The sequence below is a fragment of the Hyaena hyaena genome, unplaced genomic scaffold, assembly GCF_003009895.1.
Source record: "Hyaena hyaena isolate Hyena2069 unplaced genomic scaffold, ASM300989v1 scaffold_154, whole genome shotgun sequence".
Lineage (NCBI taxonomy): Eukaryota > Metazoa > Chordata > Mammalia > Carnivora > Hyaenidae > Hyaena > Hyaena hyaena.
The window spans coordinates 825,730-897,818 of record NW_024080786.1 but is presented as its reverse complement, the minus strand read 5'-3'; the positions used below and the strand labels follow the sequence as shown (position 1 = coordinate 897,818).

The window sequence follows — 72,089 nt, the reverse complement described above, 5'->3', positions numbered from 1 at the left end:
AGGGGGATTGGGCTTGTCATGTATAGCCCTGAGGATGAAATGAAGATGGGAGGTGACTGCTTCAGGGAGAAACTGGAATAGTGTATAATAAAGAAAGCAAATGGATCCATTAAGATTTATTTAACAGGAAGTAATAGAAAACCTGATTAATAATAGTTTAAACAAAAAAAATGTTTTTTTTCCAACACTCAAATAAAGGTAGCCCATGGTTAAGGTGTCAGGCTTTTTCCAGCCATCTTCTTCACCAACCTCAGCGTGTTTATTTCACTCTCCTCCCATCTGTGGCCTGTGGTCACAAGATGGTTGCTGAAGTTCTAGCAACACAAATCCACATACAAAGCAAGGGTGATGGTGAAGGGGTAGCCAATGTAACAAAGACCTTTTCCTTATTGATGCTATTCTTTTACCAGAAGAGTAAATAATTTCTCAGAGGTCCTCAAAAATCTCATTGCCCATACTGGATTATATGGCCAATTCTACCCACAAAAGAGACTGGAAAAGGAACATCTAGCTTTTCTAACCTACAAAGTGTGAGGCTGGAAAAGGAGAAGAAAACAGTATTTTAGTAGCTCTCAGTAGTTTCTGACACACAAAAAAATCACTGTAAATCAACTACCAATAGTTTGTCTTAGTCTTTTTAATGCAAATATCTGTGTGTTCATATAAACACATATGAGGAGAAGAATATGAGAAGAGAAATATGAGAAGAGAAACATATGAGGAGAAGAGACACAGACACATATGAAATAGATAAGACACAGCTGGGGAGTGGGGTGGAGTATTGGACTCTATTACATTTCAGGCCTTTCCCCACCTCCTCATGATACGCATATGCATATGGAGACCAGTCAGGGAAGATCACTGTACCCTTTCTGTCTCGTCTTCCCATTCTGCCGCCTGAGCCCACAGGCTGTGCAACATTCCTACTCTGGATACTCCCAAGGTCAGCACCCTACACACTTGCCGCATCAGCTCTCTCACTATCTCCTGTCACCAAGAACAGTCTGAATCACTCTTAACGTGCTTTAAAACTGCCTTAATGAAGACAGTAAGGCTTCTGGCTTTTATCAATGGGGTCAAACATGAGACTTGGTGTGAAGGACCCAAGCCTGGACCAGAGGGGCCAAGGATAGAGAGAACTGAAGACACCAAGAGCTGATGACAACATTCCAGTGATGTTCCTTTGCTGCCTCTTGCTACTTTGAAGCCTATTGTGTCTTTTCAGTGTGCCATGGGAACAGACAAAGGCAGGAATTTTCATCATGACTGCTCAGCAACCACCACGAGGGGCACATAGGTGAGCTGGGTAATGGAAGAAGTGAGAAGTATCATTTTCCAGGGTTGGTGTGCTGGGGGTCACAGATGCTGGAGCAGTGTCAGGGGACAGAACAGACACCTGCCTTATCAGTGAAGAGTTTCATGTCAGCCTTTACTATATATAGTTATGTTTCAAGGGATGTGATCTGACCGGAGTCTAAATGAATTTAAATTTGCCTTCTATGGAGAAAATATTCATACTCTTCAATTGGGCCGATATGCCAAGCCTACAATTCAAATTCTAGAACTCAAAACCATGTTTTTAAAGACAAAAGTGACTTGCAAGATGACCAATGAATGACAGAAAAATGGCCATTAGCAACTTTGCCAGTTTGTTCTCAGGTAAGTGGAGCTCAGCTCATTCCTCCATTATCTTCTTCTATTAAGTCGTTTTAGGGGAAAAAAATTAAAGTTCAAATCATTTTGGTAAATTTTAGTGATATAATATTGCTAACACCATGCACGAAACGACCCAGTAAGAAAAGCTGTAATGATTTGGTCTCTTTTTCAAAAATGGAGCTCCAGAGGCATCTGGGTAGATCAGTCAGTTGAACATCTGACTCTTCATTTCTGCTTGGGTCATGATCCCAGAGTCATGGAACTGAGCCCTGTGTTGGGCTCTGTGCTGAACATGGAGCCTGCTTGAGATTCTCTCTCTTTCCCTTTCCCCCACTTGCATGCTCTCTCTCTCTCAAATAAAAAAAAAATTTAAATAAAAATAAAAATGGAGCTCCAGTTGCTTACTGGTCGTATGGACTTGGAAAAGTCATATGTTTTGCAATGGTCAGCAACCCCAGAAGTTGTTTTCTTGCTGATGAGGGCACTGTGTCTATCAGGAACACCACACAGCACACACGCATCTATACTGCCAGCCGTTAGGGACGAACCAAAATCTGGAGCAGGGGATTTGAGAAGGGGAACTCACCTGGGTCTCAGTTCTGCCGAAAACTGCTCCGAAAGTATGTCTCTTAATTTCTCCATGACTTAATTTATCCACGTATAAGTTCTTACGTGAGGTCCATAAGTCTGGCCACTGGAAGGAGTCTTGAAAAGTCTTTTCTACAAATAGCTGCCCACTTTTTCACAGGTTAATATAAAAGAAACCCTCTTTAATCTGATTAAATCAGTAAATAGATCCTCTTGGTATTATTTTACCTTTGGAATAGGGACAAGTCTCATTCTGTTAATCACAAGTCTCTGAAATTCATTGATTCTAAGTCTTAGAACAGAACAGAGAGTGTCAAATCTTGGTGAAACACAAGTTTGAAATGTTAAGTATTCCATTTATGTTTTCTACTGCAACCCTCGCAAGGTACAGGACATTGTATGAAGCAACCTGCTGGTTTATAGAACTGGGTGGAACATGTCCCTTGTCTCCAGAAACTTTCAACATAGAGGAGAACTCAGCTGCACAAATAATTAACATAGATATTAAGAGAGAAAGGAAAAGGATGCATAGGTTACACAGAAAATAAGAGTAGCTATTGAAAACATATTTGGGATATGGGATATCTGTCCAGCCCACAATAACCTGCTTTCTCTGAGAACTGTGTCCTCCCTTAGATACTGCACTGGCAGCCATGTTTACACACCACTGCTCACCCTCTACTTGAACCATGGCTATTTGGACCAGGAGAGGATATCTGACCAATCAGCCAAATTCTCTCTCCTGGGAATCTGGAATTGTGATTCAGAGTACCTCTAAGTTCAATGTAGGTGTCTATTCCTCTGAAGAAGGAAAACAAACAGAACAAAAAGGAGCAGCCCCCAGACCCTGTGCCCCCATCCCCAGTGGCTGAGAAGATGGCTTCCCAGATTGCTAACAGCTTTGCCCTTTATGGTTCCAGGCTCCCATTGGGTCCCAATGACATTCTTATCTTCCTGAAATATCCTTGTTTCCTATGAGAAATTTCCCATTTCCCCCTGAGCTGGCTCTGATTGCCATTACTTGCACTCATATCAGCCGTGAGAAGGACATGAGAACTAACACACTGCTCCTTATATAAAAAAAGATAAAGATAATCCAAAATTGCTAATAATTCCAAAGGCATTTTTGGCTCTGGGGGACACTGTGAAACATATGCACTTAAATTGCTGGAATTGATAACACCATGAATGAAAACTCCAAGCCCAAAACAACTGAAACTTGATTGGAAAAGGCTGGCAAAGACTATTTCCATTGTCCTGACAAAGGTTTTGTTCTTCTCCGCCCACTGGCCCTTACAAGACATGTAAGCATTATCTCCTCAGCTTGCCCACAGTCACCTCCCTTATATCCAGCTTAGAGTGTCACATCTTTATCCACAGGTAATTTTTTAAAATTATTTATTTATTATGAGACAGAGATATGGAGAGAGAGAGAGAGAGGGAGAGAGAGAGAAATAGAATCTGAAGCAGGCTCCAGGCTCTGAGCTGTCGAACCCACGACAGCAAGATCATGACCTGAGCTGAAGTTAGATGCTTAATTGACTGAGCCACCCAGGTGCCTCCACAGGTAATTTTTTAAGTGTATTTATTATTTTGAGAAAGAGAGACTGCAAGCAAGGGACGGGCAGCAGGGGGCGGGGGTATCGGATAAAGAGAATCCCAAGCAGGCTCCGTGCTATCAGAGCAGAGCCTGACATGGGACTTGATCCTCCACAAACCCATGAGATCGTGACCTGAGCTGAAATCAAGAGTCAGACACTTAACCAACTGAGCCACTCAGGCACCCCCCCGCCCCCACAAATAATTATTTGAAAGTCCTTTCCTGACACAGCAACAATCAAAAAGATGTCAGTCTGGGAAAAGAGTTGATAGAGGGGGCAAGAAGACCAATGGATTCTTTTTAGAAAGAGTTTACCACCACACCTCTGATGATTTATAAAACAAACAATGCTTGAAAGAGAAGTCAGAGAAGGCCCTTTGAGTGGCTGGCTTCCCAGCCAATGAGGGTTTTCAGAGTGATTCAGAAGTTTCCATGGAAGAGCCATGTAGAAAGGAAACTGAGGATCCACAGAAATAAAAACTGCTGAGGGGACGAGGGTGAAGAGGATCATGTCAGAGTTATCTGAACGTCTGTCTCAGAGGAATGTGCCAAGCAGGGGTAGAGGGTGGAGGTGGGGTGGGTGCGGTGGGCACAATGGAGCAGCAGTTACAAGGGCCCGAGTTCCTGGAAACAGAATTCATCAACTGCATTAGAAGAAATTTCTTTGTATAACCCAAGCTGTACTCATGGCAAAATAACGCTTTCCTGTTCCTCTTGGCAGCTCCCCCATGAGTAAAATTAGGTTAGAAACACAGACACACTCACACAGCCTCACAGACAACTCACACACACACACACACACGTGACCCCGTGTTCTACTGCATTTTCCCAGTTCTCCCCTCATTGCTACCCAACACCAACATCGTAGGCAGTTTGTGGACCTACTAAATACCACAGCAAAGATGGATCACATCTAGTGTCTTACAGATAGGCTCGTGGGAAACAGCTTCCAGTTTCTAAGGGCTTTGTAGGTCACTCCATTCACTCATCAAACAGGGAGGCTTGCAGGAACCTCTAGGAACCTCCTTCGGATATAACCTCCTCAAATTTCTAGATGAAACCAAGGCTTGATGTGGTTTACAAAAGAGGATCCTAGTCCAAAGGCCCTCCAACCTTAGATTATTCTTTGTTTCCCGATCTAATAGGACAGCCTAGGCTGGCCTGGCTTCCAGCCCTGGCATGTGAGGTTTTGCCAAGAGCCTTCACAAATGTCCAGCAGAGAGGCTGCCAAGTTCAGGCCCCACCCTGGCTGGTTATCTGCAGGCAGCGTTCTCCCATGACACTCTGGCTGGCCCTGCTGCTACCTCTCTTTGTGCAACAGCTGTACCAGCTTGGCTGCGGGTGCAATCATTCGTAGGTCTTGCCTTCATTTGGTTGATAAGCACGGTCAAATTCCAAATCCGACTGCCAGGACACAGTATTCCTGCCCCGACTCTCTGCGGAGCTTGCACTACCTTGACACTCTGTCACTAGGGCCTGGGGCAACCGAGGCCTGAGGCTGGGACCCAGAGAAGAGGAGGCTGCAGTCTCCAGTAGCCATGGCACCAGGACTCTTCAAGAATCGGCGTCCTGCATTCCCTGCCAGTTGGCTCTCTTTAATTATTCTTTTATGCCTCAATAATTGGAGTTCTCTCATGTCCTGAAAAGCCTTCTTTTCTGGGAAACACTTGAACCATCCAGTAAAATCATGAGTAGCTTAAAATATCGAGGTCAATGTTTCTGAACTGAGGTCTACACCAGAAATATGGGGTGCTTGGGGTGCCTGGGTGGTTCAGTTGGTTAAGCTTCTGACTTCAGCTCAGGTCATGTGCTGACAGCTCAGAGCCTGAAGCCTGTTTTGGATTCTGTCTCTCCCTCTCTCTCTTCCCCTACCCTGCTCTTTCCTCTCTCTCTCTCTCTTTCTCTCTCCCTCTCTCAAAGATAAATAAACATTTTTAAACATAAAAAAAGAAAAAGAAATATGGGGTGCTTGTTAAAAACAAAGATGGAAGGCTCCATCCTAGGCTTTCTGAATTAAAATCTCTTAGAATAGAGCCTGGAAATCAGATTTGTTAATAAGCCCTCCCCACCCCTCCAGGTGAATGTGAGATACATGAAAGTTGTAAGACCCATTGGGGGTCTAACTCAATTATATCTGGCAGTAAGGTATAGTTTTGTTCCCTAGGAGCTCCAGATCTTTTCTTCTGGGACATCTGAAAAAAAATATATGTATACAATGAACTTTGAAAATGTCAACTTATTGATTAAGAGTATTAATTTTTGGAGGCAGGAATCCATTTCTTTCTCCCTGACTTCACCTTATCAAGTCCCAGTAGTATGTAGGATAATTGCCCAAGGAGGATACCTGAAAACCAGGGGCCCATGGACCACCTTCCCACCCCATCTCTATACAGAATTTTTAGCCCCCCCTTCCCATCCCATGAGACCCATTTCACAGTTTAGTGACCATTTGGGGGGCACAAATTCTACAGATTTCTTTTTGCGTAGCAAGGTCTCTGTAGCCATTGATCTCCATTTTACTCATTTAGAAAACAAGATAATGTGAAGATTTTGAGAACTAATTTCAACTTTATTTTTAGAAAGAAGTCCACAGGAATGCAGAAGTCACCACTCCCTCCAAAAACCAAATGCTGGCCAAAATACCAAGATAACTAAATGAGATCTTATTCCTGTGCCCAAGATGACTCTTCATCTCCATTGACAGAGGGGTAAAAACTGATTTTAGGTCCACAGCCTTGTACCAACCAGAGCAAAGTTGATGATGCACCTACACATATTCAGTGTCTGCATCTTGCCTCTGAAGGAGGCAAAGCACTTCTACCTCTTCCTGAGTGTCCTCTGTCATGTAGGAAGGCAGTTATCTACCCTATTTCATAAGTAACCTTTCTGTGGCCAGAAGAGTACTCTATTTGTCCAAGGCAGAGCGCTAAGTAACAACAGGGTTCTAGGAATTAACTAAATGCCTTGATCCTTGGGTCAGAGAACCAAGTCACTCTTTCTACTTGAAGTTGTCTCTTTGGTTATTAAGAACATTTTAATTTTATTGGCATTCAGTCTGCAAATAAAGCTGACTTACAGGTCATCCCATATCTGCATCCTTTTCCCCATCATTTATGCCTTACTTATTGACACTAAGGTTCTTATAATTATAAAGAGAAAAAATAACAAATTCAAAGAAGAAAATAATTAATTAATTAACATTAAGGTGTTAAGGACTTAACATATTATTTCCCCTAGAAGTATCTTTATTATGGAAAAGAAATTTAGAAGAGGATTGAATTACACAAAGAAATGACTGGCAAATGGTGAAAGTTAAGGCATCAGTGAGGTAGGGAACGTTCTGGTATTCCTTTAAAAATGTATGTATGTATTCTGCCCAAGCAGAATGCCAAGACCTGTTTATAAGATACTACCATGAAGAAACTATCAAACATAACATGAATTTAAGCAACCAAACTCTGTTCCAAATCACTCCAAGAAGATGATGCTGGAGATCTGAATTCATGACATTAACTAAACCTGTAAAAATTATCTGTCGAGACTGGAGACTTCCACTGTAGCCCAAGCTGGAGGAGTAAAAACTGGATTTATTCTTCTACCCAAAACAACTGAAAAACCAGACAAAATATATGAAACAGTAGTTCTCAGGACACTGGACATCAGGCAGTGAAGGGCAATGACCCCTGAAAGATGAAAAACAGATCAAGTGAGCCCTAAGATTGTGCAAGCTTACTGCACTAAGAGAATTTTCAGGCCATTGCATAAGGAGGGGGATCCCACAAGGAGTCTGGCTGTCTCCTTGAGTAGAGAAAACTGGAGAGGTCAATGTGGCTGGAAGCCCCAGGGGGTGAGCAGGAGATGGAGGGGGTGGGGGTGGAGAGCTGTATAGAGAGAGGACTCTGGAATTCAGCAGAGGGTCCTTCTTAAGGATTCAGCTGATTATTGTTCAGTGTCTGCCTGAGGGGAAACTGCCCAAAACCAGGGAATAGGGTAGACTGCTCAGAATGATCCCAATTCAGTAGTGGGGGAAATTAACCCTAGACTAAACACTGCCTTTGTCCTACCTAACTAAGCTTACCTAAGAAGGAATAGATCATCTGAAAAGCCCTATTAAAGAAATTAGGTTTGTGGCGTGCCTGGGGTCTCAGTCAGTTAAGCCTCCAACTCGTGATTTTGGCTCAGGTCATGATCTCACAGGAGTTTGAGCTCTGAGTCAGGCTCTGCGCTGACAGTGTGGAGTCTGCTTGGAACTTTCTCTCTCCTTTTCTCTCTGTCCCTCTCCTGCTACGACACACGCATTCCTGCCCCAACTCTCTGTGAAGCCTATATAAGTGTGTTCTCTCTTTTTCTCTCTCTCACAATAAGTAAATAAACTTTAAAAAGAAGAAATTAGATTTGTGGTTTAAACCCTTCCCAAAAAGATAGCTCTTGACACAAATACCTTCCCTTGGTAATTTTACCAAATGTTTAGAGAAGAAATAATATCAATTCTACAGAAACTCTCCCAGAAAATTAAAGAAAATGAAATACTTTTCAATATTCTATGAAGCCAGCATTTAGTCTGACACCAAGCTCTTGACAAAGATATTACAAGAAATGAAAACTATAGACCTATATTCTTCATACAGAAATGCAAGTATTCTTAAAATTTATTTTTTTAATGTTTTATTTGTTTCTGAGAGAGAGAGCATGAACAGGGGAGGGTCAGAGAGAGAGGGAGATACAGAATCTGAAGCAGGCTCCAGGCTCTGAGCTAGCTGTCAGCACAGAGCCCGTCACGGAGCTGGAACCCACAAACCATGAGATCGTGACCTGAGCCGAAGTCAGACACTTAACAGACTAAGCCACCCCAGAAATGCAAGTGTTCTTAACAAAATTTTAGCAAATTGCATTTGGCAATGTATGAGAAGGGCAATACATTAGGACCAAATAGGATTTATCCTAGGGATGCATGCCTTGTTCAGCATTTATATGTTATACATTATTGGTTCTATTTCTGTGGAGAACCATGATTAACACAATACATATGAGAAAACTAACAAATTGTTAGTTTACTTTAAATATGGGCAATTTATTATAAGTCAATCATACCTCAATAAGGCTGTTTTTTTTTTTAAAGAAAACAAATAAAACACACACATTATCCAGCCTGTGAAAGGAACACATGATAAGAGTGCTACCATTCTCCTAGCCCACAGCAGACATTGCCAATCAATCACAGTGATCCAGGCAGCCCTACCAATCAGCGTCAGATCTTCAGATACAACCTACTTTGCACCTGACCCAAGTCGAACACCTGGTTTTATAAAACCAAGGCCCAAGTACAGAGCAATTTGTAGCTAAACTGAAACTGGTATTGAAGTCTCCTGGGTGCTCATCCAATGTGCTTTCCACAACACAAGTTTAAGAAAATTGGAGTAGGGAGAGATGAAAGCCAGAATCTAATAAGGAAAGGCTCATAGAAGACCGCGAGAAAAAAAGTCAAGGATTTAAATGAGATATCAGATGTGAACTTCTGAAGAATGCCAACAATGTGTTGTGGTGCTCGTTCTAAATACATCTATTATTCATAGGACCAGTTAGAGTTTTCATGCAAAGGAAAGCATTATCTACAGGAAAATTGATGAAATTCTTATTTTTTGTATTTTTAATAATGAAAATGTTAAAACTACAGAAACTGGTTTTGACCTAACATAAAAGTGATACTTCAGGCCAGAAAATTGCCATATTTGCAAATAAGGCCAAGAAGCAAAATGATGTCAGATTACACAAAATATACGCCAATGAAATCATATGTAGATACACAGAAATAATATTAATCTTGATGAGAAAAATACATTATTGGTTTGAAACAAATATTTCTCTTAAAAAGCAATGACTTATTTAATAGCTCTCTGTAAACCACATGTTCATTAATAATAATCACATGTGCCTGTCAGCATAGAGTTATCGGCTGATGGCAAACACTGAGAAAATCCACAGCTCATGCTTCTATCTTTCTAGTGTGGTGACTCTTATAAATTCCCAAAAGCAGGAACCAGGCTTTCTCATCTTCGTATTGTCAGAGATGGGAGAATCCTTGGCATATGACAAGCCCTTTCTTCTTGCTCCCAGCCTCTTTGCATGTGAGAAAGTAAATGACCCTGCTGTATGAGCCAGTCAAGGTGAAGTTTTCTTACTTGAAAACAAGGGCATCAGAATGGATACAATCACTGCATGAGCCTCAGTTTCCTCAGTAATAGAAGAGGGATAGTAAAATCTGCTTAAAAGGATTTTGAGGAGAGTTAATGAGCCAACACATTTAGATTTTCTCTTTAATTTTTCTTAGTGTTAAACTCACTAAAGGATTTATTCCAGAAAATGATTGAAGGAGGGTCTGTGTATGAAAACCTAAATTTGCATTAGACAAGCAACCACAAAAGTAGCTGAGAAGACTCTTCCTCCCCTAAAAATAAGCTGTTATGCTGGTAGCCTAGCAATTTGGGTCCATGTTCATCCCATTGTGATTTTTAAAAACTTAGGAAAGTTGTGAGCACAAAGGATAGCAACATTGACAACATTCATATACCCTTTACCCAGATGTATCTGTTATCAACATTTTGCCCATATACTCTATCATTCTCTCTCCTCCATATTTATATACATATTATATGTTTTCTGAATCACTTGAGAGTAAGTAGATGATGATGCCCGATATAATAAATTTAATTTTAAATTTCATTTTTGGACTTCACACTTAAAATAATATGTACTTGTACATGATTTGCACGTGGTTCAAACTCTAAAGTGTACAGAAGGGTATAGAATTAAAAATTAATCTCCCTTCCATTCCTACATCCTAGACACCCCATGTCTCAGCATGAGAATTTAAAATTCAGAGAGAAATGTATCTTGAAATTCTGTGAATCCATTTTCTTTCCCCATTACATAAAACTCGGCATTAAGAAAATTATATTTACCCCAAAGAGTCTAAGAGACCTAGTACCTTTTAGAACCCCTCAGGAGCCACTGCTCTTTTTGGTAATGCAAAGATTTGGGATGTTGGCTTTATTTAGTCATTTATTTGTTCATAGAATTCTTCATTTATCTACTAATCTTTTATCTCATTGAGTCCTAGGCCCTGTGCTAGTGTGACAGGTGCATTTTCTAACATTTCCCACCCCACAAGCTCTTTTTCTGGTCTGATTCTGGCACTCCTCCCATAGAGAGGTGGGATCAGTGTTCCCTTCCCAACTTCTGACCACAGTGGACAGTATTTGAGTTCCAAGCTCCAAGGCCAGGTCATAAAAGGCAATACAGCTTCTTCCACCTGATTCTCTCAGGTTGTATTTGGGGAACCCAGACACTATTGTATGAGGAAGCCCAGGCTGCCCTGTGAGGAAGCTACATAGAGAGGAACTGACAGTTTGTACCAACTGCCAGCCACGTGAGTGAGCTGTGTTAGAAATGTTGGCCGGAGCCACCCTAGCTGATAATGCACGCAACAGAGACAAGCTGTCCCTGCCCACATCGCAAGAGCAAATCAAATAATTTTTGTTTTAGGCCACTATGTTCGGGGGTATTTTTCTCCCATAACAATAGTGAACCAGAACAGCAAAGTACAGGGGAGGCAGAGTTAGGGCGCCTGCCTCAAAGAGCTCGCACTTTAGTGGAGGAGGTAGGCAAGCAACAAAGATTAAACACAATGGAAGGAGGGCTGTCTATATAAGTGCCAGGATCATATAAAATTTTAAGAGGTAGGAGAAATTACCTGAGTTTGATGGGGGTCTCAGAAATATTTGCAGAAAATAAAAGTTGGGTTGGGTCTTGAAGGCGGAGTAGGAGTTCATCACTTGGAGGAAAGAGGTCCTCTCCATCACTACAGTAGTAGAATGGAAAGAAAGACAGTAAGGAGGGCGGGGCCAGGGGTAGAATAAAATTAGAGAGGAAGAAGGACCAAAGTCCAGGATTCTGGTGTGACTGAGAGCAGAGACAAGGGAGGAAGCAGGATCAGGGGAGGCTGGCAGAGAAAAATAAATGAGGTCACAGGATCGTTGAGGCAGCTAGGCAGGGCAGGGTCCTCAGGGAGCCGAGAACCAAGATCATGGCCTGCTTCTGCTCTGGGGAGCCACATGAGCTCTGTAAGTTGTAGGAGCCTGGGAGGGTCTCTTCAGGTCTTGAAACCAGTCTTCCCTCTATCAAATGAGGGGCTGGAACTTATGAGCTTTTTTTTTTTTAATGTTTTATTTATTTCTAAGAGAGAGAGACAGAGAGAGAGACAGCGTGAGCAGGGGAGGGTCAGAGAGAGACGGAGTCACAGACTGAAACAGGCTCCAGGCTCTGAGCTGGTAGTCAGCACAGAGCCGGACGCGGGGCTCGAACCCACGAACCGCGAGATCATGACCTAAGTGAAAGTCGGACGCTTAACCGACTAAGCCACCCAGGCGCCCCAGGAACTTATGAGCTTTAAGATCATGTCCAATTTTGTGACACTTAAAGCCACAAGTTTGAGGATCAGGATTTCTCAGAATGTGCTTCCATATAGGCACCTGGTAACCTATGCATTTTATCCATTCCCCAGGTTATCCTGATGCCAGTTATGTTTATGAAAACTGTTCTTGGGTTTTTTTGCATAGAGAACAATGAAATTTTTGCATTCTGTGGGCAATACTATAGGAATGCAACATAAAACAGTGTATGACTTCTTGTAAATACCACACCATTTTACCCAAGCTGCAGACTGAATGTTTCTTTTCCTCTCAGGTAACAGAGTGGTACATCCTTCCATTTTTTTTCTTAAGGAAGCAAACTTACAATAGGGGAGAGGCCGGAACAGGCCCTCCTTGACATCAGAAGCTGGGGCTACTACTGAGGAGCCTTAAAAGCCCCAGAGAGGGTGGGTGGTCAGCAATTTAGGATGGACATATTGAAACTTAACTCCAAAATTCCTCTGAATGGGCAGCTGCTGAAAGCATTTGCTTTTGTCTGTGGTAAACACTACAAAAACACCAGCATCTTCTAGACTTTTCTAGACAGTTATACAAGAGATGAGGGTGACTGATTTCATCAACAGGTGTAGACATAGAGCCATGAGAGGAATCTTCTGGAAGAGAAAATCAGGGCCTGGACAAGCTTCTCAAAACAGACAAGGAGAAGCAGAGCAGAGGCCCAGGTTTGCTTTTCAAATGTTAATGAGCATTCTTCATCAGAGAAATGTGGCTTTCACCACGACCTCTGCTCCCACACACACTCAAAAGAGGCTGACCCAGACTGGTGTGCACTTGCTTAAGCTCAGCAAGGACCTCATCGGAGGGCAGAAAGATCTCAGCTGGTGCTTTTCTCTTTTAAGTCACCAGGAAGATTGTAAATAAGAAAAATTTGGGAAACACAATTCTTCATCTCCCCCAGTCCCAGCAAACTCACAGGGACACCCACATATCGATTTTGCCCCAAGAACTCAGCACTTAGCTGAAAAATATATCAGATTGTATAAGAAAAGGAAAAAATGCTCAACATCACTCATCATCAGGGAAATACAAATCAAAACCACACTGAGATAGCACCTCACACCAGAGTGGCTAAAATTAACAACTCAGGAAACAACAGACGCTGGCGAGGATGTGGAGAAATAGGAACCCTCTTGCACTGTTGGTGGGAATGCAAACTGCTGCAGCTGCTCTGGAAAACAGTGTGGAGGTTCCTCAAAAAATTAAAAATAGAACTACTCTATAACCCAGCAATAGTACTACGAGGGATTTATCCAAAGGATACAGGAGTGCTGATGCACAGGGCTACATGTGGAACTCATATGTGGAACTTGAGAAACTTAATAGAAGACCATGGGGGAAGAGAAGGGGAAAAAATAGTTACAAACAGAGTGGGAGGGAAGCAAACCGTAAGAGACTCTTAAATACAGAGAACAAATGGAGGGTTGATGGAGGGGGGTGGGGGAGAGAGGGAAATGGGTGATTGGGCATTGAGGGGGCACTTGGGATGAGCACTGGGCGTTGTATATAAGTGATGAATCATGGGAATCTACCCCCAAAACCAAGAGCACACTGTATACACTGTATGTGAGCCAACTTGACAATAAAGTATATTAAAGAAAAAAAAAAAGAAAAAGGAAAGGAGGACGGGGAAAAAAGAGGGAGAAGGGAGGGGGGTTGGGAAAGGAGCAAGAAGCACAGAGTGGGCAGTAGAGCCTGGATACTGTCTTGTGAGGGCTCCCTGGCCTGGTAAGGTGAAAACAGACCTCAAGCCCTGAAGGCAGAAGAAGGAAGCCCCGAAGGAAAGGAAGCACCGTGTCCTGGCCCAGGGCCCCACCCACCTTTGCAGGGAGGTCTGCAGCCTCACCACTGGCTCCTGAGGGACACTCATCTGTGGCTGCCGCTCCTGGCAGCAACATCCTCTCCTCCCTCAGGGCCTCACTGCTGGCTACAGCCTCTCCCTCAAATAAAAGGTCCAGGAAAGCAGCCCCTTTGATAAGGCACTCCAGGAATTTGTGATTCCTAGGAGGGAGACCCCCTAGATGGGAAGGCAAACACCAAAGAGATGAGGCTCCTACAGCATATATTTTAATTCTTTTTCCTGAGCTATAGCACTTCAGAGAGGTCTGCCCATTAACATTTAAATTGGGGGGCTCCATAGTTTGTTGCCTAATCTAGATTTCTCCTCTCACTCCAACTTTTTCAAGGATTTATTTTCATTGCATGTAACTTCTAAGCTTTGGTTCTTCATGACATGATTGTCCTACGTTGGCTTATGCAAACCCAAGTTCATGTTAATATCAAAGCAAAAAAAAAGTCTTACAACTCACAGGACATCAAAGGCAAGGCTGGTTTTACCCCACTGGACGGCATGAAGCTGATGCTGGCTTTCAGGCTCAGGGTGGGGTCACCACAAGGGGGAACAATGGGACTCAGCCATTACTCACCACCTGAGTCCATCCCGTCCTTACAACTCTGGCCAAAAGATAAACACCAAGAGGGAAAATAACTTTGCATAAATATCACCATGAAAACAAAGAACCATGTTCACGTATTTTATCTGCCCATGTGAGCTTAGGCACAAAGCCATACTGGGGACTTCTTTCTCTTCCACCTGATGTGACAACACTGCCACAAAGCAAGCACCTGAAACCCAAGCAAGGGGAACCTAGATCGCCTCACATCGAAGCGGTTATGAGATAGCCAAGATCAGGCCACCTCCTCTGAGACAGCAAAGCTACCAAGATCAGGAAACGGGAAGAGGGAACTTTTTTCAAGGTTCTCCCATGGATCTTATCATCTACATGCAAGTAGATGAGAAAGTCCAATAACACAAGACCTATAATAAAAAAAAAAAAAGTGTCCTGCTCCCCTTGATAAGTCCGTTAAGTTATTTTTTATATTTTCCCCCAGATTTCTAAATAATAAGCTTATACAGCTATTGGTTGATCCATTTGGGACACCGTTTATTGGCTTCCTGTTAGGTCAGTAGACTGTGACATCCTTTTCCCAATTTTGCCTCCCCCTATTCTCTCAGAATAGCTGAGTTATAATTTTTGGTATAATCAACAATCCATGTTTACACTGTGACATATTGTTCACTGCTGAGGATGGAAACCAACTATAATCTGATTTCCTTTGTCTTCTGGCATCCAGTGTTGCTATGGAGAAGTCCTGCGCCATTCCAATTCATGTTCCTTTGAACAGAGGCAGTTTTACCCATGTAGGGACACGCTGAGGATTCTCTCCCTATTCACAGTTGCTGAAAACTTGAAGTGATGTGACCTGCTGTGGATCTTTTGAAACTCACAAGGAAATTTTCTGGTATTATTTCCCAAGTCGTTCACCTTCATTTTCTTTATTCTCTCTGGGATTCCAATTAGGTGACTCTTGGCTTTATTGGTTCAGACCTTTAATTTTTTTATCATTTCTTTCCTATTGGTCATCTCTGGTTTTTTGCTCATCTTTCTGAGAGATTTTCCCCACTGTATCATCTATCAAATCTTCCTTTTTTAGCTCTTCTATTTTTAACTTCAAAAAATTCCTTTGCCTTGTTCTCTTATCATTCTTGAATTAAAGCATCCTGCTTCTGATTAATGGGTACAGCACTGTTTCTTAACTCCCTAAGGGTATTAAGCATTAAGTATATGTTTTGTGTGTGTGAGAAGTTATACTCTGTTCCCTCTGCTTTGTTTCTCTTTCCTCCTACATCTTTTTCCTGCTTGACTGATTTTGGTCTGTTTCATATTGAAGGCTTTCCTCCTCAGAATCAGACAACCTCTGGATGTTCATTCACATTGAAGACTAAAATCACAGAATCTTGATTTGTGGGTTTGCTTTGAGGCCTTGGGCAGGGCTTATCAGCTGGTGAATTTCATTGACAGAGACCAGGCAGTGAGCCAGCCTTTTCAGGGTGGGACCCCAAATGACATGCTCTGTAGGGCTTTCCTCTGTAGCCGCTCAGTTCCCCCAGGGCAGAACCCTGGCGTCCTGCTAGAAAAGAGGATGCTGGCTGCCAGCATAAGCAGGATCTGTGTAGGAGAATTACCACCATGCAGGGGTGACTTCAGTACTGATTTTCCACTTTCCCTGGGTATCAAACCTCCTTCCTGTCCCATGCTGTATATAAGGTGGCTATGTTCAGAGTCCTTTTTGCTCCATGCTTCTAGAAAAGAACTTCCAGGCTATGCAAGCAGGAGGCAGAGGAACGGGAAGGGGAGGCATTGCCTGGTTGCATGGGTGGGGAGGGCACTTGGGGATCTAGACCCAAACTTCCCAGCAAACCTCTGTACTCAGTGCCCTAACTCCTCCCTGCTTCCCACATACCTGGTGCCACAGAACCTCAGCCTCTCTGGGGTTCCTGTAGAGGTTCTTGGAATGCCTCCCTGCGGGCTAAACCAGCTGCCACCTCTCTATCTGCTTTCCATCTGCCCAAACTATGCAGCCATTTCAAAATCTATAGAGTTCCCCTTCCAGGGCATCCGTTTTTGTGCATTTATACCTTTTTTATTCTTCTACTAGAATTTTTAGTTGGGATTTTGGAAGAGAAAGTCTTCAATCAGCCATATTTAACCAAAAGTCCTTTACCACTACTTAGATTTCACACTTGCTCTGCAGACATCTGCTCATCTATAGTCCACAGAACACAGTGCAGTTCCCTGGGCTTATTGAATGGGAGATTCTAACCTTGGATCTACCAGGCACTGCATGTGTATCCTTGGGTTAACTGATTCACCTCCCTGGACCTCATTTCTCCTGTAAAACTTAGGAATAGGGGAGGGTGTCTGTGTATTATTTTTGGTAAATTGTTAAATTATCATTAACATAAAATTAAATTTAATTGCCTATTATGCTAAAGATGATATTCATAATAATAGCCAAGTTGGGTAGGTACACAGCACTGCCATTTTTCAGATGAGTTAACAGTGGCCTTGACCCTGGTGGAGGGAAGGGAATACTTGCCTGGTGCCCTGTGACATAATTATTTCTTTATTATGTTTCCTCTTCCATATGAAATCCAGATTTTCCATGAAAAGGGCAATTCTTTAGTTTGAAAAGTTAAATGTGGTGATTTGGGGAAAAAACTGAAAAGTCCTACATGATTATCTTTAGGAATATGGAAGGAAGGAAAACTAAGTCCTGTGACTTTGAGGCAGTTAGGCTGTACCATAACGTATCATGGAGTAGGTGGCTCAGAAACAACAGGAATTTATTTCTGATGGTTCTGGAGGCAAGAAGTCTGTGACTGGGGTACCAGCATGGTGGGGTTCTGTGAGGCTCCCTCCAGGTGGCACAAATCTTGTTGCTGCCTCACAACGTGAAAGGAGAGCAAGAGAGCTCTCTGGGACCTCTTTTATAAGGGCACCAATCCAGTTCACAAAGTCCCCACCCTCATGAACTAAGGCCCCACTTCCATATGCCATCACATCAGGGGTTGGGATTTCGACATATGACCTTGGGAGCGGGGAAGACACAAACATTCAGTCCATTGCAGGAAGGGGTATTCTAGTTCTCTTTGTGCCTCTATCTTATCCTTATGTTAGATGATCTTTCTTTCCTTAGAAGATCAATGTCTCCATTTTTTAACTTAAAATGGTCCAATACTTCATGATACATTTTTAAGTTAGTAATCATTAAAGAAACAGAAATGTTTTCCTGTATCATTTCGCCCCTTTATAAACTTAAGTAAGATTTGGTGCATATTTCACCTGCTGAATATTGACCTGCATGAGGGCTTGGGATTGACTTTATTCTTCTTTTGGACACAGAGTACAGCACAATGCCCAACACATCCACCACCACCACCACCTTCACAGCCCTTAGGAGCTCTAAGGGATCTTAATGTTTATCTGGTTCAATCCCCTTCTTTTACAGATGGTCTAGGCAAGCCCAAACAGATGAAATAAATTACTTACCCAAAGACCCCAGGGAAGAAGCCAAGCCAAAACTTGACCTGGACCTCCCAAATCAGAACTAGTGTCTTCCACACCACCATGTTGCCTGGAACCAATCAATGTTTGGTAAATATCTCATGTACACATCACAATCTGATCTTCCATGTTTGCCCCATTGGAGTCCAACTTTCTCTTTTCCTTTCTTTCTTTCTTTTTTTTTTTTTTTAAAGTTTATTGTCAAGTTGGTTTCCATATAACACCCAGTGCTCATCCCCACAAATGCCCTCCTCCATGCCCATCACCCCCCTCCCCTCCCCCCTCTTTTCTTTTTAAATGGTGCTCTTTTAATAGCTTTACATAAACCTAACAACTAATTACATCAAGAGGAAAGCCACAGCCTTAAATATTAAAGTATTACATGTAAATGCTAATATAATATGCAATCTAAACTACTCCCCATCAATATTTCTATCCATCCATGTTCTCATAAAGAATGTCACAGGTACGGGGCGCCTGGGTGGTTTAGTCGGTTAAGCGTCCAACTTTCGCTTAGGTCATGATCTCGCAGTTTGTGGGTTTGGGCCCCGCGTTAGGCTCTGTGCTGACTGCCAGCTCAGAGCCTGGAGCCTGTTTCAGAGTCTGTGACTCCCTCTCTCTCTGACCCTCCCCTGCTCACGCTGTCTCTCTCTCTCTCTCTCTCCTAGAAATAAATAAAACATTTAAAAAAATTAAAAAAAAAAAAAAAAGAATGTCACAGGTACGTATATTTTCTGCCCATGGATGCCAACTGCTTTGTGTACCTGTGGACACTATACTTCATCCAAATTGATAAAACTAGCTCCAACTAACCTCTGTGCTTTCTAATCTTAGCACTGCCTTTGTTAGGGTCACCTGAGTGAGTACAGATCCAAACACCTGACTGCAAGTAGATTTCAATTGTTTGCCTTTGTGTCTCACCCAAATGGACTTGCCCCCATACCACCACCCATATCACCACTTAGCAAACGTTCATAGTGGGCCTACCGTATGCCAGGGACTGTTCTAGGCCTTTGGAGCATGAGCAAAACAAAGATCCCTACCCTTGGAGAGCTTACATTCTAGCCATCAGTAAGCATTAAAAAATAAGGATATTATACAGCATGTGAGAAGATAGGAAATGCTATGCGGTAAGAAAAATTTAGGAGATGGGAGGGGGATCAGGAGTACTGAGGCAGGTGGTCAAGAGAAGGTAATGTTTGCATGAAGACTTGAAGGGGATGATGGAATGGGCCAGAGTGATACCTGGGCAAGAGCTCTCCTAGCAGAGGGAACAGCCAGGATGAAGTCCCCAGGATGAGTGTATCTGGTCTGGTCAAAGTTACACCACATCCTGATGGGTGACATATTGGGGAAAGAATCCTAAGTAAAGGAGAGTGATCATTCCCCAATTCCAGACAGACCAAAAAAATTAAACTTGAAGAAAGAAAGAATGAAAAAGTGAGGACCTAGAGGTACAGAATCTGTCACAGTGGTATGGGAATGGCAAGAGAAAACTGAAAAACCAGGAAATATAATTGAGATTTGAGAAATCGCCCTGGGTATGATTCACCCTGGGACTGAATCTCACTCACCTTTGGATTCACGGCAACTGGAACAGAGCAGAGCACATGATAGGCTCAAGAGATACCCATGCGGTGAAAGAACGACTAATGAATGGAACCGTTCTTCACATGTGAACTTCTTTTCTTGTGCTTTGTACGGTAAAGAACAGGAATCCACCCAAGAACTGTGCTGTGAGGTCTGCTGTAAACTCATCTCACCTGGAACTTAATTTACTGATAAGAAGGAGGACTCAGCTCAAAGAAAAGTTTTGCAATATTTTTCTTTTCATTGATCTATTCAAGTCTGCTTAAAACCTAATCAAGTGTATTATGGAGTCTGAGAAATAAATGTGCTGCTAAGGTATCTAGGTATGTGGGGAGTTTCAATCTGGTAATTGAACAGAGTATATAAGTGCACAGAGAGTTGTGTGTGTGCGTGTTCAAGATGTATGTTAATGGAGTTGGGAGGAATGGATATTAATAGAGTCTACAGATATGCAAACCTTTTAAGAAGGTATTTATATACATTCCAGCATGATATTGAATTGCATCAAGGTTCCTTTGGTTAAAGTAACAGAAAGCACTTCAAACTCACTTAAGCAAAAATAAGCAGTAATCTACTATAAAGATACAGAGAACCTCAGGGCAAGATCAGTCAGACATTCCCCAGAACTAGTCAGCCAGTGGGAACTAAGGAAGCATCCTGCAGTCTTGTGCTCTCCCATCCTCATTCTTCAGGGCCACATGACCTCCTATCCCTGTCTCCACGCATGTGTGGCCCCTCCTTCTCTCTTGGCAGACCTCCTTCCCTCCCTGTCCATCCACAAATCCTCCCCACCTTGCCTGGGCTTACATTACCTCCATTTTAGCAATAAGTATAGCCTGACGACATTATTTTTTCAGTCTCAATTCCAAAGTTGCAAGAGAAAGGACCGAACGGGCACTGCTGGGGCCCGTGTCTCCCTCTGTTTAAGTAACCACAGCAGGTAGGACCATCACCTGTTCAAACATGGCTGCCAGGTTTGAACAGGCTGCCCAATTTGGCCATTTGCATTCATCGGGTTCTTTTGTTGATAGATAATGGTGAACCCCACTAGTTTGAGGTGGGTGAGAGCTTTCATTCCCTCACCTCAACTACCTCCCTGTGAGGTGTGTCAAAATGAGGACAGGTCTCATTCAGAATTCTGCCACACATAAAACATTTACAAATAAGCAGGCACAAAAATGTCATACCACTCGTTTAATAAGCTCAGAGCAGTAGCCACTGACACCCTGCATGGAAAGTTCACTTAAGGAAGGAAAAAGTGACAGCATGTCAATAACAGAATTAGTGCAACTTCTAGTTGTATTAGTGGCTGAATCCTCTAGTACACATCAGGGAACAAAACTCAAAAGCCCCTGTCCTAGCACAAGTCCAAAAGGGTCTAAACTAGCGGGCTGACTCTACCATCACACTATGCAAGGGAACAGTTACCTTTACAATGTTTCTAGCTGATCCACATTTCATCCAGGAAAATCCTCATGCTAATTAAGAGGCCCTCTAGTTAAGATGCAAGTGGTTGTCTTTTGCCATCTTTGGAGAGTGGACTCCTGACCAGGACCCTCCAAAAGTACCCATCATACCCTGGGGTATGGATTCCTGATTAGAGACTTCAAATGTTAACAAACGAACCCTGAGTTCAGATGAAAATGAGTATACACACACACACACACACACACAGACATGCACACACCCCAGGTTGGCAATGGGTTTGTTGCCAAATGAATTGGCCTTCTTCAAAGGGTTGCCTTGGAAGCTCCCCGTTGTCCATTGCTGCTTACACATCACTGGCCAGCCCTGTTGTCAAAAGAGTCTGGGAATGTTCTTTTTTAGCTGGACATATCACAATCTGAACTTTATAGGGGTCTTGCTGGCAAAGAAAAGGAGAGAATATAAATCAGGTGGCCAGCCAGACTTCTCTGCTACACTCGCTGATCTAAAGTAAATCTCTTACCCTTGTCTCAGTTTCCTTACCCATAAAATGAGATTATCAACACCTACCCTGCCATGGTCGCAGGGTTTATAGGAGAATGAAATGAAAATGCTATATGAAAAGTGAGAAGCCTTGTTCAAATAGAAGATATCATTTGACAGTTTATATAAGAAACCACAGTGTTGTATAATCATCAAAAGGGTTATTCTTTCAAATCAAAATATAACCATACATAAGCCCTTATTCTTGATTCCCAAAGCTTACTCATATTCCCCAGACCAGCAGGAAAGTGTCATTTTTTATTGCACGGGTCCCGCATGACACATCCTAGTTTATGAGAGGCTGACTGGACATATGCGGAGGCTATATAAGGTTATGTAACATTTACTGGAGTTTGGTCTGTGCCGGGCACAGTGTTTCACACAGATATTCTCATCTAATCCCCCCGAGAGGCTCCAGGGGTGGGCACTGCTATTATCCTTTCATCCTGCTGACAAGCAGAGACAGAGCATAGTCAGCTCCTAACACAGTACGAGTGGAAAGCTAGGGTTGGATCCCAGTCACTTGAGCATCATTCTTCAATTCTAAAATGCTGTGGCCCCTACTTACCACGCACACTGGGTAGAACTGTGTCCATCAAAAAGATAAGTTGAAGCGTCCAAACACCTGGTACCTGCAAATGTGACCTTATTTAGAAATAGGATCCTTGCAGTTGTAATCAAGTGAAGGTATGTTAATATTGGATTAGGGTAGGTCCTAAACCAATGAATGACTGCTGTCCTTTTAAGGAAAGGGAAATTTTGACAGACACACAGAGAAGGCCATGTGAAGGCAGAGGCAGTGAGTGGAGTGATGTGCCTATAAGCTGAGTAACACCAACGATGGCGGGCAAACACCAGAAACTATGAGACTGGGCTGGGGTGGGTTCTCCCTTAGGACTCCCAGAAGAGGGGCGCCTGGGTGGTGCAGCTGGTTGGGCATCAGACTCTTGATTTCACTTCAAGACATGATCTCATGATTCATGGGTTCCAGCTCCATGTCAGGCTCTACACTGAGCATGGAGCCTGCTTAAGATTCTCTCTCTCTCTCTCTCTCTCTCTCTCTCTCTGCCTTCCTTCCCACTCGCACTCTCTCTCTCTAAAATAAAAATTAAAAGTAAATAAAAATAAAGAAGAACGCCCAGGGGCATCTGGGTGGCTCTGTCAGATGAGCGTAGGACTTCAGCTCAGGTCATCATCTCATGGTTCCTGAGTTGGAGCCCCGCATCACACTCTCTGCTGTCAGCATGGAGCCTGCTTTGGATCCCCAGTCCCCCTCTCTCTCTGCCCCTCCTCCACTTGCGCTCTCTCTCTCTCAAAAATAAGTAAACATTAAAAAAAGAAGCAGAACCCCCAGAAGAAACTAACCCTGCCAACACCTGGATTTCGGACCTCTGGCTTCCAGAACTATGAGAGAATAAGTATCTGTTGTTTTTAAGCCATCATGTCTGCGGTAATTTGTTAGAGCAGCCCTAGGGAACCAATACAGCATGTGAACATTACATGGTCCTATGAGAGCCTCCTGCAGCCTACTGCTGGCTCTGCCCCCAGCATATTTGAGGTGGGGCTTTGTTCACTGCAGGAGTCACCAACAGAGGGGCACAGTCTTGGCTTCCCAAGGAGGCACCTTCTTCATAGATCAAGCAAGTCCTTCCCAAGGCACACTCCTGGATCTGAGGAGGAAACCCTGACGGTGCCTTGAGCAGAGGGTGATGGGTCTCTAAACATTCCTGTAAGATGCTGAGCTTGGCTGGAATGGCTCAGCCACAACCATGAGAATGGACCCATGTGTTCCCTTAAGGCTGGGCAAAGAGATAAGCCTCTGACTTTTCTTTCTCTTCTATTTGTATTTGGATTGCACTAAAAGCTTTCTGGGAAATTGGAACTATTTGCTGAGTGAGGAACTATTTACAAACTTTCCTATACTTTTTGGTCATTTCGCCTTCTAAAACATTTGTCAAATTTATACATCACCTATGCTTTTTGAAAGCAGTTTTGGGGCATCTGGGTGGCTCAGTCTGTTAAGCATCCAACTTTGGCTCAGGTCATGATCTCATGGTTGGCAAGTTCAAGCCCCACATCGGGCTCTGTGCTGACAGCTCAGAGCCTGGAGCCTGCTTTGAATTCTGTGTCTCCCTCTCTCTCTGCCCCTCCCCCACTCACACTCTGTCTCTCTCTCAAAAATAAAAATAAATTAAAAAGCAGTTTTATAATACTCCCCAAAATGGAAAGCCAGATTACCCACCACAAATAAAAACATTAAGATAAAAAATATTTAACTGTTTACTATCTATAAACCAGGAGCTACCCTGGCCAGGAAAAAGATGGTTCATAAACTGAGACAGAATCAACTACTCTGATAGGCTAGAGGGTTTTTATGAAAAGAACTACTTTGAAAACTGCTGAAAAACATTAAGTAACAATATGAAAGACATTTATTATTGTAAACTTTATTCCTGAAGCGCTGTGAGGATTCTCAAACCACCACAAATCCACTTGTTTGGCACAACATTCTGTGGAGAGATAGTTCCAGAAAGAGATAAATCGAACCAGCTTTTAAACACATAAGGGCCACTCACAGTTAAAAGAACGGATGCTGGTATTTCAAGTCTGAGGAAATTAACAGTATGGACATCTGCCATCTGTATGACCCTGCTTAAGTGTCACTTTATCACCCCTGATAATAACTAGTGATGTGCCTTGTCCTAACTGGAGAAAATAAATACAACTACTAGGGTGAAGAAGAGATCTTTTCATTGTGCTGGTAAGAGGAGAAATCTGGAAACCTCGCCAAAGAATACAGGCTAAGCTTTGTTCAGAGGCTCATGAGAAGACGAGAGGAAAAGGCTGCTTGGGATAAAGAGATATTTGTGTTTCCAGCCTGCAGGAGCAGACAAGATGAAGCACTCCACGGTGCACAACAAGCCCTTCCGCTACACTAGGCTTGACACAAACAAGTATGTCTATTTAGGTCTAATATTGCTTTTCCAGGAGTTTAAGGTGAAGACCCTTACATGGATGCCATCCCAACACGGAAATGCAAGCATGAGGGCCTAGAATGCCAAGCCAGTCATCCAGATGGTAGGCACTAATACTCAAGAGTCACCTCCCGTGTGAAACAACAAGGAAGTGGTGTGTGTTTCCTGATACCACCTTCTCCTCTGGCATGCTGACATTCACAGACATGGCGGGATATAAAAATGCAAACTGCCCTCTACAATAATACTCCTGAGTTTCCCATTAACATAGATTCTAACACGAATCAACTCAGAAGAGCATATAAAGATCAGGAACATACCGTTTCTCAACAGGGAAGGCAAAGGGGAAAGGGGGAATCACACCTGGTACCCAATTGTGAATCTACAGTGATAGTCCTGGCCAGAGAGAGACAGCACTCTCAATTGGGAGTTCTGAAGAGATTGTTTAATGGAAGGGCCATTATTTGGAGGTATAGGTGGAATCAAGGAGCCCAGCAACAGCAGAAAGCTGTTACTACCGTGTATTCATCTGCTAGGGCTGCCATAACAAGTTACCTCAAACTGAGTGGTTTCAACAATAGCAATTTGTTGTCTCAATGTTCTGGAGTTCAGAAGCCTGAAAGGTGTCAGTAAGTCTATGCTCTTTTTGAAGGCTCTAGTGATAAATTTGTTTGAGGCTTCTCTCCTAGATTCTGGCAGTTCCTTGGCTTGTGGCAGCATAAATCCAATCTTCACATGGTGTTCTCCCAGTGTGCCTCTGCCCAAATCTCCCCTTTCCATATGGACGCCAGCCATATTGGATTAGAGGCTTGCCATGCTCCACTATGACCCCATCTTAGCTTAACTACTTATATCTACAATTATATCTTACTATTCCAAATAAGGTTATGTGCTGAGGGACTGGGGGTTAGGACTCCTACAGAGGAATTTTGGAGAGCACGATGCAACCATATCACATTCTCAGGCCTGGAGAGGCAAAGGGAGACGGAGGTGTTGGACAGCCTGGTTGGGAGCTGAAGCCCAGGAATGGCTGTGGTCATAGAGGGGACTCTGCAGTGTCAGATTGCCACCAAAGCAGGAAGGGGGCTGCAGAAACAAATATCCCTGCCTCTCTCCCCTCCTACGCTCCAGGCACCAAACCAACCAGAAGGCAGAGGACGGAGGGAGCCTGGTGATGCAATATGGGAAAGTCGAGCTTTCCCCAGGACAGGACAGAGAAGAGAGGAGAAAGGCTGAGGGTAGGGCAGTACTGTAAGGAAACCAGTAAAATGAACACCCCTTTACATGACAGAACCAAGGGATCCAAATGGGTTAGGGAGAGAGGTTGTTATAAGATTTTTCCAAACTATATCTCAGGAATCAGAGTATTTAGAAAATATGGACAGAAAAATCAGGGCATGCATTTTCTCCCAAGAAAGCGATCTGTTTGAAATTTTCTTCTCTTTAACTGAGAGCTCAGGTCAGAGTCAAAGGTCCACATTTCCAAGTGACTCAGTGAGGGCCTCCCGAGAAGATAGCACCCTTGGGATACACTCAGAAGGGCTCCTCCCTCAAGGCCTCTCCAGACACATCCCTCTCTCCTCCCACAACCTGAGTCATCCCAGATGTCCCTTCCTTTCATATGCAGCTCACTCCCATGCCTCATCTCCATTCTCCCTGCCTTGGTTCAAGACCTCACTTCTTCCCTGGGGCCCATACTCCAGCCTTGGTCGCCCATGATCCATCCCTTACAGCATAGGCTGCAGAGAACTTCTGACTCCTAGCATGATGGTCAAGGCTCTATACTTGATCCCTGGCTGCACCTCAGGCCCATCTCCCTCTCTCCCAGCTCCTTCCCACCCTCCCCTCTGGTTCTCCAATAAACCTAACCCACTGCCAGGAAAAATTGTGAACATTTTGAAAATGGGCCAAAAAAAAAATTACCGGGGGTCCTGTTCAGTGCATCCTATCAAGTTACCTTCATCTTTCCTTAGTTTTGAGCTGTTTTATGTCTCTAATTTGTAGACTATATTTTATTTCCATAAGCCGTAGACTATTTCATATTTCATTTCTGAAAGTTGTACATTCCTGAAAGTGCAGCAAATGATTCTTGCCCACAGAAGTACAAACTTTGTCTCTGGAGATGCAGATTTTTGCCCTGTGGATATTGACCAGTTTTATACCTATTTGTAAATTCTTTTTGGGCCACGTACATATGAATATTCTTTGAATTCTCCTTTGAACCATTTGTGACATCTTTCCTGGCTTCCTTATTAATTAATGAGTTAAATAAAACCTATGATTGACATTCAATTTATAATTCTATGAGAGTCATGATTTTATTCTTTAAAAAATGCTTACCTTTCAATAACTCTGTGTTTTTCTGATTGGACCATGCTCTTTCCTGTCTCTCTTTGTACAAGCTGCTGGCACTGTCCAGAGGATTCTTCCCCGTCTTTGTCTACCTGGTGAACTCCTCCAATGCTCAGCTAAAGGTTGCCTCTTCTGTGAAGTCTTCCTTGATTGCCCAGTGAATACTCCTGAGTTTACTAGCACTTTTCTGTTTCTCCCATTGGGCTTGGAACCCCTGTAAACAGGGGCTGTATTCTCCCAGCATATAACAATGTTACTAAATAATTATTCCTCAATTTACCTGGGTTTTCTTTTAATCCCTTAATGGCCTTATGAGGCAAGTAATATTTGTGTCCCCCTTTTACAGGTAAAGAAACTTAAGAAGAGTAACTTGCCCAGGATGACAGCTTTGGGAGGATCTGGTCTCATGGATGCGCTTTCAGACTGAGTGTTCTAAACTACAGTGTTAACACTCTTTGCTGATTCAGCAAATCTGTGGTCCTCAGTCCTTTTTTAAGTTATACTTAAACAGAACAGCCATGACTTAGAAAACTAAGGGTAAACCTTTGGGTTTTGTTCTTTATCCAGGGAAGAACACCATGATTTTCAATACCTTTGCTCACACAGTAAGCACAGCAGCTGGCACATACAGGCGCCCAGCGGGTATCTGTCTACAGGTATCTTGCACAAGGGATATTTACAACGCAGCAGCCCCACTGCCCCGCAGAGGAGCCAGAAGAGCCCTTGCCCCTATTTTACCGGGTCCGACTCTCCTGGCCAGCATGCTCCTGACAAAGGCAGTTCTGCTATCCAGAGTGCACCTTGGGTTTGGAGATCACGGAAGCCTCTGGAACATTTCAAAAATGCACCCGATTGCTCAGTGTTGCTAAGCAGGTGACAAGTGAAATAAATACTGCTTCACTATTTGGATAAGTGCCCAGCCTCCATCTGCAGGGTACCTTGGGGCGACCTGACCTCCTGCCACGCATGGAGTTGAGATAAACAGAGCATATCGCCATAATAAGGGAAACGAAGGGCAAAGCTGTGCTGGGCTTTGATTACCCAGAGTGGTGTGATTAGGGTATCTTTGATGTTTTTAAGTCGACCGAGGGCCCTTCCTCCCGGCGCCCCTGTCCTTGGAGGTTTGGGCTCCGGCAAGCCCGTGTAATCATTACCTACAGCTCTGGATTGTACGGAGAGCCAGCGGGAGGACAGCGAGGCCAGGCTGGCCACAGATGCATTTCCCCCCAATGCCAGGAAAGGTTCTAGTTCAAAAACAAATGTATTTATCACTTCCAACTGCTCTGCAGGGCAGGGCATCCTGCCTCAGGGTGGAGCGTCAGCGTGCAGTGGGAACACTGGCAGGCGGCCAACGGAAACTTCTCGTTTCACCAAGGGTCCTGCAGGCCCAGCGTCACCCAGTAGCGTCCAGCCTCTCTGTCAGCCCTAGAGACACAGGCATCAGGCAAGAGCCGGGCCCTACACCACCAGTCAGTCAGCCCTCGCCATGACAGGCTAGATGCCAAAACTCACTGAGACGTACCCACTTGGTGAGGTGGGTGTGAGCCAAGGGGGAAGTCCAGGAGCGGGCAAGAGGGCAGTTATCCAAATCCCCATGACATGTGCCCCAGTCACTCCCTACAAACAGAGCTAGGTGAGTCTTCCACTCTAATGTAATGCCACCTTTGCCTCATGGTCCAAAGGGGCTGGCGGGACACTTTTCAGAGAGAAGCTACAGAACTGCAGACAGTTGTAGTTTTCCAATGGACTTGGACTCCGCACTATGGAGCGCTTCCTCCTCCTCCTCTCTAGACTTCACCACTGCTGGAGTTCTTTCTACAACAGACTAGACCTTGTCACTCTCCCACTAAAAGCTCTCCTGGAAGAAGTCCACACCCCTGTGGGTGCCATAGCAGGTCCCTCCTGGTCGTTCCCGCACCAACCTGTCCTGCCCAACACTTTCTCTTTCAAGTGCTTTGCTCACCAGCTCACGGCTCCCCAAACAAGCCCTGAACTCTCACAGAAGAAGGCTCTCCTGCCGAGTATGCCCTCATCCAGACAGACCTGAGTGCCCTCCTCCCTTCACAGTGTTCAGAGCCTTGTATATTTACCATCACTGTAACATTCGACCACATTGCAGCTGGCTTATTTGAATTTATATCGATCTCTCTGACCTGGTGATGAGCTCAATCCAAGAAAGGGCTCCTTTTCTATTCATCTCTTCTCAGTGACCAGTGCAGTCCCTGGCATACAGTGGGCGCTCAACAAATAAAAAGAATGAATGAACACATGTCCCAAATTATCCCCTTTTCTGAAGAATCTCTTTCCTTAGGAGGAAGCAGTCCGGTTCTGAGCCTTCTAGAGGTCCATGGACATGTATCTGTGGAAAACCATTTGCTCTGGACAAATTCTGCTCTCCCTACGTCTCTAGGGAAAACCCAAAGCAAAGAAGGCAATGTGCAAACTAACCGCTTCCGGATAAATGTACTCCCAGATGCTAACAGTTTTACTGTGTATTAAGAGCAAAGCCAAACCACACACAGAAGCGAAACTTCCTGAACATCCCACGCCAGGCATTTAGTTTATTCCTCTGTTGGAATTTTGATGACAACGGGCATCTGAGTAAAGATGCACTGTGTAAGAACAGAGAGATTCTACTGGTTCTTTTATGTAAAATATCTCTGTCCTTTAACTTTTGGATGCATTGCACCCTATGAGAAGGTAAAATGGTGTGATAACCTTGGCTTACTACCTGGGCCGTACCCTTCCTGTAATATGGTGAACCTTCAGGGTCAGAACTGCTACTCCCTTCAGATTCCTTTGCTTTAAAAAAGATTGTTATTACTATTATCCTTATTAGGATTGTTGTTACTGAAAATCACCTCCTCTAAAAAAAAAAAAAAAAAAAGGCTAAAATCTGAAGCAAACATTCCAATTTTCCCAAACAGAATTTACAATTCGAATGTTCTTACATGAAGATCAAGGACCAACTAAGCATAATAAATAAAGTGGCATTTATACAGGAGCATTGCATTTACAAATATATATACTCTCAAGTATATACTCTCAGTGATAAGAATTGCTCTAGGGGCACCTGGTGGCTCAGTCAATTAAGCATCCAACTCTTGATTTTGGTTCAGGTCATGATCTCACGAGTTCATGAGATCAAGCCCCATGTTGGGCTCTGAGCTGACAGCACAGAACCTGCTTAGGATTTTCTCTCTCCCCTTCTCTCTCTGCCCCGCCTCTCTCAAAATAAATAAATAAACGAAAAAAAAAATAAACTTAGCAAAAGGAACAAACATTCAAACACTTCTCCTACCTCCATTTCTGCTGAACATTTCCTCCCCCTCCGCTACCCACCCCAGATGTAAAGGAAACCAAACATCCATTCATCTCTAACATCTCCAATTCCATTTCCAGGAAAAGGAGGTCAGAGTCTCCCTCACAGAAAGAAGCAAAGGGCCCCTTTCTCTCAACTGACTCTCAACTCCTTTTCCAGGCAATTTCCCCCCAACCCCTACAGCCAGTTACAGCCTCCCTGAACTGCTTATAGCTCCCCAAATGTACCACACCCCGTCACCTCCAATACCCCTCACTACCTCACTCTGCACCTCCCTCCTACTCAGCTTTTGGGTCTCAATTAGATATCACCTCCTCCCAGAAGCCTGTCCCTAGCTCCCAAAGCTGAGTTAAGGCTCTTTCAAATGGGTCCTAGCTCACCCTCTCTTTCCACTATACCAACAGAAATCATATGGCCTTATGATTGCAATCAGTTATGCGTCTTTCCCACCATCTAGAATAGCGCTGTACAATAAGAATATAATGTGAGCATTAGAGGTGATTTTTAATTTTCTGGCAGACTCATTTTCAAAAGTAAAAACAAAGAGGTAAAATTAATTTTAATAATGAATTTTAGTTAACCTAATTTATCCAAAATATTATGATTTAAACGTGCAATCAATATAAAACAATTGCTCATGAGATACTTCACCTATTTTTTTTTCCCAAAGTCTTTGAAATCTGGTGTGTATCTTACATTTCCAGCACACTTCCATTGGAACATTTCAAGTGTTCAGTAGTCACGTGTCGCCGGTGGCTGCCATACTGGATGGTGTGGGGGTCTTGATGAAACACCTTCAAGGTAGGGCATGTGCTCAACCTCTCACACTAGTGTATCTTGCACCGTGCTTGGTACGGGGCAACAACGTGAATGTCTTAGTTCAGGCTGCTGTAACAACAATACCACAGACCCGGTGGCTTAAACAACATTTATTTCTCATAGTTCTGAAGGCTGGAAGTCCAAGATCAAGACGCCAGCAGATTCAATGTCTACAGATGGTTTGTTTCCTGGTTCACAGATGGCTATCTTCTTTTTCTTTTCTTTTTTTTTAAGTTTATTTATTTTGAGAGAGAGAGAGTGAACACGAAGGGGCAGAGAGAGACAGAAGAAAAGAGAAAATCTCAAGCAGGTTCCATACTGTCAGTGTAGAGCTTGATGCAGGGCTCAAGCCCACAAACCATGAGACCATGACCTGGCTGAAATCAAGAGTTGGACACTGAACCAATTGAGCCACCCAGGCACCCCCATAGATGGCCATCTTCTTGATGAGTCCTCACAGGGGGTGAGGGGCAAGGGGCAAGGGAGTTCTCTGGGATCTCTTTCATAAGGACACTAATCCCCATTCATGAGGGCTCTACCCTCATGACTTAATCACCTCCCAAAGGGCCCAATTCCAAGGACCATCACATTGGAGGTTAGGAGTTAACATATGAATTTTGAGGGGACACAAGCATTCCTTCCACGGTGGTGAACAATGTCTACGAATGACTTCATCACCCAAGGGAGGGAGGCTTAGTTGTACAGGCGCTGCCCTGTGACCCCGAGCAATGGGTATCTGTACATGTGGGTTCAGCTAAAATTCTGCTCCAGTGAAACTTTCTAAATAAAAGAAGAGTGGCCAGCTATGGACAATCACATTCATATTTCAAGCATTACGCAAAATGACAGAAATACCAGTTCAACAAAGCAAGCTCATCAGCGCCTTGGAATTTAGGATAATGTAATTTAACCTTCATATAAGATGGAAGCTGAAATGGAAACAAAGTGTCTCCAGAAGACTTCCTTGAAAGGGATTCAGCATGAAACACTCTCTACCACAGGACTAGGAGGCAGGAAATGAGCCTGAGGCTGAAGAAGGACAAGTGTGGCATTATGAGTCCGACCCACTCTTTGTTTCAAGATTCCTAGAGTTTTTATCCTAAAAGCTGACACTTTTAAAAGTGCTTTTTAGAAACAGCAAAGCAGTGGTGCCAGAAAAAACAATGACATCAGCCCCCAGGCCCAGAGAAGCAGCCTTCAGGAAGGCCTCAAGGACACATGAGATGACACTGTAGAGCTCAGAGAAGGCATGGTCTGTTTTTCCTCTGTGCAGTCAGATAGCTCTAGATTCCCAAATATGGCAGATCCCAGGGACTTCTGACAGAAGAGCTGCTAAGCCAGGAATTCGTGGGCTTTGGTGGGCATTAGAAACATCGAGAGGGTTGTTTAAAAATCCTGATTGCTGGGCCCCACCCTTCAGAGAATTCAGTTGTTCTGAGGTGGGTCTCAGGAATATGCTTTCTTATCAATTACTTGAGGCATTTCACACTTTAAGGAAAACAACCCTAAATAATGGTAGAACCATCAGTTATCAACTCATCTTTTTTCACCTCTGCTTTCTAAATGTCCCCAATATTATGCCTTCCGGGCCACAAGTATGGTTGTACAATTCCTGTACTGCATGATGGATCTCAGCTGAGAAGCAAAGTGGGAGCTGAGATCGAGGTGTCTGACCTGGGGTCGTGCCCACCCAGAGTAGTGGACACTCTTTCTTTGGACAGAGGCACCCTCCCAACTTGCAAGCCTTGTGCCCAAGTGTGGAGCTGTGTCAGCCCAGAAGGGGCGCTTTTCTCCTGATTCATTCAAAGACACTACACAGCCTGAGAGGAGCCCTGAATCTGTTGTCCCACACCCGGGACGACACCGCATCTTCTTCAGACCCCAACACAAGAATCCTCAACCAACCATTGCTCTTGAAGGTGGAAACCGGAAGTGGGTTGGATGGCTCCTCTTTTTCTTTGTGCATCATTAGCCAGGTCTTTCCCAAGCACCTGCAATGCTCCAGCAGTGGCCAGCCCAGAGGTAGGTCAGCTCTTCCCTGAGCAAGCCCCAGCCAGCTTCTCTGAATGAGGAGCGCACTGTGGCCTCACCACCTCTCTTTCCTGGAAAGACACTTCCCCACTGACTTTATGTGCAGATGGCAGAGTTCTCCTGGGCTCGGTAATTATTTACCAGGAACGAAGGCTCTGTGGAAATAGTTCATGTACAAATAAGTCTCCAGGTTACTGAGCTTACTGAGTGGGCAGACTGGCAGATGGGACAGATGTGCAAGTGACTGACTGTATTTCTACAAATGCTCTCCTCTCTTTCCTATGCTTCTCAGTTTTCTCAGTTTATAAATTGGATGAACACTTCATGACAGACGGCATATGTATCAGGGCAGACAAAGAGCAGGTCATCGGACCGGCTGTGAATCTCAGATGCAACCTTGGTGAAGTGAAATACGACTCTGCTGAGCCACTAAGAGTGAGGAAATGCAATCTGTTCTGGGCTCCAAACTCTTGCTCTGCTACAACCTGGTTAAATGCTACTAGGCAGAGAGATGAAAGAATAAAGGACATGGGGGAGAAGAAGGGGAAAAATAGTGGGGGAGAGGGAGGGAGGTAAACCATGAGAGACTCTTGAATGCCAGGAACAAACTGAGGGCTGATGGGGGGGCGGGGGGGAAGGGAGGTGATGGGCATGGAGGAGGGCACTTGTGGGGATGAGCACTGGGTGTTATATGAAAACCAACTTGACAATAAACTATTTTTTTTAAAAAAAAGAATAGATGAGAATTTGCAGTCTGCAAGAGAACAGAAATCTGAAAAAGATAGCACTGTCTAGCAAAAAGATAGCTGGAATCTGAACGTATCTGTTTGTTATTGGAAAAGTTATGCGATGCTCTTCCAATCACGTCACCAGCAGCACTGACTGTCCTAGATCCAGCCGATGGTCTCACAGAGTTCACTCACAGACCAGCAAATGATTACAATAGACTGTGGTAGGTAGCAAGACAGGGAAAAGCACAAGGCCCGTTGATGTGCTCAAGAAAGAAGGCCCCAGAGGATGACGATAGCCCTTTGTGGAGTATGGGGAAGGACAGAACAGCATGTGCAAAGGCACCGAAACCAACACGCATGTTTTGCAAGATAAATCTCCAGCAAACCTGCCTTGCTGAAGCGCAGTGTGAAGGGAGGGAGCAGCCAGAGACCGGGAAAGACAGCAGGCAGCGGTCAGTTGTAACCTTTGCATGATGTGCTTAAATATCTAGAATTTCTCCATGAGGAGCAGTTAAACATTTTTTTTGGTTGGTTGGTTGGTTTTTTTAAAGCAAGGGGGTAACTAAGATCAAACTTGTGTTTGGGTTTGCTTTCTTATTTATTTAAATGAAATTTTTCAAAGAGTAATTTGTATATACAGCAAACACCCCTCAAGCACAGTACAGAAGGACAAGACTCCTTTCTGCCCTCTACCACCAAACTCTGAGTCTTCTCCAGAAGAGAAAGAGAAACGTTGTTTCTAGTTTTATGTATATTCTACCAGAGATCTACACAAGCATGTACATAAAGGGCCACAGTGTATTGTTGTATAGGTTGTGTACTGCACAAGGCCACCAAACCCAGGGGACAAGTCCATTGCATACTCGCTGGCCAAGCTGCTCCCTGGCACAGCACGACATCAGATGCACCAGAGCAGGTATCTTTTCCTAATTCGTTCAAAGGCACTGCACCGGCTAGCTGAGACCACTTATACACATGACACACAGACACACACACGGGCACTTATTCTCACAGTCTTTTGTTTATGTAAAAAGGAATATATTCTATATTCGTTGTTTAACCTCCATTTCACAAAGTATCACAGAGATAATTCCACATCAACAAAAGTAGGTCAAACTTATTTTCTTCCACGGCTGCTCAGCATTATTTAGCACTGAGGATCAGTATCGTTGCAAATGTTAAGACAACTTACCTCAAACCAGCTCAAACAAGTCACCTAGTTTGGCATCATTAGGCTCCTTCCTCCAGCCACAAATCCTTGGATTAGCATCGTCAGGAGCATCCACCTTCGGGTCCCCTCAGAAGCTCCAGGCTTTCCTCTCATGGCTACAGCTGTTCCATGTCTCATATTCATTCTGATGGGACAAAATTTCCTTTTACATGAAACAGTCCTGAGGCCAGGGAAACATGGTCTCATTGGCTTCCACCAATTGGGTTCATCCCCGGAAGAGGGAGTAGAGCCAAAACCAACCAACCATTAGGAGGGGGCAAAACAGAATGGATTCTAGGGTAGCAACCAGCAAATGGCCCTTACGAATTCCATCATCCAGCTACCATCATTCGTTTCAATAGCTCCTGCCAATGGTCCCTTTGCTTGTGTCCAGTACCCTGTCCTTATAAACAATGTCATGATTGACATCTTCACACATACATCCTTGCAAGTACAAGGATGTCTACAGGATAAATCCCTGGAAGTAGAATTTCAAGTCAAAGCATATCTGTTTTTGTAACTCTGATAGATACAACCATGTTGCCCTTCCAAGGGGCTATACCATCCACACCACAGCATCCCCAAGATAGCTCCGTTGCACACACTCTTGCCCGTGTGTTGTCAACTTTCTTAGACCTGTACTTTCAAAATTCAGTTTGACCACTGTGTAGTTGATGAATATGAGGGGAAATAATTGTGAAGGTAAGAAAAGCAGTTATGCAATTATAAAGTAAAAGGGAGAGATGATAAGGACCTCAACTATTGTGGCGGCCATGCAGTTGAAAAAGTAGAGGCAAGATCACATGGCACATTCCACTGTGGCAATAGAAAATACAGCTGGTTTGCTGAGAATTTACCATTGTGTAAGACTCTGTTTTGACAAAAAGTCAAAAAAGATTGTTATTAAGAACTTTCCAGGTGGAAATAAAAAGTAAACATGCTAAGTAGCAAAGGCCTCAACACAAATTCTACACAGAAAATTTGAGTTAAACATGATTAGATCCTAAAATCACAAGAACCTAGAAATGAAATAATGTGTTATCAGAGCACACATTGAATGACATTCTAAAAACACATTTTGTAAACTCTAAATAGTCTACACTGTAAAAAAAAATATATGGCAATAATGGTCTTACTAAAGCAAAATAAAGCACTGAATTCTAAGGACTGCTGTTCAACTCTTAAAAAAAAAAATCTTTCCTCTCTGGGTCCTTCCTCTTGGAGGTCTGTCATCAAGATGCCTTGTATACTGCAGGCATCATAGTATATACTAGTTGTAGTAGTTCAAGGTCAATCTGACACCTTTCCCTGATTTCAAAACGATATTCTTGATTATACATAAAATCTTCTTGTGAATATAGGTACTATACATGATGCACTTTGCCACCAAGGTGTATTCAATCCTTTGCAATGCTCACACTTCGTGCAATGGCTGAAAGTATTTCCCAACTGCATGCAGTGACAAGGGAAAAGAAGTATTTCTTCTTCCAAATCCCCTGACATTGTAACTACCCATGCAATCCTTCTTTTCTCATTATTTGCACCAACCGTTCTGAGATTCTTCTTTGCTATAACATTCTTGGAGAAGAAAACAAAAAGGAGAACATTTTTTGAAACAGTTGCTAAGTGGAGTTGGGGAGGAGCAATACGTTTGTAGGAGGTTTAATCTGCCGATGGGACAGAAGGTCAGATAAACAAGGTGGGGTAGGGTGGGCATTGGTCTTGGGTAGAACAGTCCAGATCACATGATGCTGTATCTGGTGAACGTCCCTGGGGGGTGGGAGGGGGGATGCAGGAGGTTTGCAGATTTGAACATCAGAACCAGAAACTTACACCAGGCCCTGCAGCCCCCTGGTCTCTGCTTGGCTGTTAACCCTCCAGCAAACCACCTGGGCTGTACTCCCAAATGGGCACCATGCTTATTTCTCCATTCAGCAAAACCTTCCTGAGCTTCTCCAGTGTCTCCATCAGTTCACTTTCCCATATTTCCCAGTACATATGTATAATTGGAACTTCTTTACCAGGATGCCCAAATAGCCCAGAGTCCAGAGACTTTCCTGAGCCCTCAGACCCAGACTGGCCAGGCTCTTCATTCAATACAGCCTTGAGTCCCGGATCCAGACCTGCACACTGACAGTTCAGAGGCCAATAATCCCCAGCAGGAAGGAGGATCTGAAGGCAGGGAAGAGTTTTCCCTCAAACACTGTACTACAGCCGGGTTGAAAAGCCCACTCTGTGTGCTTGGCCCAACCCCAACTCCCACCCCCTGTTTCTGTCCTGTCATCCCTCAGGGCCAGGAGACCTGCCTCCTCCATGGCTCCTCCCTTGAACATCACCTACAGGAGGCTCTTGCTGCTTCGATCCTGCTCCTGGGCAGGAAGCCTGGTGCCAGCACATGGCAAACACTTGGGCCATCGCATTAACATAGACCATGCTCTTTACCCTCCCCTCAAACAGTCCAATTCCAGAAAGAATCCAATGTTTCTCGTAGCTGATCACAGGTAGTTGGGAGTCCAGAGAATGGCAAAATCATCTACTTACTTCCAATCAAATCATCTTGCAGACCCTACAAACTCTATATGTGACTAAGTTCCTACTTCCTCGGTTTCCCTCCCTCTCGCCTTCCATCTTGTACCTCCACTGGCAGCATTGCTAAGGCCCCAGAGCCATGAGGCCTTTGCCTGCCCTTCATTGTCAAAGGGCTGCATGAATTCATTTTACCAAGTGAAACCCTCATTAGACAAACAAACCTCACTCTTGCTAATATCATAACCTTTCACAGCAGAGTTGTGATGCATTATTATACTTTAAAAAAATGCCGCCACCATGAATGAGGGTGACTGGAATGAAGTTAGTAAATAAATAGTTCTGTCACAAACAGGCAGATTTCTTCCTCTTAAAGTTACTTAAGCAACTGAAAGGCTTAGAAGAGTTAATGGCCCTTCCTAAAAAGTACCAGGTGCACCCAGGAGGTGGTGTCCGTAAGGCCGGCACCTCTGAAGGGTCTGGAGTCACACAGCTGGCCCTAAGCCCACGCAGGGCAGGCACTGCACTGTGTTCTGGTCCCCCTTGGCACTTGAATTAGAAGGCAATTTGTAGGCAGCCACTTGGACTCCATCAGGCCCACGGAGGACCTTGCCTAACCCGTGTTTTCCCTTTCCTTACAAAGCTGTTTCCTCAGAGGGTTCAGCGAGGAAACCCCTGAGTAAACAGAGCGTGTGCTGTTGGCCCCAAGGTTTCTCTGAGGTGTACCCCAGGGACACAATCCTGGGCTGAGACCACTTCCAGCCCTCCGGCCCGTCACCACTGTTGTTTCCATGAAGTAGTTTCTTTAAACTACATTCACCTCGGCCTCTGAAGGAAAAGCTTACATCTCCCAAAAGCAAGGCAGAGGAAATCTCTGAGGCAGATGTCTGCTGAAGGCACTGAAGCCCTCTGCCTGCTTCCCCTGCCAGCGGGCCCTCCCCGCTGCAGAACAATGGGTCCAATCGTGCCGGGGAACTCCACAGGCTTTCAGGTTGGCTCATTTTCAGCATCTGTGTGGTTCAGGGGCCTCATCGTTGAGGGGGGTGGGGTGAGTAAGAAGTAGCCGACACGTGAGGCCACAGAGGCATATGTACAGCTGTTGTCCCCATTTCTTAGGTGGGGACTCTGGCTCAGAGGTCAAAGGCTAAGAATGGATAGGACCGAACGTCCAGCCCACAGCTGTCTAACTTGAAATCCCGTATCTGAACCATTGCTCTTAGCCACGCTGGGCTGTTTGAGTACAAAGGGCCACGGCCACAAGCCAGGCTTACTATCTATACGGGAAGGCCCTCAACGTACTGCCAAGCTCAAGGACTGGCTCAAGAAATAAGTGGACGACACCGCGGGAAAGGGACCAAGGAAACTGGTTTGGGTAGTAGCCAAAGACCCTGTTCTTTACCAGTATTACTGTTGCTGTTTTTGGTCCAGAAACCCAAGGAATAGCAGATAATGTCCACCCCTTACTAGTATAGTCTTGAGCAACTTGTCTAGTTTCTGTATGACTCAATCTTCTCATCTATAAAATGGAAATAATAAAAGCCCCTACTTCATAGGGGGGTTGTGAGGATTAAGTGAGTTACTATGTGTAAAGCAGAAGAATGCTTGGCAGCTGGGAAGCACCCTATACTGCTGAAGCCGTTGGCATCACCACCGTCCTCACCCCCATCCTCAACATCACCACCTTCTTGCTCTGACACCTCTCCCCACTTCTCTTCAGGCAGAGGCGAGCCTTCTTGTCTGTAGCTCCCATAGCCTTCATTATAGGCCTTATCACTTTGTAGCAATGCCTCCAACCGGAGCAGCAATCATGACCTTTCATCTGTGTGTCAACCAGTCTCTTCTACAGTCTTCCACTGACCCATAATCGATATGCAATAAATGTGTGTTGAATGAATGAAAAATAGTGCTAAATCTAAAACTCAGCTTTCAGATAAAATCACAAAGGGTATCTGACTTTTATAAGATTTTAAAATATGGCCCCTCAGATCATATCTTAGAGATCAGAACATAATAAGTGATTCTAAAACTGAAAGGGCTTTAAATTGTGACATGTTAGACACATGTAAGAGATTTCCACTGTCACAGTCATCGTATCAACTAATAGTAACAAACTCCATCTGAGACACTGAGTACCCCTGATGCCTTAGAGACCCCCGCCCCCTTCAGCATTTGAAGACTCAGAAACAGGCAATCCCCAGAATTATCCCCAGGAGTCTTGCCCTAAATGAAAACTTTTCCAAGGAGTGACCATTTTTTGGAAAGTTTTACGATGAACTTTCAAAGACAGACTCTAAAAACAGGTTCATGAAATACTGATTGAATACCTCCTATGGGCCAAATACTGGACCTGCAAATATGAGTTAAGACATGGCATCCAGGAGGGGAAACTGACTATGAAGAGATAACGCATATATGGTGAGCAGTACACAGAGGCATGCCCCATGTTCAGAAAGTGCAGAGGACGGGCCCAGTGTAGGGGGCTGAGATTTTTAGGTGGTGGCAGGGACCGACCTAGGACAGCGGATGCATTTTCAGGTTCTCTCCAGAGCAGCTATGGTTGCAGAAATACCAAGGACTGTCAAGTACATTGCTGCACCTTCTAAGAAGGTGCAACTACCACTCATGTAACCCATATTTAAGAGGCTGGGAAGAGGAAGCCCTCCCGCTGGGGCAGACCACCACCAGAGCAGATGGCCTGCCTGGAGTGGGCACACCCTCCCACCACCTGGCACATAGTCCCCTTTGCTCAAACCAAGCCAGGGCTGTCCCTGATTGGCTCAGGCGTCAGCAGCCTCCCCACTGAGCCTGCAAGTAATGCTCAATGTCCTTCACCTCACCTTGAAAATGCTGGCCACCTTCAGTGCCCTGGGAGGAGCATTTCTTCAAGTCCAGGCCTGTGCACGCACTGGTCGTTGTGGGTGCGCTTCTGGTTTTCAAGGGATGGTGACTCTCTGTACTTGGATAATTATCTTTAAATAAATGAGGTGCTGTGAGAAGTGAACAGCAAAGTGCTGGAGGGCTAATCTTTCATTCACCTGGTGCAGCTAGGGACTCCAGACTAGAAAGATGCATGAGAGTACAAACAAAGGTTTGGGACATAAGGGTCACCCTCCTTCCAAGGAAAGAATCTTACAGCTCAGGCCCCTGGGGGTCAACATGGCTCCAGGGCGTGGCTTCCTCACAGTGCTAGCTGCCCACCCCTGTGCAGGTGAAACTCGGGAGCTACGCCCTACAGTCAGGTCTCTAAGGGGATTAACAAGCCAGCGTACCAAACCAGGCTTCTCTGGTTCTCAGCTAATTACTCCCAAGTAACCTTTTCTTCTCCTTGGAGGCCCAAGAACCTGTGACAGGCCACTCCCTCAGGCCTCCAGGCAGCTGGCAGTGCAGGCCCAGGAAGGAACTCAAGGAAGAGGCTGGGCTGGGAGGATGCAGAGGGGGAGGAGGAAGGGGAGAAGGAAAAGGGGGATGAGGAGGGGGAGGGGGAAGAGGGTACAGGGGGAGAGGGAGAGGGGAGCCTTGGCAATTCCTAGGCTGGCACTGGGCCATGGACATTGGATGTAGAGAGTAATACATTGCTTTTGTAAACTGAAAAGTGCCCCCAACGTAATTCCACATCACTGAGGTGTTAGTTGCAGTGGGGAAGGCAGAGAGGAAGGAAATACCAGGAGGCAGTGCTTGATAAAATATAGCCCTGTGTAAGAGTCACCAGATTTGTAAAGTGGAAAAAGTGAGAACGTCTAAAAAAAAAAAAAAGAGAATTGTTCTATGCTCTGGAACATTTGGCCAGCTTGAGTATTAAGTGATTTTTACAAATCACGGAATTTTAAAATAATAACAACACATTATTATAACATGTGTTTATGGCAAATAGTTGCAAAAACATAGCAAAGCATAAAGAGCTAATCAAAGTCGCCAGCAGGCTGGACACACAAGAATAAGCCCAGTTAGTATTTGGTGGGCCACATCCTCAACCTTTAGAGCCCTAGCTACCTAAAACCTGAGGTTTTTGTATAAAAGTCATATTTGGGGCGCCTGGGTGGCTTAGTCGGTTAAGCGTCTGACTTTCGCTTGGGTCATGATCTCGCGGTTCGTGGGTTCGAGCCCCGCATCGGGCTCTGTGCTGACTGCCAGCTCAGAGCCTGGAGCCTGTTTCAGTCTGTGACTCCCTCTCTCTCTGACCCTCCCCTGCTCGCGCTGTCTCTCTCTCTCTCCTAGAAATAAATAAAACATAAAAAAAAATAAATAAATAAAAGTCATATAATATTGTTACTATAGTTAAATATTTTATTTATTCATCTCACAAATATTTATTGATGACCTACCAACTATTCGCTGGGGATGCACCAATGAGCAAATCAGACAAGTTCCGCGTCCTCACGAGGCTGGCATTACTCGTGGGGAAGCAGACAATAAATAAACGTGAAAATGTGCCAGGTGCCAGACAGCAATAAATGCAATAGAGAACAATAAGGCAGGGTAGGGGACAGGAAGTATGGGGTGGCAGTGAGTGGGGGGAGGCGTGGCCACTATTTTCATATGGAACAGCCAGGGGATGATCTGGTGGAAGAGGTGACTCAACCAGAGTGTGAGGAAAGGGAAGGAGCAGTTGTGAGGTGTCTGAGGGCAGCATTTCAGGCAGAGGAAAGAGAAAGTGCAAAGCCCTGAGGGCTGCAAGGGTCCAGGGTAGCTGGAGTGGAGTGAGGCAGAGGCGTCAGAATGGGGGGTGGGTGAGGGAGGCAGATTACGGAAGGCCTGTAAGCTACTGTGTATCCTGTTTTGTTTGACTCATTGTTAGAATGTGAGCATTTTCCTACTTCATCAGGTTTTCTTCAAAAACATAATGTAATGACAGTATAAAATTCCACCATGTGGGCCAAGCATAAGGTATTCAAACAGTATCTTTTGTGGTTTTTAAAATTATTTTTTCTCTGTGATTAATAGCATGATGCCTAACACATAAATCTTTAGGAGGTCTCTGGTTATGTCCATATAGTAAATTCCTAGACATATAATTGTTTTGTCAAAGAATATAAATATGCAAAAGATTTTTGATACAAATCGCCAAATTTGCCCAAAAAGGGCCTGATAAATTATAACTCTACATGTGTAAGAATTTCCATTTCACCACTAGATATGACTTTTAAAAACTTTTGACAATTTGATAAATGAAGACCTATTCTACATTGTTATTTTAATTATCATTTACTTGATCATTAAAACTTGGAGTTTTTCATATATTAATGGGCTGTTACAAATTATCTGATCAGGTCTCTTGTCCATTTTTTTATGGAGTTTTTTTCTTATTGATTTGAAGAGCTCTTTACATGTAAAGGCTCTTTACTTAGTTGCTGTGTTGTTTTATTTCTCAGTTGTCAATTATCTTTTAGGTTTGCTTGTGTTTTTTTAACTTAAAATTTTAAATTCTTAGGTAGTCAAATATATCAGCTATTTCTCTCATGATTTTATCCTTTGCTTTCTCCCTCCAAGATCAGATAAATATTTATCTATAGTTTCTTTATTTTAAAAATGTTTTTAACAATATCAGTCTTATTATTTATGGAGATAAATATATAACTTTTTTTCTATTTAGTCAACCAGTTATCATCCTATGGTCATTAATTGAGCAATGTTACCTTTTCCTACTATTATAAGGCATACATTTATAATGTACAAAACTCAAATAAATGTGTGTGCATGTGTACACAATTATCAGGATTTTCTATCTTATATCCATTAACTTGTAAATCTATTCTTTTTTTTAATGTTTATTTATTTTTGAGAGAGAGAGAGATAAAGCATGAGCTGGGGAGGAGCAGAGAGAAGGGGAGACACAGAATCTGAAGCAGGCTCCAAGCTCTGAGCTATTAGCACAGAGCTCAATGTGGAGCTCGAACTCACAAATTGTGAGACCATGACCTGAGTCAAAGTTGGACCCTTAACCCACTGAGCCACCTGGGTGCCCTGCAAATCTATTCTTGAAACCATGTCAGATTTACTTATATATTACAGCATTTTAATAATGTTGATATTTGGTAGGGAAGCCTTCCCCCAAATTCTTATTTTTCTATATTTTGTTGGTTATTGTCTTCCACTTATTCTTCTTACAACTTTAAGTTTTTTTGGTTTTATTTATTTTTGAGACAGAAAGAGACAGAGTACAAGTGGAGGAGGGGCAGAGAGAGAGGGAGACACAGAATCTGAAACAGGCTCCAGGTTCTGAGCTGTCAGCACAGAACCCGATGTGGGGCTCGAACCCACAAACCGTGTGATCATGACATGAGCCGAAGTCGGTCGCTTAACCAACTGAGCCACCCAGGCACCCCATTACAACTTTAAATCATTGTTATTACAATCCATAAACAATCTCATAGTAATTTTCATTAGGATGACTTAACACTTGCAATTTAATTGGCAGAGAAAGTACATCTTCAAAACTAAATCTTTTATAATGTGCTATGTCACTAAATTTAGCCTCTCTGATGCATCTCAAAAAATTGACCATTTTCCACATATAAATTCTGTACATTTCTTTTAAGATGCTTCTTCCAAAGTATTTTGTTTTTCATCACTACTGTGAATTCTTTTGAGGGTGGGGGGATCCTCTTTTTTTTTTTTAAAGAATGCAATTGAAAAAGCTGGACAGAAATACATTTGCAAGGTAGATCATAAAGAACCACCTCATTCCTCTGCTCCTAGATTAGAGCATGCAACCCTGATCGATAACTTCCAATCCATGGTCCCACATATGGGGGTGGGGAGACCATGTGGGAAGTGTAGATTAGTTAAGCTAAAAGGCTAGGTTACTATATCCAAAAAACCCTAACAGTAGAGTGGAGGAGAGAGCAAAGGAGTTTCTTTCCCTTTCATGTGATGGTCAAAGATGAACACACCAGCCTGGTAGGCAGCTCTTGCCTAGGAGACAAGACACAGAGACAACCTCCTTGTCTGCCACCCCCTAAGGCATCATTGTTGTCTATTTGGTCAAAGCGAGGTTGCCACTGGTACAAAGGGAGGAGAGAGTGTTTGAGGGGCACCCACAGTCTTCGGGTCTAGCCCTGGGAATGACACACAATGCTCAGATTCCCCCAGAGAGAATTTGATCACACTGCTGTGCCTACGTCCAAGGTGGGTGCAAAATACAGCCTAGTCACGTACCCAGGAAGAAGGGGAGGACAGCTTTGGGCGACAACTATCAATAGCTACCCCTCCAACAGAAAATGTGGTTAAGACAGAAGGACATGTTCAAGCACACAATTACACAAGCGTGGAGCACTATTTCTCCCCTTCACATCTATTGCTCTTATGCTGGTGATGCAGAGGCATGTTTGGCCACTTCCTCTCTTAGAAGTAGGTGGAAGATTCATGATGTCCAAAACCAACTCATGAAAACATGCCACTATTCTTTGCATTTGAAAACAATGCTCATTTTCATCCTGTCCTCACGTAATTGCAGGTTGTGGCTTTTAGCATCAATGTTGACACATTTGTTCAAAATAAATCTTTTCTATTTATGAATCACCAGGTTCATCTGTCTGCCACTGCATCTCACATATGTGCTATATTATGTGACAGAAATGGCAAGTTGTTTCTATAGGATAAGATAATAATTAACTTGGTACTGGCTGTCAGAATAGACCGCACATTTCCAACTTCCTTTGCAGCTAGGTATGGTCACAAGACTAGGTTCTGGCTAAAGAGATGTGAGCAGAAGGGAAATGTGCAATATTCAAGCTGTGCCCTTAAATAGGAGCAAGCGGGGCACCTGGGTGGCTCCGTCGGCTAAGGGTCTGGCGCTAGACTTCAGCTTGGGTCATGATCTCGCATTTCGAATGAGTTCAAGCCCTCTGTCCAGCTCTGCACTGGCAGTGTGGAGCCTGCTTGGGACTCTTGCTCTCCTTCTTTCTCTGCCCCTCCCGTTTGTATGCATTTTCTCTCTCTCAAAATGAATAAATAAATTAAAAAAAAAAAAAAACCAGAAGGCGCATACCCTCTCCTTCCTTCTTTCTCCCTTCCTTCTGCCTAGAATGTGGATGTAATGGGGGATCAGTGGATAAGGCAGCACTGGGGGCGGGGGGGGGGGGCAATGACAGAGCACAAGGAGCCCAGGTCTCTGACAATTCTGTAGAACTGAGCACATACTGGCTTGGACTTTCACATGCAAGAGAAATAAACCTCTATTTTGTATAAGCTGGGTCTCTGCAACAGCAGCTGAGGCTGTATCTTAATTGGTACAGAGTTTCAGAAACTCTTTCTGGTCTCTTGCCAATTCAGCATAAGGCAGCTGTCTGGACACCTTGCCTTGGCTGTCCTGTGCACAGTTGTGCTGCAACAGCCGTTGTGCGCAGCCATGGGGACTTCATTCTTTCATGCCCTTCCAACACCCGCTCACTCATCCCCCAAATATGTGTAGAGCACCTGCCTTGTGCCAGCCATGGGGCCAGGCTTTGGGGACATAACCATGAATAAGACAGGGTCTCCATCCCTGAAGGTTTTTGGAGAAGACCAGTCACATTAAGAAGTGCATAAGCATGAGCTGGTGGAGAAATTTAGAGAGCTAAGAAATTCTGCTGAATGTAGTTGATGTCAAGCTAGAGACCAACAGCCACATCTCTCAGGGTCTGTGCACAGGCACACACAGTTCCACATGAGGCGAAGATGGTTCTGGAAGAGAAATCCTAAGCTAATACATTTTTTTTTGCAACCTCCTAAATTGCCATTAATATGAGATTCTACAAAGTTCAGAAACCCTGGTAGAATACAGGGATATAGACTTCATGTTAACATTTTCAAAGATAGTTAAAGCAAGAATGATTTTAAGGGAGTCTCCCCCGAGTGTTCCCCCTGTGTCCCTGCACTTTTCCTCCCCGCCCCCACCAATGGTTTCCATTGCTGCTCTTTCACAGTCCAGCCTGGACTGGTGCAGTGTCATCTGCTACAACCTCATACCTGACCTTGCTCCGTTCAAACCCAAGGTCTGTCCAGCTGGGTTCTAAACACGGCTGTACTTTTCAGCTTGTGTGCTTTTGTTCAGGCCATCCTTGCTCCAGGAAAGCCCTCCCCCCCAGGCTGCCTGATAATCCCAAATATTATAGGGATTTTCCTGATACCCTAAATGGATGCACACACCAACACATAGGACTCTGCCTTGTCCCCTGACCAGACTGTAAGTTCCTCAGACCAGGGGCTGTGCCTCTGTCTTACTCATCCTGGTGTGTACTCAGCACAGAGCTTTGCGTGTGGGAGGTGCTTGATAAATATTTGTTGGATTTGATTAGGCTGAATTTTCTCTCTTAAAGCATGGTACTAGAGGAAAAGAGAACAGCAGTAGAAGCCAGGGCATGGAGACGAGGTGCTCACCCTGGCAGTGTAGCACTGACGTTTTCGTGGGTGAAATTGGGATAATTATGATACTTCCCACTCCATGGGGCTTTCGGAAAGAATATTGTAAATGCTAGCTCTTCACACAGCCTATAATTCACTGATTAGCTGTGTGAACTTGATCTAGTCTCTCGATTTCTCTGGGATTCATTCACATAGGGAATTAAAAAAAGAAAGATGTGGGGTATCAGAATGGTTGTTTATCCATTCGAAAAAAGACTGTATGATTTGTGACCATCATTAACAGTCACTGCTCAGCAGATTATATATGTAAATGTGAAAAGGAAATCTTGCAAACTCTTGGAAGAAAGTGTAGACAATATCTGCATGGCCTTGTTAGTCTAGGCTGCTAACCGGAGAGCTGCGGGTAGTGGGGAGCCAGCCTGGCAGCAACTCCACCGACTTCATCGTGAGGCTCCTGGGCTCTCTGGTTGTCACCGTGCTGGCCTGCTCCAGGGGGACGCATGGACATCTAGAAACAAAGGTTTTCTCAGAAGCAAGTGAGGAAGATGCTGCACAGATCACTTCTAGAAGCACTCCACAGCACCACCAGCCACAGACAAGAAAGGAGATGCAGATGTTGGTGGACAGCTGGCAATCTCCGCCAGATTGAACCATAAAGAAGACTGATCCATTTGATTACATGAACCTAAAAATTCTGTTCAACAGGGGTGCCTGGGTGGCTCAGTTGATTAAAGGTCCCATGCTTGATTTCGGCTCAGGTTATGATCTCACAGTCGTGGGATCGAGCCCCACATCAGGCTTTGCTCTGAGTGGGGATCCTGCTGGGATTCTCTCTGTGTCTCTGTTTCTGTCCTTCCTCTGTGTTCTCTCTCTCCCTCTCTCTCTCTCTCTCAAGAAAAAAAAAGAAAAAGAAAAAACATTAAAAAAATTTCTGTTCAACAAAGAGGGGTGTCAGTTAAGCGGCCAATTTGTGATTTCAGCACAGGTCATGATCTCATGGTTGTGGGATTAAGCCCCTTTTCAGGCTCTGCACTGAGAGTAGAGCCTGCTCAGAAATCTCTCTCTCTCTCTCTCTCCATCGCTCTCTCTCAAAATAAGTAAATAACCTTTAAAAAATCCTTTTCAACAAAGACAACAGAAAGGTAAAAAAGACTTATAATAGGTAGGAAAAAAATGTTAGTGACATGTATGATTAACAAAAGGTAATATCCAGAATCTCTAAGTAACTCTTTCAAATCAATAAGAAAAAGAGTAGTAGTTTCACAGAAAAATTAGCAAAAGAGGGGCGTCAGGGTGGCTCAGTCAGTTAAGCATCTGACTTCAGCTCAGGTCATGATCTCATGGTTCATTAGTTCGAGCCCCATGTTGAGCTCCGTGCTGACAGCTCAGAGCCTGGAGCTTGCTTTGGAATCTGTGACTCTCTCTCTGTCCCTTTCCTACTCACACTCTGTCTCTCTCTGTCTCTCAAAAAATAAATAAATGTTTAAAAAAATTAATTAAAAAAATTATCAAAAGATGTAAACAAGCAGTGCTCGGAAGAAGAAAACCTAATATACTTTCTACAAAATGATAAACCTCCATGGGCTGTCCAGGAAAGACAAATTAAAACCATAAATGGACATCACTTCACATCCATCAGCTTGGCCTGAAATTTTTAATTTGACAGTATGGAATAAAGAGCAAAGGGAACACAATCATTGTTAGTAGCCATATAAATTAATGCATCTATTTTACAGAACTTGACACTAGGGAATATTTTGATATGCACATACCATACATATGATCTGTCCATTCTACCTTTGGATTTACACCCTGGATAAGCTTTTTTTTACCCTGGAAAAACCTTTGCATCTGGGCACAAGAGAGTTTGCGAGAACTCTCATAAAAGCATTGTGCAATAGCCAAAAAAAAAAAAAAAGCAACCTGAAAGCCCATCAACTGGAGAATGAATAGACTGTGATGTGTTAACAGGATGGAGTGCTACATAGTGACTAAAATCAATGAATTGGAGCTCTACAGGTGAATATAGATGGATCTCACAAATACAACTCTGAAAACAAAAGAGCAGGCTGCAAAAGAATCCGACGGGATGATGCCATACATGATGTTTGAAAATATACCAAACAACTCCAAATGTTGTTTTATGGACACATAAATTTGTAGTGGAAATACGAAAGAATGCGTGGAAGGATAAACATGAACTTCAGAACAGGAGTGTTTTCAGGACAAGAGGACAAGGGAGGGAGATATGCACTCAGGGTGAATGCACAGGGTGTGTCAATTGAATTGATAATATTTTATTTCTTGAACCAGGTGGTAAGTACGTAAGTATCCATTTAATTGCTTTAATTTTTTTTATGTGTCTGAAAATATTTCATGATAAGTTTTGGTCATGTTTTAGGAGAAGGGGTTTGTGGTAGTCAGGATCCGAGGAAGTCCGCCGTGATCCTGGCCACCCGGTATTCAGGTCCTCATGTAGTTCTTCCCTGCAGTGATGGCGTAGGACTTCTGATGCCAGGCCATAAAGGGCACTGTGGTTTCTGCCACGTTCTCTTGCATCATTTGCTCAAGGGGAAGCCATCTGCCGTGCCAGAGGCACTCATCCATCTCTGCAAAGAGACCCACGTGGGAGGACCTGAACCTTTCCACCAAGAGCCCGCACCAACTCGCCAACCTTGTGAGCAAGCCACCTGGGAATCAGCCCTTACATCCCCAGTCAAGTCTCTGGATGACCACAGCCCAGGTGACATTTGATTGCAACTATATGAGAGACTCCCAGCCAGGAGCACCCAGCCTGGTTGGGTCTGAACTCCTGACCTACAGAAACTATGAGGAAAAAAATGATTACTGTGTTGGGCCACTGAGAATTGGAGCGATCTATCATGCATCATAGACAACTAGTGCAGGGTTGTACTGAGTGATCACCAGGTTCCCTTTCACATCTAGCATTCTAGACTCCCAGGATTGCTCTCTCTCCACTCCATTCATCCATTCACTCAGTCATGCAACTACCATGTATAAGAAAGTTCAAAAGTCTCAGGATCTCTTCTGACTCCCTTTGGGATCCAGTCCTGGGCTAGAAATACTCTAAATAGGTTAATCATTCAGGGGTTCAGTATTTCTTAGTGTGCTCTAGAAAAGATCCGGGTCACAAAAGAGATCCTCCATCCTTAATTTAATGCCATTGCAGAAAGTACAAGAACAGCCTCAAGAGGGAGAGAGGGCCTTGCACTTTAATACGGGATTATGAGTTTCCAGAGGTAAAATGCTGGAGTTTTGTATGGTATGAAGAAGTAAAAAGCTGGATCCTACGTTTTAGCACATATACTACACCAAAAAGATTTCTCCTACCTGTCAAAATTTTACCAGCTGCTGAATTTTTACTAACCACACCCACCAACCTCACTACCCTCACCATCTGAACTATAGCAGCTACTTCTAGTTGTTTGCCAAATCAGTAGGGTCTAGAAAATGCGAAGATAGCCCCACAGGCAAATACACTTAAAAATCAGCTTACCAGTGAAGGCACACCCCACAACAAGAAAACAAGAACAAAAATTTATTTTAAACAACTTTTTAATATTTATTTATTTTTTATCGGAGAGAGAGAGAGACAGAGTGTGAGCAGAGGAGGGGCAGAGAGAGAGAGGGAGACACAGAATCCAAAGCAGGCTTCAGGCTCTGAGCTGTCAGCACAGAGCCTAACTCAGGGCTCAAACTCACAAACCGTGAGATCATGACCTGGGCCAAAGTCGGACGCTTAACCGACTGAGCCACCCAGGCGCCCCCTATACCAAGGACAAAATTTAAAAGAGGCCTGGCCTAACTAGGTGGGTTGTGGGTGAATGCAGGCGTGTCCAGCTACATAAGCACAATTAAACTTGGGGAGCATTTCCGGGGATGGATCCTGATGTGAGGCAGCTGGGAAAGGTGCACAGCCCTGCGGGCTTACCGAAAACCTTCAGAGTTGGCACCGCTCCACTTCCCAGTTCTCCCCCCTTCACGACGAGGTGCATCTTTGCATCTAATTGGTGTGATGAGAACTCGCTGACTTGGAATGAGAAGCCCTGGGCTTGATTCCCAGCTATTTGTAGCCAGGGGGGTGTTTACAACGTGGGCTTCCTTGGTGGACTCTAGCAAACATAAACTAAAGACAACTGTATTGGAAGGAAATGAAAAGAACTCACAGGATGGAAGGAAGAACTGAAAGGTCTGGCTTTGGGCCATCCTGGGGATCTTGGTAATAAGAGTCCGTAGGCAATTCTCTCTTTGCACAACTTAACCTCTTTCCTCCCCGGAGGAATCTCCCCAAAGTTTCGAGTCCCCAGCGTAAAGAGTCCAGAGGTTTAGCCGGAGCCATATGCCCAGCCTTCGAGGTGGGAGTGGATGGAAGGGACTGGAAAGGGGGACAGTCCTGTAATTGGCAGCCTCACTGGAATGCAATGATTGGAGAAAAGCCAGTTTCCCAGAGAAAGTGATGATGGGCTGGGAAAAGAAAAGGTGTCCATTCACCATCTAGTCTTACGTGCTTGTCATAAGGCTTAAATATGGTCAAGCTCCAATGAGAGTTTCTTTTTTTTTTTTTTATGTTTTTTATTTATTTCTAGGAGAGAGAGAGAGAGAGAGAGACAGCGTGAGCAGGGGAGGGTCAGAGAGAGAGGGAGTGACAGACTCTGAAACAGGCTCCAGGCTCTGAGCTGGCAGTCAGCACAGAGCCCGACGCGGGGCTCGAAACCATGAACCACGAAATCATGACCTAAGTGAAAGTCGGACACTCAAACAACTAAGCCACCCAGGCGCCCCAACGAGAGTTTCTTTTAAGTCCCTGTAAATGTACAGTTTTACTCACTTTCTCTTTTTAAAAATTTTTTGATGGTGTTTTTTTTTTCAAAATTTATTTCTGAGAAAGAGAGACAGCATGAACAGGGGAGGGTCAGAGAAAGACACAGATTTTGAAACAGGCTCCAGGCTCTGAGCCAGCTGTCAGCACAGAGCCAGATGCGGGGCTCAAACCCACAAACTGTGAGATCGTGACCTGAGCCGAAGTCGGACGCTTAACCAAGACTGGGCCACCCAGGCGCCCCAATGTTTATTTATTTTTGAGAGAGAGACAGACAGAGTGTGAGTGGGGTAGGGCAGAGAGGGTGGGAGACACAGAATCCAAAGCAGGCTCCAGGTTCTGAGCTGTCTGCACAGAGCCCAACATGGGGCTTGAACCCATGAACCATGAGATCGTGACCTGAGCCAAAGTCAGACACTCAACAGACTGAACCACCAAGCACCCCTCTCCTTCTTGAATTCTGAGGTAAGCAAGAGCCTCTCCTTCTGACACACTTACTGCTCAGAGGCCAGGAGGGGGTTGCAGCGGCCTTGGGGGGACACCAGACCCCACAGGCCCAGGGCTCTGAGATCTAGAGATGCAGCTGTCATCAGAAGGGGAAACCGGCAATTGTTTCCAGGAGTGTTGTCTGTGCCAATAGTCAGAGGCTTAGAAGAAATGCAATTGCTCGGCATCAACAGAAGTGTCTCTGAAATGACCATGTGTGTCTCCTTCATGGTCTGAGACCTCCGCCAACCCCGGAGCAGAACCCCCATGCCGTAACACGGGATGACACAGTCCCCAGCCTCTGCTGCAGTCCGGTAGCAGCTGTCTGTGCTGCCAGAGGAATTACAAAGAAATTACAGCAAGCCTATCATTGGGTCATGAAGTACAGACTGCTCTTTTCCCCTCTTTTCCCTCAAATGCTGCTTCCAGAGCTTTGGCAGATTGACTTCTCTCTCCCACCCCACCTGCCTCCACTCCCCTCTGAGGTCCTCAGTTTGCAATGTCCTTTTCCGTTCTTTTCTCCCCATAGCATCTGGCTATTGGCTCCATTTCCTCTCACTGACAAACAGAACATGGCAAACAGGTGATAAGGAACCATGTCCTGGCGACAAGGGTAAAGTAGGAAGCCAGACACAGGCTTGAACGCCCCCATGTTCCACACCTCCCTGGACAATTGTGAACTGTGTGGAGAAAGGTGGCCAGACGGGGTCACAGCCCCACCTGGAAGTTTCCCTTCGGGCCCCAGGAACACAGGTGTAGCATTCCCGTGCCAATCTTGCCAACATGTACCCCCCTTCTGCGACCAACATCTCCTCCTCTGTGTCCTGGAAGGGAGTTTTCTTTGTTCCCGGTTCCTGAAATGGTAGCGATTTTCCTTGTCACCTCTGAAACTTGCAGTGTTGTCATGGGAGACAAATGCATCAGTGCTAGTAATCCTTAGATGAAAGCGCTTTACACGTGTGAAAGCATTATCTTTAATTTCGTCTCTTGGGTGTATGGTGAGGATTAATTAGTTAATCTCGGCAAAGTGCTATAATTGGCAGGAGGAATTATCAAAACCCTGGGGAAGGAGTAGCTTTGAGTGTAGTCACTTAACACAGTTCTGCTCTTAATAGCAGTCAAGACAGCAGTGCCAGTATCTCAGGTGTCACAAGCCGGCTTGGTTTCCGGCAACATCCAAGACCATACCTGCCTGGCAGGGGGTAAAAAGGTGAAAAGAACTTTGAATGGGGGTTAGGAGTGGTATCAATGTGCAAAGAAAACTCAGGACCTGGCTCAGTCTCAGATTTTGTTCTTGCCATTGACCCTCACCTTGGTCCCTGAGGCATGTGTGTGAAATGGAGTGGGAGGAAGAGAATCCCCACAGAGCTGCTGGGTGGGTGCTGATTCCACATAGAGCTGCCCCCAGGAGTCTAGGAAGGCTCCTAACCCAGGCCCCGAAGCACACAGACCCTGGATCTCTCAAGGTCTCCATGTAAGATAAAAAGCAAGAGCCAGATGTCTAGGTACTGTAGGAAGACATAGTAACAACGAAATGCTTACGGAGCACTTACTACCTGTCAGCCACTGTACTTGGCATTTACTTGTATTAACTCAGTACTCATGGCAGCCAGTAGGTTATTTTTTTCTCACCTCACAGAGCTTACAGAGCCTCTGTTCATGAAGAACCCAGAGGTGAGCATTTCAACGGTACCAAATGTGACAATCTTTGAGGCTCTCCACAATTTAAGCCTGGGCCCCTAGAAGTAAATAGCTCTGTTATTCTCCCAGGTATCTGGACAACTACAGGATAGAAAGAGATTGAAAGTACAATGGCTCTCTCTCTCCTCTGAGCTTTTAACAATCTTGAAGTGAATCACGTGTTGGCTTTTAAACCCAGATCATATTCTTAAACTAAAAGAGTTGTTTAGACAACGGTGTTTTGGGCAGTTTCTTAGCAAAACTGGCCAATTATGTGAACCCCAAACGTCAAGCTTATTTGGTTTGCAAAGGCCATTTGAAGATTTAAGTGCACAGATTTGGATAATTTTTCTAGGGCATCTTAAGAAGCAATCTAAGCATGAAAAGTTTTTATCTACTCTTGTCTGTTCTCCCTTCTAATACATCAACCAGCTGATGAACTGTTGACATGTGCACGATGCACTGGGTAGACAGAGGTCCACGGCCATGCCAAAAATGGCAATTATTTATGTCAGTACCTGATTTTTACTTGCTTTCTTTTTCTTAGTCTAGTTTCTTTTAAAGCAAGCAATGTATTTAATAAGTAAACTCTTACTTAGGTGAATTTCTTCAATTCATAATCACTTACTAAAACCTCTGCGTCTCTGTTCACCTAGGTTAGAGCTTTGGCAGCCTGTGATGTGCTGGGTTAAATCTGATTCCAATTTAGGAAGTCTGAGATGGTGTCTGAGGTCCTGCATTTCTAACAATTCCTATATCATCCTGATGCTGCTGGTCCCCTACACAGCTTCAGTGTCTAGCACTTAGACTTCTCCAAATGGACAAAAAGAGAAGAGGAAGGGCTGGCAGCTCCCAGAAGTGGCTTTGGTGACAAGACAGCCCAAATAAGAGTCAACAGTGGTCGTGCCTGGTTTTAAGGGCTTTGCGTAGGAAGGATCTACCACTTCCAAAAAGGAAAAGCAAAAAACTCAACTTTTATAGTAAGAAAGTTACTCCTTCATTTTCTTAAATATGAATACTCCAAGAAGAGAGATATCAATTTATTCCAGGATTTAGCAAGGGAGGACAGCATTTGAGAACACTGTGGTATATTTGGGAACACCACGGAAGGAGCTAAGGGACGCAGAAATGGGAAGGGACCAAGGACAACTGCAGGGCAGATGAGACCCCACGGGTGTTCTGTGCCTTCCTGGTGACAGTATTCCCTGGTACAGGGCAGCCTGGCCTCGAGCTCACAGCCTTACCCTACTTCCCCACATGTTGGAGGTGTGAACATAAAGCCTCAATAAGGGGCTCTTCTGACACTGAAAGAGAACAAAAGCTTAGAGCTGAAGGCGGCAGGAAGTCCCTGCCAAGGAGAAAGCAGCAGCAAGGGAATTCCAGGGAGGACTTAATAGCACGGCACAGAGACCACAGGCTCTGGATGCAGACGGACTACCTCCAGATCCCACCTCAGTCACCAACAACTCTTGTGTCTTAGGGCTTTAATTGCCCCGTGCTCTGCTTGCTCGCTGCTCAAACAAGATGTGAAGAAAGTTAGAATTTACTCCAGTATCCTCTCTCAACTTCTTCCTTATAACAAAACTCAAATATTTACACTGCTGGCCGGGAAACACTAAGACTTTATATCCTAGCCTCCCTTGAAGCCAGGTGTCAACATGTAACTAAGTGCTGACCAATGAAATGTAAGCACAAGTATTGTTAAGGTGTCTAGGAACAAAAAAAAGGTGGCCCATTTATCCTCTCTTCCTACTTCCAGCTGCTTGAAACAGACATGGAGCCATTGCAGCTATCTTGGACCTTGACGAAGGCCATGTCCAAGCACATGAAGCCATGTGCTGAGACTGGCGGAAAAAAAGGTGACATCTTGATGATGCCATAGAGCCACCGTATCAAGTAGCCTGGCCTACTTCCAGATGTTTTATTTTGTGCACGGGAGGAAAATAAACTTCTCTTTTAATTAAGCCATATTGTTTAGGACATGTCTGTATAAGCAGTAGAACTGAATAGTAACCGATTTATGAGATAAATTATTAACTACCTCAACATGTTTCTGTGAGAACTAAATGAGAGCATGTGTATAAAACACTTAGAGCCACTCCAACCACACAGTAAGTCTCAATAATTGCTCGTCATCATCCTTATTATTAAGTGACTGAAAGAGTCAGAGCATCGAATGATAGCTCAGAGCTTAACTGATAGCTAGCTATGAGAGCTGAAAGGAACTATTCAACAATCCCAAGCCCCATATTTTAAAGATGAGATGACTCAGGGGTGCCTGAGTGGCTCATTCGGTTAAACATCTGACTTTGGCTCAGGCCATGATCTCACGGTTCGTGGGTTCGAGCCTCGCGTCAGACTGTGTGCTGACAGCCAGCTCAGAGCCTGGAGCCTGTTTCAGATTCTGTATCTCCCTCTCTCTGACTCTCCCCTGCTCACGCTGTCTCTCTTTCTCTCTCTCTCAGAAATAAAACACTAAAAAAAATAAAAATAAAAAAATAAATGCGATGACTGAGGCCCAGAGAGGCAAAGGCACTTGAACAAGGCACCCAACCTGATAGAAACAGTCCACGTCTCCTCATATCGCATGTTCCAAAGCCCTTCTCAATGCTGAGGGGGGAGAGCCGGCACAGCTGGCACTGGAGAGGATCTGTGAAGTCCAGAGATGACCTCTAGATAATAGGACACTCAAATGTCCTGAGGGGAACTAACCATTTAATTCCAAGGCTTTCATTTAAGATGTTTGATTGTTTACTTAGTATCAGGAAACAGGGAAGAGGCAGAAGGGATGAATTAGGAGGGCAAGTTTGGGTCTACAGCCGACTGTGCACTATTTGTTCCTGACTGCTGTGGGTAGAGAGCCACCACTGGGAGTGAAAGAAGCAGGCTTCTCTGATGGCTTTTCCTCAGCTGGGCCCTACCCAGGGCCCAGGAAGTAGTGCTTTCTGGACCATCTGAAGGGTCTCCTTTGGCCTAACTCCAGAGGCCTCTGACAGCTCACCCCCTCATCTTCCCAACCTGGCAGAATCACTTATCTGCCTTAAACTAAATAAGAGACTGGGGCACCTGGGTGGCTCAGTTGAGTGACCGACTTTGGCTTAGGTCATGAACTTGCAGTTTGTAAGTTCAAGCCTCACATCGAGCTCTGTGTTGACAGCTCGGAGCCTGGAGGCTGCTTCGGATTCTGTGTCTCCCTCTCTTTCTGTCCCTCCCCCTCTTGCGCTCACTCTCTCTCTCTCTCTCTCTCAAAAATAAACATAAAAAAAAAAACTAAATAAGACACAATTTGTGTCTGTTTGAGGCCTCTGAATCCTTGGGTTTGTAGCAAGACCACAGATGGCAGAGGCCATCCTGCTCTAATCTGCTCAGAACAGCAGTCCCCATCCAAACTCATGCGTGCCAGTAAAATGCTGGCCCCAGCAGCTCAAGGAGGCTAAATGGTTAAGTCTCCCAGAGAGCTTGGGGGCAGGAGTGGCAAATGGCTTTCTTCCTGTGCTACCTCTTTAGTGCTGCCTTCTCAGACAGCTATGCAGGATTCCTAGAAGGAGAAGAATCCTGTCCTTAGCAGCAAGGAATTCTGCAGCGTATTAGCAATGTCTGCCACGGGCCAGGAGAGAGACAGAATCATAGGCTCACACATTTGCCATCCTTTGCCTGGGATTTCAGATGTGTGAGACCATCAGCCTCAAACTAGATCACTACAGATCTGTGTCCTACATGGGATTTTGGAGAAACAGACTGTGGCTCATAAACACATCCCCATTCCTTCTCAAAGACACCGCTCACATAAAGAATAAAATTCAAATTGCACTCATTCTTGCCATTTTTGTATTTGGAGGCATTTAATCTGCAGAATTCACTGAATGGGACATTATTGGTTATTTACTCTGAATAATTAAAGTTTCTGTCAAATATAAAATGTTCACAATATTACTTTGATTCAAGAGCGAGCACTGCAGTGTCGTGCTTTCCAGAAGCAATTCCTCTTTTCTGGAAATTTCCACTCTCTGTCTCCAGGGGTGGGCCCCCCAGCAGGTGCTCACCACAAGATCCTATCCTCTGTCATAGCTACTTCGTGCTGAGGTGGCTACTTGCCTCAGGTTGAGACAATCTGATTCTTTCTCCCGGGAAGGTCATGTTTGAACCAGAAGTTAAGGAGGTAGGGAGGTGGAAGTAGAGTTTAGCACAAAGCTAGAGCACGTATCTCCAAATCAGTACCCTCCAGGGGTTAGTTGGGCAAGTGGAACACATGTAATAGAAGCAACAGCTTTCATTATGGCAATTAACACTCAGTACAGAAGTGGTGGGGATGGTGTCCAACAGGAGACACGTGCCCAGTGTAAAGGGGAGGCTTCTACTCAGCTCCAGCCAATTGTTGCCCTGCAGGAGAGGGGCCTCATGTTGCCATATTATTTGATTTTTTTGTTAGTTTGTTTTTGTTTCTCAAGAGAAACCAGAAATCTCTATTTTTATGTGAAGGCCTCCCAATTTTTTTTAACTTGTCAACTGAGTTTCAAAACTGTACTGGTCATAGGGATGTCCAGGTGGACCAGTTGGTTGAACATCCAACTCTTGATTTTCGCTCAGGTCACGATCTCATGGTTTCATAAGTTCGAGCCCTGCTTGAAATTCTCCATCTCTCTCTGCCCCTCCCCAGCTCACACTCTGTCTCTATCTCTCAAAATAAATAAATAAACAGTAAAAAAAATTTTTAAACTACACCGTACTGGTCATATAAATCATGTCTTTGGTAAAATACTGTGGGACAGCCAATAATTTACAATCTATACTTTTGAGAAGGTATCTAAATCAGTCAGTGTCCTTTCAGGACACAAATTGCTTGCTCAGAGAGGAGGCTTTTGTAACAAGACACTTTACCAAAATGGAATGCAGGGTTAGCACTAGGGTAAAGTGAATGAGTCACTGGCCTCAGGTGCAATATTTAAGGGGACACCAAAAATCTTAGTAAGTAAAACAAATAATATTTTAATGCAGTAGTCTAAAAAAATCAAAATTAATACCAAAAACACCTATGGTAAACAAAATGTCAACACTTTAAGTAAAGACAGGCTCAGTATGGGGTACCTGAGTGGCTCAGTTGGTTAAGCAAACTGACTTTGGCTCAGGTCATGGTCTCACAGTCCATGGGTTCCAGCCCCATGTCAGGTTCTGTGCTGACAGTTCAGAGGCTGAAGCCTGCTTTAGATTCTGTCTCCCTCTCTCTCTGCTCCTCCCTGTTCATGCACTGCTTCTCTTTCTCTCAAAAATAAATAAACATTAAAATAAAAAAAAAAAAGCTCAATAGTAATGATCTTCCCTGTCTCAAGTTCCAGTGTGTCCCAGCACAGCATTAATCAAGATGTAGGGAAACCACAAGTGGTAGTACAACTCCCTGGGGGTGGAAAAAACAAAGCTGTTACCACAACTAAAGTCAAAGAAATGAAGGGAAAGAGAGGTTATAGAACTTAAAAGGAGAGAGTCAGCTGAGAAGGGCACTTTAAGATGACCTGACTGCTGGCCAAGAGACTTGGCCATTCCAAGGCATTCCCCAAGGTAGGATTTAGGGAGAGGAACATCCTGACCTCACTCTCCTTTCTTCCTTTGATCTCCTGACAGGATACCCCATTAGCCAAACCCAATCAAAAGTCAAGGGAATAGGAGGCCATTGATGTGGTCCACAGAGGCACAAAGCAGGATAAGAAGGGTGGAAAACGTACTGGAAGGGCATATGGAAAAGCACAGGCCTAGAACTCCTGCCTTGGTCTCCAGCCCTGAAACCTGAGAATTCAGTGATTTCTGGGACTTCGTGAATTTTCCTAGTACCCTCCCAACTGAGCCCTTTTTCTGCTTAAGCCAGCTGGAATTGGTTTCTTTTACTTGCCATCCAAAGAATCTTACCTAACATGCCCAGCCTGTGTGAAAATGACTGATCTATAGAATCAAACCCCAGATAAATTGCACCAGCTATCCAGCCATGCCTGGACAGTCCCAGCCCGCACACAGATGTACCTCTTCATGTCAGCCATCAACATTTGGGGACTTGACTGACATGGTATTTCCTAACTAATAACAACCCATTGATGTAGTGATTGCTCATGGTTCATTATCAATCATAAAATAATAAAGTTGAATCCACCAAAAATGGCTTAGATGTATTACAATGATCCTGCCCTAAATTTAGGTATTATGTTATTCTTTGACCTACAGTTCCACAGATTTTTCATTGAGGGAAGGTACCACTGAATCCATCCTGTCCAGTATCCATAGAACTCTGACCAAGATATCTATGTGGGTTGAAAAATATATATTCTCTAAGTAGGACAAAACATGAGAAAGGCAGAAAATTTACATTGATTACTAAAAATGGGGGGGGGACAACTTTGTAAGAATAAAATTTACTCTGAAAGTGACTTTTACCAAGAACCTTATTTAGATACTGTTATGGGCTGAATTCTCTCTCTTGAAAAATTGTATGTTGAATTCCAAACCCCTAGTTCCTCAGAAAATAACCTTATTTAGAGACAGTGTCTTTAAAGAGGTAAGTTAAAATAAGACCATTAGAGTGGGTCCAAATCCAATATGGAGGACATCCTTATAAGAAGAGGAAATGTGGACACAGACACAAGCACAGAAGGTAGACCAAATGCAAACTCAGAGAGAAGATGGTCACCGACAAGCCAAAGAGAAAGGCTTTTGGAACAGACTCTTCCCTCATGACCCTCAGAAGAAACCTAGTCTTGATCTCAGACTTCTAGCCTCCATGCTTGTGAGAAAATAAATTTCTATTATTTAATCCAACCATTCTGTGGCGCTTTGCTTTGGCACCCTGGAAAACCACTACAGGCACCATAATAGCAACAACAGCAAGTAGTTATCAAGAGCTTGTTAGAGACAGGCACTGCTTTGAATGCTGCATCACGTTTAGAAGGTAAGCATCATATTTGTTATCCCCATTTCATAGATGAGGAGTCTGAGACATCAAGAGATTAAGCAATGTGCCTAATGTCACACAAGAAACAAGTAGGAGAATTTGGATGATAAGCCTCAGTCTGAATCCAAAATTATGGACCTCAATTCTGTGCTTGTAAGCACCATAGCTGATTGCCTCTTGGGTGTAGAACTTTTCTAAAGAGGAAGATTCCTTCCCCTACTCCAACTCCTAAGCTGCTATTAGCCAGACAAAAAGGAAAGTCAGGTCAAATGGGTGTATCCACACTCAAGTACTTTAAATAACCTAATACACTCAGAGACATTGAAACCAAATTGTCATGGATTTAATATTTGTGTTCCCATCAAAACTCATATGTTGAAATTCTAACCCCCAAGTGTGATGGTGTTAGGAGGTGGGGCATTGAGAGGTAATTAGGTCATGAGAATGAAGCTCTCATGCATGGGTGTATACTGTTGTAAAAAGAAACATGAGAGATGATTTCTCTGTTGGCCATGTGAGGCTACAACAGGAAGATGTTGTCTGCAAACCAAGAAGAGTACCCTCACCAGAAACTAGATCTGTTAGCACCTTATTCTTAGACTTCCCAGCCTCCATAACGATGAGAAACAAATATTTGTTGTTTAAGCCAGCAGTCTGTAGTATTCTATTAGAGCAGCAGAAATGAAGATACAGGTCTTAAAAACTCGTGGGGTCATCACATGACATGGGTGATTGAACCAACCATGTCCTACAACTTAAGCATGCAATTTATGTCAACATAATTTTAATGGGATTACACAATGTGTTTTCCAGGTGCTTATGGAAAGTCATGTTGGTTCCCCCAGCCATCAGTGTCCTGTTGGTTATAACCACTAACAAGGGATGACTCTCAGGACAATTAAGTGTCCTGCAGCTTAGATACTGCTTTTGAAATTCCTTTCTTAATACTTGCCAGCATCAGCATCCCTACCACAACACCTCTTGGCACAGCTCCCAGAGGGGTAAGGGTGAAACAAAAATAATATCTGCTTCATATGAGCCTGGCACATAGGGGGCTTTCAGTAAAGGTTAGCTCTTCTCCCCCTTTGCAACCAGTTGTAAAGCCTTGTTCCATGAAGATGAAACTGTTGGTTATAAACTTATGTTGTGTTTACATTTTAATTCATTTCATTAAATCAACCTCCTCTCCTGACTTTTGCAGAGTTGATAACAAATCATCCTTGTGTGCATGCTGATTGGAAAGATACAGGCTTTCCTGGTCTGTACAGTCAGCATGTGGATGTAAGTAGGATGCAGGAACACCTTCATCTCAGCAGCTTCCTGTAAGGGAAGGGAACTCACCGGCGTACTACAAACAGAAAAGAGGCATCCTCCCCCACCAAAATCACCATTCTAAAATGATGACCCTGTCCCACCCCAGTCTTGTTTTGGCCAGACTTTCCTATCCATTAAAAGTGCTCATATTCACCTGTTCTAAAATACAGAAGTTGTGATTTATTTTGCAGTGCACTGTGCCATCCCAGCCCAGAGCATGCTTCAAAATCCTGGTTTTCCTCTTTGTACAAAAGAGTTTGGACAAAACAAAGCTGGGATGAGCCAGGTCACAGGCTTTAGAACCCTATTGGCCAATGAATAGGAGACAAAGGCAAAATTGAGACTGGCTGTCCAAAGCTTTGTGGACCGTGGGAAGTGGCGTTGCCAAGGCAATGATTTAGAGCCAGACCGGAGAAGCTGGTGTTAACAAGGACAGGAGACCTGAGCCACATTTCCTGAAAGGGAAGAGAGAAACTCAGAGGGAATTCACCACCAATTGGTAGGATTTCCATGTTTTGTCTAAAATATGTATTTCTAGCCTGCCTTATGTTGGAAAATTGTGTTCAGAACTCTGAACACAGTAGACTTATCATATCCTGACTGTCAAAGATAATGTAAAATCAGATGAGAGGGAAGGAAGGAAAGTTGAGAGTCATGGTTGTTGTCCAATTCAAGCCTGATAAAAAGCATTCAATAATGGTCTATTTATAGAGACATATGGGATGGTCATTAGGAGCTGAGTCCAGGCATTGGAACTCGGTTCAAATGACGAGCTTTGTAAGAGACACTCACCAGCTAGGGAAATCATTTAATCTCTTGGTTTTCAGATTAGATCACCAATAAGAATGAGTAAGACCTGTAGAATTTCATATTGGAGGAGAAAAAGCAGAAAGAGCCTAATTCTACACATTTAGTTTGAAATAATTAGATTATTCCCCTTTTATTTTAAAACCAGACTGCGTTGTCAGAGGACACCAAATCAACATGTTTGTTTTTTTAGGCCTAATTCATTGACTTGCTTACAGAGGATCACCAGGTGTTCTGATTTCTGAGCCAAAACTGTATTTGAATGAAAGATTGGGTTTTTCTAAGAGAAAGTCAACCCTAGGCAGGCCTATACTTAACCCCAAACTCACCTCTCCACCCCACAAGTTATTTGCTCAGTTTCCTTGTTATAGAAACAATGGAAATTATTTATTATCAAGTGAGGTGAGTTATGGAATAAGATCAGTGGACTGTGTCTATTATTCATCTGCACACAGTTAGCACTAGCAGGGCATAGAGGAAAGAGAAAGTCAGAGGGTACAGCCAAGAAGCACAGTTATTTCTAGCATAAAATCAGATCTAAATAGTTTGAGAGTGTGTTACAAACACAGCCCAGAATTTCACAAGCTAAATACACACGTATGGTTTAACATCACCAAAACAGCTAAATCTTTTGCATAGCACACTAATGGCTGACGAAGCGCTCTTACTATATTCCTTCATTTGATTCTCCATTTTATGGAAGGGGAAACAGATGCTCATAGAGAGTAAAGGGTCCAAGGCAGCTTTATACACAGGAATGATGTAGCCTATGAGGGTTTTTTTGGCTCCCAAACCTAGATCCTCTGATTTCTAGCCTCATCCTATCAAATCTCGAATCATGACTATCACCACCCAGTAACTTCCAAAATAAAACTTCCTATTCAAACATGAAGACCCCACTAATAGTCATGACAGCCATTTAAAGGGAAACTCCTTTCTTCGTAGAATTTCACTCGGACACTACGGTGCCACAAAATCTTAGTCATGAGAATCATCTGTAGTCTAACGGTCTTGTTTTATAAACAGACGAAGAAACTGAGGCACAGGGAGATTAAGTAACTTGCCCAAGATCACAGAGCTGAATTATTTGTTTTATTGGTTAACTAAAATTTTAAGATCAATTCAGTCATATCACAGTTTGAAATAATTAGAAGGTATCTTTTTATATGGTGTGACCCTGACTAACACCATACTGAAGAAACAGGTAAGTGACCTTAATCTAATTTTAGTGGTTCCCAGATGAGTCAAAGTTAAAAATTCATAGCACATGCTCCAGAAGCAAGAGAGAGGTAGACTAGTTTGTTGTTTGAGATATAAATAACAGAGACTCCAACTAAAAGAAGTTTAAACAATAAGAAAAAATACATTATTTTATATAACTGGTCCAGAACTAGGGCAATTCCAAAGTTGGTTAATTCGGTGGTTCAGAATTCATCAGGAACTCTGGCTCTTCCTTCTCGTTACCCTCTGTGATGGGGCCTGCATATTATATTACTGTTATGCCCGATTCGTGAGTCCCCTGAGACCCCCAAGGAGCCGACACCGATGCAGGTACAAAGGGGTGTTTATTACAAGCTCGAGTAGGGACTCCAATGCACCCCAACGCAGCGGTGATGATATGGAGCCCCGAACTTGTGATCGCAGGGCTTTTTACCGTGCCTACAGTGGAATTTGGGGCATTCCACCTTGGCAGCCTCCTGGCAGCCTCCTGATAGGTACAGGCTGTCTTGTCAGCACCCAATTGGTTTGGCCCATCTGGCCTGACTGCAAACTGCCAACCTGAACGTCTTAGGATATAGGCACCTGTTTTAAACTGATTGGCTGTTGCTGTAGCTAGGGAAGTAACTAAGGGCAGAACCTGGGACTAGGTTCGGGCCTAGTTCACTCTCAAGATGGAGGTTTAATCTGAAAGGGAATCAGTTAGATTTAGGTATTACATTACCATATTTAATTATGGTCAGGCCCCAAGTCCAGGCAACACAGTGCTCAGGGTCAGAAAAATTGGCCCTGCCCATTCCCAAGAGCTCCACTGAAGAGGTCTCTTCTCATCTCATTGGCTGGATTGGGTCACATGTCTACCTCTAAATCAACAATCAAAGGGGATGGAATTTAGGATTGGCTTAGAATAATCAAGATCCAGGCCCGCTCCTGCCCCCTCTGAGAGGTCACCTTCCTACACTCCCATAAAGTTTTCCCAAGGGCTCCTACCAGCCCTAGGCATATGGAAGGTCAGAGTCAGTATTTTTCAAATTGAAGGTTGTGATCCATAAGTAGGCATAAAATCAATTCAGTGAGTCACCATCAGCATTTTTAATGCGATAAAATAGCATAAAAATATCATAGTGCTTTGTATGCAAGGGCAAATAATGTTTCAAGAAATTTTGTTCTAGTTTTCATATAAATACTGTGTGTATGAGTGTGTACTGTGTTGTGGTGTTTCTTACCATGGGTCATAGTTAAAACCTGCTATGCCTAAAGGTACTTCTACCAAAGGCAGAGCTCTGCTTTATTCATTTCTGAGTCCTCAGTGCCTGGCATATAAGACACTGTAAATACATGCCAGATAAACCAAATTGACAAAAAATTCGAGATTGACACTGCTCCCAATTTCCTTTAACAGAGATTAACATATCAAGGTGTCTTCCAGCAAATATCAACCAGCTGAACAGGTGATCTTTCCCCATGGCCAAAATGATCAGGTGCCTATTTTTGGCCACAGAGAAGATGGACACATAGCATGCCTTATTTCATTTACTCTTCTCGGCAAATTCCACAAAGACAGTTATTAGAACCCCAATTTTCCTATTGAAGAAATGATAGTTCAGAAAAAGTTAAGGGGCGCCTGGGTGGCTCAGTAGGTTAAGGTTAAACATCTAACTTCGGCTCAGGTCATGATCCCATGGTTCCTGAGTTCGAGCCCAGCATCAGTCTCTGCACGGACAATACAGAGCCTGCTTGGGATTCTCTATCTCCTCTTTCTCTATCCCTCCCCTGCGCATTCTCTCTCTCTCTCTCTCAAAATCTTTTTTTAAGTTAAGTAATTTGCTGAGGTCACAGAATAAATGGAGGGGAGGGCAGCAGGATCTGAAATTAGGTTGATCTGGTCTCACCCACCATTAACAGCAATGGTGTGTCAATGACCCTTTGCGCCCCTCTGGAAGAGCAGGAGAGAGTCACAGCTCTGTCCACACTAAGGTGAGAATTTCTTGCCTACCCATAAGCACCATGTACCTGACTATATCCAGCCTCGCCTAATCCAAAAGTGTTGGACTTCATAGCCCTAAGGATTCACTGCCTCCCCAGCAGCCCCAGCACACGGAGGCACCACCAAGCCAAACCGTTACAGTGAGCAGTGCAGAGCACAGCCAGCCAGGGTTCCGGCGCAGAGTAGTCACACTTATTGAAGCGGGGACTCCTGGCACACCTCACTGGCCTTCTCAAAGGCCTCCATGCTCCCAGAGCTGGAAGAAAACTATTGGACGGATCACTACAGAAGGGCTGCTCCGGCCCATAGTTACCGCAGCTGGCGGGTTCCCAGCCTCCTGTCCACCACATCCTTAGTAACCGTGGCGGGCGGTTCCGGGCACTCAGGCCCAGAGTCATCAGCCATTGAAATTCAGGAGTTATTTCATTAAACTGGTCTCAAGTTACATGCTCTTATAGGACTGAGAGGAAATTAACCCTGCCGGCTTTTATCTGTGCCGTAAATAACCACTTCTTTCTTGGTAAAATTTCTCCCAGTTCTTGTGTCCTGCTACTGAGTGGGGATGGGGGAAGGAGCTAAAGCATTGATCTTACCAAACGGGGTTTAAAATATCTCTGCTTTCTGATCTTAGTTTCCTGTGCTCTGCACGTTCGTAGACCGAATCTTTATTTTTGCAAAATCCACATGCTTTTCTTCTGTTTCTTCTGTGTATCCAGAAAAAAAGACACCATAGAAGAGAGTCTCCTTTCTTCAGTTTCAGAAGAGAAACAAGGAGAAACAAATGCACACACAAACATCTTAATGTGGCCCAAAGTAGATTTGCCCTCTTTTTCTCTCCTTTTTAAAAACTTAGACATTTGATGGGGTGCCTGGGTGGCTTAGTCGGTTAAGCACCTGACTTCAGCTCAGGTCATGATCTCACGGTTCGAGGGTTCAAGCCCCACATCAGGCTCTGTGCTGACAGCCAGCTCAGAGCCTGGAGGCTGTCTTCGAATTCTGTGTCTCCTTCTCTCTCTGTCTCCCCTGCTCATGCTGTCTCTCTCTCTCTCTCAAAAATAAATAATGTAAAAAGTAATAATAAAATAAATAAAACCTTAGACATTTGGATGATGGTTGAAATAGACTCTGGAGATGAATGTGCTTTCTGCATGCTAAATGCCTTACTTCCCAGCTAAGTGGCTGGATGCTAAATGCCTAATACCCATCAGTGTAGCTGGATGAAGTTTGTGGATCTTTGAGCAGGTCAATGCACATGTAATTAAAAAAATCCCTCTCCTGTGGAATTTCCTAAGTCCCCTGACAGCCAGTGTATGTACAGGAAGAGGGCACACACCCCTTACGGACAGACTTGGAGTACAGAGGGTACCGTGAGGGCACTGAAGACCCTTACTGTTTTCCCATGAACCCCTGCCACCAGCGCTGCATGCTGATATCACTGGGAGAGACAGTAGGAACAGGACGAAATGGAGTCACAAGTCCCATCTCCACTGCTTACTCTGCAAGCAACATGTAATATATGCACGAACCCCTCTGTACCTCAATTTAAACATCTGTAAAAGGGGAATAATGATACCTGCTGTACATTAGAGCAAGGTTGTTGTAAATAAGGCATAATTTATCATAGTAGTGACACTTATAATAGTAGTGACATTGTAAGGATTCTTCTCAGATTTGTCCCAGTGTTGCTCCAGCTACTACATTTAAGGGGAAATTGTTTGAAGATAAATTTCATCACTGATGTCATAACGGCCCCTTCACTAGTCAAATCCCACAAGTAGACTTGGCATCAGATGAAATATAGTCACCAACATCAGCTCTAAATAGCCAGTTGGGCAAGACATTTCAGACATCAAGAACCTGGCCTCCTCCCCAATCTTCAGCTTACACTTGCCTTCAGACCACATAGCACCTTAGCATAAATTTAAACTTTTTCTAGCCACTGCCTTGTACTATCTGGATTGCACATTTGGACAGCCTGGTTCCTGTCTGGCAAACAACATCAAAACCAAGGGAATAAAAGCTAATGTAATTGGCTGAAGTCATTTCCAGAAATACAGTATTGGGGACATATCAAGAAGGTATCTGGGTTCTAAACAGGAAATTGCAATAATTAGAACCAACATAGCATCCAAATTACTTTAAGAAAAACAAGTGTTACAAAATCAGATTACAGACACACCAAACTCCTTGTTGAAAATTAAAAGCAGTCTTGCTTTTTTTTTATTATATCTCTTTATTCCAGTAAATTCCTTTCTCATTTTAGAATGAATCTTAACTACTCACAATCCCTATCGTTGTTCATGAAATAACACCACTGTAATTATACCTCTGAAATATAGCTTGACCCAGGGTATGGGACAAATGTATTTAAGAGCAGCATTAACATACAGTCTTACATGAAACATGTAGGCAGTATTGGAATTACAGCAAATTTAAGCTGGTGCCATAGGGAGAAAATACATATGCCTTTTAACTGACACAGAAATGGACTTCTCAGGCCCATTGTATACGCGTGTGTGGATATATGTATGTGTGTGTGTGTGTGTGTGTATTATATGTATATACATACATATAAGACATGTATATGTATATGTATATGTGTGTGTATATGTATATATAACTCGCTATTTAGGGCTAATGTTGGTGACTATATTTCATCTGATGCCATTATATATATGGATATATATAATAATATATATAATATATATTATAATATATGCATATATAATGGATAGCTTTGAGGGATGGGGAGCCAGATAACATACTTAAAATCACTAACACACAATGAAAAATGGAATCCTTTTTCTTTTTTTCAGGGAGTGATAAGTAAGCACCTTAGAAAATGTAGGCAAAATGGAGGAAAAGAAAATGTGAAAGCAAAGATGAAGAAAGAAAGAAAGAAAGAAAAGAACACAATGTGGGAAAGAAAAGAACACAATGGCTTTCATTGTGTCCTGCCTGAGCTTGAGCTCAGATTGTCCTCATGTGCCTCAGGAAGGTGGAAGAGCAGTGTCAAGGCCAATTCTGGGGGATATTCTCCTTTACTCCGCAAAAGTTGTTGTCTTCAATACACTGTAGTCCACTTTTCTCCAGTTTCTTAGCAATGGGCTTGCCTTATTAGCGATTGGCTAAAAGCAAGTACATTGTCATCGACCACTGACAAAGCAAAGAACTTCTTTCCCTGGGCACTCTCTGGTTGCCCATCAATCATTTTTTATTGACTTTGAACTAGGATGCATGAATTCTAAAACTGCAATTTAAAATTTTTATAGGCAAACCAATGGTATATCAACTTATATAAAGCTGATTCTTCAATAATGCCCTTGAAAGGCATAGCCCCCTACCACTGACGGAGCTCTGTGTTTTGGTAGGAACTCTTACCAATCCCTTGGTGTATGCCAGGCACCGTGTGAGATGCTCTACTCATATTATGCGGAATCTAAGTCTCTACCAACTGTAACACACTCATTATGTCATGTGCCACCAGGAAAGCAAAAACACAACCAATAAATTGAAGGATGCTTGCCATTCAGGATGTGTTTACTGTGACACATGTATAATAAGGATGTATAATAAGCCTCAAGGCCCCATACTGCATGGAACCTTCCTAGAGGGGACCCAGAATGTGTTCACGTGGCCATGTGCGACATTTGCAAAAGATATTCTAACTTCACTCAGACCACTGTCGCCTTCTAGTCTGACTTTCCCTCTGTCACACTTCCCCTTGTGTTGGGTGGCACTGGTGTGGCCATGGGCAATGCGGGGATCTTCCAAGAGGGGAAGTTGAGTTGGGGATACATTTAGTCTGGGTACAGGGTGGTAAGTTTATGTGGTCATAGTCACATCCTTACAGTTGAGTTCTTGCTAGCCAGCTGACAGCCAATGGTTTCCAGTATTTCTACCTTCTACCGTGCCAGCTCTCCTGACAGTGGGACCCTTGGGTGCAGGGTCCAAGGTTGTATCTGGTATGTCCCACCACACTCAACCAGAAATATATGGCTTGCTTAATGGCAAAGAATCAGGGTTTGAAGTGTGTGACACCAAAAATTAGTCTGTGGAAAATTCTTCCAAATTTTACAGCTCACATAGAAAAGAAACTTCATAGAGGTTTTCCCAAATTTGACAATCTGAAAAATTCATCTGGCATTGCCTAAAATAAGTAGTGAAGGTGGAAAATAAATCTCACCAACCATAGAGAAGGAAGACTGAATTTGCCTATCTATTCTCTCTATAGAAAATGACACAATGGGGAGCCTGGGTGTCTTGGTGGATTAAGAGGCTGATCTTGGTCTCAGCTCAGACCATGATCTCAAGGTTCTTGAGTTCAAGCCCAGCATCCAGCTCTGTGCTGACAGTGTGGAGACTGCTTGGGATTCTCTTCCTCTCTTTCTCTGCTCCTCCCACTCTCTCTCTCTCAAAATAAATAAATTTTTTAAAAAAGAAAAGAAAATGGCATAGCAAAATCACTGCTCATACAACATAAGAGGGGAAAAAGACAAAGAAGTGTCACAGAAGCGTATCAAAAGTGTGATATGGTATTTTGGGGATTTTTATGATGTTTGTGATTTATGTCAGTTTTTAAAAATTTCTTATAATTTTTTCTCATCTCAAAAAAATATTCACATGCTTACTTAATTTTGCATTCATTGTTTTACATTCTCTTTTTTAAAAAGGTCCCCAAATACTACAAGGTTCAGGCCACATAAAACCTGGACCCACTCCTGGAGGCCATCTCAGTTTCAGAGAACTTTTTAGAGTTGGGGGGTGGGCGGAGTGGGGAGAAATATGTGTCTTAGAAATGATGATACACATAGCATGTATTATTCCATTTAGTTCCATGTAGCCACACTGTGAGGTAGGTGTCACATCATTTTACAGATGAGGAAACTGGACTCGGGAAGTTGAGAAATTTGCCCAAAATTACATCTGCAGTGTTAACCTACTCCTGTTGTGGTTTTACCAGCAACGTTCAGGACTTGAAGGCACAAAATTAGACCTGTGTGCAGTTGGATGGAATCACTTTTCGAGGATCCTCAAAGCTCCCCTACCCACACTAACTCGATAACATACAGAGGCAGGATTTGAACCAGATTTTTTACTAAATTCTGAAGTCTTGCCAGGACTCTGTACCACAGCCTCTCTGTAAAACAAAGGCTATCAGCCACTTCCTCCAAGTAGACATTTCTATTTCCTGATAATGGTCCAAAAAAGTACTTCATTTTCATGCATACGTGTAGTTTTGCAATTAAAAGGCTTTGTCTTCTGTTCAGGAGTTTTAGGAATTTGACAAAGGGACCATCCCCAGACTGTGCGATCAGCCTCTGCTCCACCAACCAGACCTGTCTCATCTCTAGGTTAAGACATTAAAGTGCCCTTCCTTTCAAAATGCGCATGCCTAACCTCAAAGTAGAAGCTTCATAAGAAAGCTATTCTCTGTCACTAGGAAGTTAACCAGAGTGTATTAGTCAAAAGCATGAACACTGCAGAATGCCTGGGAGGAAGCCATAGTTTCTATGCTGAGTAGCAAAGGGCAGCAGTGCTGTGGTCTTTTCCATTCTACCTAGCCTGTCACAGTCCATAAAAACTGATTAGTTCCTAGGGTGATATTCCTCTTAGCCATTAAGCCAGAACCACCAATCCAGTACTTCAGAGGACTACCTATAAGGTGGCCTATTGCCATTGCCGTTATGGCAGACATCATCACCTGGCAGCTTGAACTTG

At 43.7% G+C, this 72,089-nt stretch overlaps 1 long non-coding RNA gene across 1 annotated transcript; it reads left to right on the top strand.

Annotated features, from left to right (window-relative positions):
* Nucleotides 1-15,508: 15,508 nt before the first annotated feature.
* LOC120236413 lies at nucleotides 15,509-28,033 on the top strand. The gene is made up of 3 exons (XR_005529673.1): nucleotides 15,509-15,633; nucleotides 18,184-18,329; nucleotides 27,471-28,033. It is a non-coding gene; the product is annotated as an uncharacterized LOC120236413 (long non-coding RNA).
* The last annotated feature ends 44,056 nt before the right edge of the window (nucleotides 28,034-72,089 follow it).